Here is a 72,089-nt window from a genome sequence, read left to right on the forward strand (position 1 = left end):
GCCGGGAATCAGCGGGGAGAGCACGGGTCCCCCGGTGCCCACACCCTCCCTGCGCAGAAGGCTTCTGCACAGGGAAAGTAGGTGGCAACTAGGCGTCAAAGAACTTTTATGCTGGAAGAAGTTCAAGAAACGCCCACTGACGGATTCTGCCAGCGATTGAGACAGCCACGGGTGAGTAGCTGTCCGGACAGGAAAGGTTCACTCAGGTAACCCAGCCAGGTGTTGGCACCGATTTACGCACGAGCAACCCCTAGAACCATTACATTGAGTGTGGCAATAAACTAGTTCAAGGCCACCTTTCTGTTGCTGTAAACTCAGAAGCACAGAGAAAACCATCAGACCATATGTAAACTAGTAGGCACAGTTGCATTAGAAAAATTTCCGAGGCTGTGTACACAGTAGACATTTAATGCACTTCCTCAAAGAATCCTGGGAATTTTAGTTTACCTCTCAGAGCTACAGTTCCTAGCACTCTTCACAAACTACTGTTCCCATGATTCTTTGGGGAGGTTCATTAAATCCCTGGTATATTTGCAACCTGAATTAGGAAAGCAGGTGGCATAGAATGGGCTATGCTAGCCTTCATCTGCGATGATGTTTGCTATTTATTCGGACCTTGTCTGGTTTGTAGGTAAGCTGGGATTAGTTTGAGGACTGGAACCATTGTTTTGTGACTTGTATGAGCCACAGACCTGCTTCAATGTGCCCAAGTAACAAACAAACAAAGCCCCCTGTGTATAGGTTGCTATCATTGTTTACTTACCCTACTCCACTACAGGCTGCAAGTGGGAGATGCATAAATACCATGTCAAGGAGAATAATACTTCTTTTCTATGTGCACGAACCCCTTTTCTAAATTACAGAGTATTCTGACAGGCATGTTCCACCTGGGACCTGAAGTGGTACAGGAAGCCTTGCCACCTAATTCTGAGAATTAAATTGGACATGAGGTCATTAATTGGAACTAATTCTGCAACAATAGTATTGAAAGTTGACATTGTATCATATACGATGGAACTGCATTTTTTAAGAAGTCTTTCAATTGCTTTTTATCAGTGATGAAATATGTGGGACATACAGGCATTGATTTAGAGACTGTATCTTCCCTTTTCCTTTGTGTTTGTGAATTATGTTCTTATTCATGCAATAAGATTCCTTAATGAGACTGAAGCCAGAATGGAAATGTGTCAATCAGTGATTGTTTGGGATTCACTGCATTATTTCTGCAGTGATTAATTAAAACAATTTTAATGAGGAAACCTCTTGAGACGGAGAATGTAATTCACAAGAAAACGTTGTCTGAAAGACAGCTCAATGGGATCTATCAAAGCAAGTAACCTTTAACTATAGGTGACCCAGTAATCCTTATAACTGGGCTTAACTACAGAGAACAAATAATAATAATAATTACTACAGCAAAAGATTGTATTTGTCAGTTGGTATCACAGTTTATTCATTTTGTAGGACAAAAAGGTTGTCTTACCTTTAATTGAGAAAGTGTTTCAAATGAAGAGGAAAATGTGGTTTTTTTTAAAGAAGATGTTTTATTGATTTTCAGTGTAGAAACACAATTACAAAGAATTTTCCCCCATCCCAACTTACCCCGCCTCTCCTCCGTACTTGACCAGTCAGTCTATTAAGTTTTTCCTTAAAAATTGGCAGAGACTAAATCTTCCATATTAGCCTGGGGATGGACTGCAATAACCTTTATTGTACCCTCTATGGGAAGGGAGTATTCTTACCTGTGCATTTACATTGTTATGTACTAAACTTGGATCCTAGAACAATAAGCAAGTAGGATCCTAGAATGCAACAACTGATTGGCTTGCAGGAAAAGACCAGTCAGGCTCCAGGAGGAAGTTAATCAGCCTATTAGGCTGGTAGGATCGTAGAATGCAACAACTGATTGGCCTGCAGGAAAAGACCAATCAGGCTCCAGGAGGGAAGCAGAATCAGCCAATCAGATGGGACGCATTGTGTAAATAATGTATATAAAAGCCTGAGGTTTAGGGGGCAATTCAATCACTGTTTTACAAGCTGCAATAAAGAGCATGAAATCACTACAGGACTCCGAGTATATTTCACACATGCTGGTTTTTATTTGTTTTATTTTAGCAGAGGTGGGATGGCTACCTGTCTTGGATGCTTTAGATGTTGAGATTCCTGCATTGCAGGCATTTGGAGCAGATGACTCTTTGGGTGCCTTCCAATTCTACGATTCTACAAATCTATGATTTCTGACTTCTGTTTGTTTATTGTCATCTATTCTGATAAACAAAACTTTTTGAAAACAGAAAAACTCTCAAATGATATAGTTGTGATTCTTAACAGTTATCTACGTAACAGTCACTGGAATGAGTCTACAAAACTAGGATATAACAGTCACCAAATTCAGCTGAGATGGTTGATGTGACTATGGTGATGACAATCACCAGATTCTGCACATTCATGCAATGTGTATAATACACTAGATTTCACTGTATGTTGTGGTTTCATCTGTTTCAGACCCACACCCCAGCTTCCATCCCAAATCTGTAATATAAAACCCTCTCTTTTTAAATCATAGATACTTTTACACTGACACGGGTGGTGCAAGGGACACGGGTGGCACTGTGGGTTAAACCACAGAGCCTAGGACTTGTCGATCAGAAGGTCGGCGGTTCAAATCCCCATGACGGGGTGAGCTCCCGCTGCTCAGTCTCTGCTCCTGCCAACCTAGCAGTTCGAAAGCACGTCAAAGTGCAAGTAGATAAATAGGTACTGCTCCGGCGGGAAGGTAAACGGCGTTTCCGTGTGCTGCTCTGGTTCACCAGAAATGGCTTAGTCATGCTGGCCACATGACCCGGAAGCTGTACGCCGGCTCCCTCAGCCAGTAAAGCGAGATGAGTGCCGCAACCCCAGAGTCGGGCACGACCGGGCCTAATGGTCAGGGGTCCCTTTACCTTTATACATCTGCCTATCTAGAGTTCTCCTTTCTTTCCCTTCCTGTTTCTGACTTTCTCCCCAGTCTCTCTCTCAAAATAGGTTGCAGCGACAAGAGAAGACAAGTGCATTATAGAGGATGCAGATATATAAATAGAGCTGGGATGTGGTCGCACACAGTCAGAGTTGGAGAAGCACGTCAAGTGGATTAGGGCTGAACAAATCAGGATCACTTTGATTGCCTGGTTGTGATGAAAAAGAGAAGAGTAGGGAGTTGTCCCCTGCATAAAATCTTGGTTTTGGCCATTATATAATATAGATAGGCTGTTTTATATTTAAACTGTACAGCTCACGTCTTGTGGTTAGGAGTATACCATTGGGAAACAGTTTATGCACTGCATTTATGTGGGGGGAAATAAATAAAAAGCAGAACTATGTTTCAGTTTCAAAAGCCAGGCTTTGTTATGGCAAGATCCCCTGAACTTTTCAAATGCTAAAGCACTGCTAGCCTAGGGTTTAGGCTGGAATATTGAAAGTTAACAGGTTCAGAATGGTTGCCAAAGTATTGATTTACATTCTGGTTGGAAGTTCTTTCTTTCTTCCTGTTCTGTCTTTCCTCTGCCTCCCTTTCAGCCTTATGGAAATAGCAGTTTGTGAGCACTATAAAATTGTAAATTAATGGTACACAGAGTGAAAGGGGCTATAATTTTTAAACTATATTAGAACTTTTAATTTTCTGGCTAATAATAATGCTTTTAAGGGGATGCATTGACTTTCTTTGCTCTTTTTTTAATACTATTATCAGCTGCTGGTATGGAATATCCATTTTCTGACCTAAACCAAATGTGTTTTTATTGATGGATATGTGTGGAAAATACAGGTCCACAGGCTTGACAGCTTTGCAAAACATTTTAAAAGGAAATACAAGCTGCCTAAAAGAACATTTAAGGATCCATATGTGAAATGTTTTTCAGTTGAAAGGGTGCTTACATTTTAAAGCACAGTATTTGAAATCCCAATACTTACAGAAGAATTCTCTTTCTACTTCGTCTCTCCGTTGAGAACTAATGATAAATTAAAGCCCGAGACAAAGCCAGTTTGGATTATCTTAAGTCCATAAGGAAATGGATACAGTGCTTTAAAGCTCTGAAGTCACAGGAAGTTTAGTCTGAGCAATAATTTAAGCTGACCCAGAGAAAACAAGAACCTAAGTTATTATTAGTTAAGTAAATGTGGCTGTGATAATAACATAAGAGGTGGCAGGAAGTCCTGGTAGTTAAGATTACCTAACACATGCAGCGATAGTCTCCTTTTCACTTTTCACAAAGAGTAAATATTCCATGCTAGGAATTTCTTTCAGGATGGGTTTTATTTCTTCTTCTTTTTTAATTAAAAAAAATGATAATGAAAGTTCACCTATTTTGAAGAATCAGGGCCAGGATCTAAATAATTGTGAAGTTCACTCTGTGGTCCATGCAGGGTGAAGAAATATGCTCCACACAACACCATTGGATAAAACGGGTGAAAGGTAGCTATTGCTTGAATGGCACAGAAAGGCTTTCTAAAGTGTTGACCCTAGTGGACAAGCAACACAATTACCATCACTATTAGTTTTGTGGGTTGTTGTTTTTTTAATGATGTAAGTTTATGTTGTGAATTGCCCTGATATCTATGGGAAGAGGGCAGTAAAATAAATAAATAAATAAATAAATAAATAAATAATTTACTGTTACTATTACCATTATTTCCATTATTATTACCATTATTACCATTATTTCATTTTCTTACCAACCCTGTACCATAAGATTCCAGGGTAGGTTGGTTCCAGCAATTTAAAATTATAGAATCATATTAAAAACCAGTTTAAAACACGTTACAAGGATAAGCAGAAATGCAAAAACGTGTAGATTAGTCATAAGTGCATAGAAAAAAATGTGTTTATTCAGAAAAATCTGCACAAAAATTCTGATGGAGATATGCAAATTGCTGCAGAAATAGGGAGAGCTGATTGAAAAAAGGAGAAACGGAGAAAACAGATTTCGACAGATCTTTCCACCCCTACCTGGAACTGAACAACACACGGAGTACAGTGGCCAAGTCATCTCTGTCCAAAAAAAACCCTGGAACTGGTGAACCAGGTGGAGCAAGAAATAGGGACTCCTAGCCAGCAAGGCCACCTGGATCCAATAGTACTCCCAAGCTATGGGTTTGTTTCTTCCATGGGAGTGCAGTGTATTTCCAGACCTTCTGTGGACAGTAGAGCTACCAAGAGGCCTAGTCTGCTGAGCTTAATACTGAGGGTCTGCAGGAAAGGAGACAGTTTTTTTTCAGATATATGGGATAAACTTGTTTGGTTTTATGCCTTCTTAAGAGTTCTTCTTCTTAATACAGTGGTAACTTGGTTCTCGAACATCTCCATTGATGAATGTTTTCAAAGTTGAATGCCGTAAATGCTTCTGTTTTCGAACATGCCTCAGAAGTCGAATGGCTTCTGCTGAGGTACCACTGTCTTTCTCTCAATTTTCTCTGTAAATTTGCAGACCGCCCATTGCGCCTCAGTTTTCGAACATTTCGGAACTCGAACAGTCTTTCGGAATGGATTAGGTTCCACTGCAGCACACACACACAAAGACACACACACACACACCATGCTGCACAGCAAATTGCTTTTGAAATTGAGAGCAACTTTTAAAAACATGACAAGGGGTATCTGATTTCAGGGGATTAAAAATCCATTGGTGGTAGGGCAGGGGCTTTGTGTGAGCTCAACATTTTTGGACCCTACCCCAGAGTAAGAGGGCTATTAGGAATGGGCTTTTTTCTTCCAACTCTTGCCTTGAGAACTGCCATAGCTCAGCAGTGAAGCACATTTTTTTTACCCCACAGGAAAGGTCCCAGGTTCCGTTCCTGGCATCTCCAAGTGTGCCTTGGAAGGATTCCTGGGAAATAAACCCTGGAGAGCAGCTGCTCAATATTCAGCTACATTGATCAGTGGTCTGACACAGTATTAGGCAGTATTCCAATGTAACATAGTATTGGCAAGAAGTTATTACAAATTAGCTGCAGGTTGTTTTTAGGTCAGAAATATGATTCTTTGCTAACTCTACAATGCTTTCCTAAGGTACTGAATGACTAGCAGATACCAGTAACCTTGATATGTACAATTCCAACTGAAATAATTTGAGCATCCTCCTAATTTAGATTAGTATGCCAAGGCCTGGATGTGAGAGATAATCTATACCAGGAGCAAGCATGAGGTAGATACAGAACATTTCAAATAGACCAACAATAATTTCTTACATGCAACTGTTTAACAATATCAACCATAAGATGACTCTTCCCCTTTCCTAGTTTCAAGGCTGACAGCTTAAAGTAGGCAAGCTTTTTTAATGGAGATTTTTTTATTCATGTTTTTATATGTAGTAGACTTGAAATTGTTTTAATATCTATTTTTATTGTTGATGTTCTTGTTGTTAAATTTCTTCAAGATGCTTTATGAGAAACAAGTCATGAATGAAACGAAAAAAATAACCAGGGTTTTGTTTTTGTTTTGTTTTGTGCATGGAGTGTGCACCCCATTCTGTTCTGGTACTCAAAACAAATTCCTTGGCTCAGAGTTCTTTAATTCTAAATGTAAGTCTTTGCACCAAATTCCAGATGGTGGATTTTAGGGTTCTAGAAAAAGTAAAACTGGATCCTACAATTTTGAATTCTGAAGACACAACAGCATTCATAGATGAAAACCTGCAAATTAAAATATAGGAGTTAAGCCCAATCTTTTCCAACATATTAGTAATCTATATACAATAGACTAATTCCAGGAGGCCTGTACAATGAACATATAGATAAGCTATATTTGACAACAACTCAGCAAAGTTTGCAGCAGTTCACATTATGCAGTGCATAAAATAGGTTCTGGCCTGAACACTGCACTCTCAAGGCATCAAGATGCACAAAGGACTTGGTGATTTTTTCTGTGACTGCTTTGAAAGGAGTCAAAAGTCAAAGCACTGTAGGACTGGGAAAACCCAGGTATCAAATTCTCACTGAGACAAGAACCTCACTTGGACCAGTTACCATTTCTCAGCATAACAGACTGCAAGATTGTTGTGAGGATAAAATGCAGAAGGAAAACCATGTAGCCCATTCTGAAGGAAAGGCGAGACACAAATGGTTTAAAAAGGGGGGGGGGTTCAGGTAGAAATGAAGGCAGGCAAATATTGCCCCTACCTGCAAAAAGCGGGGGGGGGGGGGGGGAGAGGATTCACACAACTACCAGGTGGTCAGCAGGGTATCAATAAAGGTAATTAAACAGATAATTAAACAGTTGGTCTGTGAGCACTTAGAAAAGGGTGCTGTGATTACTAACAGCCAGCATGGATTTCTCAAGAACAAGTCATGCCAGGCTGATTTCATTTCTTTTTTCTTAGAGTTACAGGCTTGGTGTATAAGGGAAATGTTTTGGGTGTAGTGTATCTTGATTGTAGTAACACTTTGAATAAAGTGTGATGTTCTTGCAGAGAAGATGGTAAAATACAAACTAGGCTATGTTACTTGTTTTCATTATTTCAGCAGCATAAGCTTGGGAGGATGTATTTCATTGTTGCCGTTTAACAGCTGGGAGTTACCGGTTTGCTGTTCTTCAAATCACCCACAAATCCACAAGTAGAGTCCAATCCACCTGTCCACTCCTGCTATAAAGACCATTCAAAAGAGTTTAATAATAAATACATTTGATAACAACAACTTGCCTAGGAGGGGTGGTCATTGGAACCATGAAATAAAGAAATAAAGCTGAACTTCATCTTCCACACATACAATGGTTAAAATCCTGGTTCCTCTTCCCAGAAGCGTCTAATTTCAGTTAAAACTAAATCACGCAACTCCAAGTGATTATTGGGTTTTTTTGCTTCATATGTAGTTTGGTCCTTTTCCTCAGGCATGTCTGACTATTGATTCTGATAGGTTTTTGCCTTCCTCCCCCCAGTTCATTTGCTTAAATAAGAACTATTTTCTGCATACATTCCTATCACAGTGTACCTTCAGTCTGTTTGCAGACTAGATCATGGGTAGGCAAACTAAGGCCCGGGGGCCGGATCCAGCCCAATTGCTACCTAAATCCGGCCCATGGACGGTCTGGGAATCAGCATGTTTTACATGAGTAGAATGTGTGCCTTTATTTAAAATGCATCTCTGGGTTATCTGTGGGGCATAGGAATTCATTCTTTTTTTTCTTCCCCAAAATATAGTCTGGCCCCCCACAATGTCTGAGGGACAGAGGCCCAGTCCCCTGCTGAAAAAGTTTGCTGAAACCCTGGTCTGTTTGCAGTCTAGAATGATCTGTGTGGGGGCAGAAAATAGGTGGCATTTGCACCTTCCCAGTTTTAATATGCTATGCTTTTACTCTTTCTCTGTAAGGCAGATTCAGGTCAACAGAACCATGTGTTCTAAGCAAATGATGTGAATATATATATGCTAACAAAACCCATTCTGTCACTGTAAATGACCAGAGAAACAGTTCTATTTATTCCCTCACACTTAATGCCTTTTATGTAATTGAAATTTGGTTTGGATGCTGAAATGGATGACTGCCTTTTTTTTCTTTTAGGGATAACCAGTAACTTTTGTAGAGTACTCAAGCCAATAACTGTAGTGGTGGGAGAAAATCAGGCAAAATTCATGTCTTGATTTAATGCAGGGCTGAAATGTCACGATTCACACCCCCCCCCCCTCCCCAAATGTGGATCATTTCCTGATGTGGAGCCAGCTATGTATCTTGTTCTCATATGGCTGAATTTATAAATCTCATTTATAAATGGACCCTGTTGGTCTACCATTCACTATGTTTTCATAATACTGTCATCTATCAGGAATGACTCTTGGTGGCATTCATATTGCTATAAAGTAGGAATCAGCAGGGCCCATTCTTTAAATTAGTTTTGTCATCTAAACTTATAATTCCGATGTGAGCAACTCAGCCAAAGATGTCCAATTTTATCAATTTCATCCCTGGCTCTCATCATCTGAGGTTTACACAGAGCAGTTAAATTTGGCAGAGAGATTAGCCCAATGATAATTGAAATATATTACATTTCCTTCATTCAAGATAATTTAAAATGAGAAACATTTGGCTGCATCAAAGAAGTCAATGAGAAAGCAGGAAAAAAATGCTTGAAAGGGGAAGTCTCTCTTTTTTTTATTATGACACGAGAGGCCCCCTTTTAAAAAATAAAGAGAAGAACTGTGTGTGAAACGCTTGGGGAAATCATACTGTACATGCCAGGTTCACTTGACTGACATTTCCACCAAAAATACATTTTATTAAATCATTTGACTTTTAAAAGAGCATCTGTTAATATTGTCACTAGGGACATCAACTGTGTTGCGGGATTGCAGAGAAATATGTCTGTAGCTGTTCACATTCCGCAGTTCTGTACTCCACAGAGCGCTCCTGGAGTTCTACTTGGGTAGAGTTTGCTCCCTTGTGGGAGAATGCACTGGGCCAGCATTTCCACTGCAGCCTTTCTTCCCATGGGAGTTTGATGGCTAGCCTGCCTCTGCAGTAGGCATGTGTAGCAGAGAGCTGAGATGGTAGATGGATTGCCACTTCAGACTGCTGTTGGCTGGGTCGGTTCATTTTCTTTCTTTCTTTTAATCCCCTATGTTGGTAATTAAAGCATGCAAGTGAATAAGCCATCCCAGGAAAGGATTGGGTTATTCTGTTTCTCCCTCGTGTGCTCATTTTCTGCTTGCATAAATGGATGTGTATTTGTTTTTTACATTAAAAAAACCTTGAAGGATGCAGCACATTCCATGACCTTTCAGCACTTCATTCTGCCGTATGTACAGGCCAGTCCTCACAGGCCACATTTAACAGAGATAACTCCCCCTTTTCCCTCCTTATTTTTCACCCCACAAGAGATTTCTCAAGCTGCCTGATACTCCTTGTACAGTCATACCTCGGGTTGAAGTAGCTTTGGGTTGAGCGTTTTTGGGTTGTGCTCTGAGGCGACCCGGAAGTAACGGAACGCGTTACTTCTGGGTTTCGCCGCTCACACATGCACAGACACTCAAAATGACATCACGCACGGAAGCAGCAAATCACGATGCGCAGACGCTGGTTGCGTTCGCTTCAGGATGTAAACGGGGTTCCAGAACTGATCCCGTTCACATCCAGAGGTACCAGTGTATCAGTCTGGCTGTGTTACCCAGCCACAGCAGAGTTCTTACTTCTACCATTTCCACATAATAATTGAGTACTCTCATACTATAATTTAATTAACCAATTTGGTGTGCGTGCATTTCAACACAACTTTTGCAGGGACAAGTTGTTAGCTCAGAGCAAATTTTTCTGGTCTTGCTGCAGTAGTAGTTCTCTCTACCTCCATACAGCACAAGGGTACATTGTAGGGGCAGTTCTGCTATTCCGCAACCAGAAGAAAGGGGCAGAATCTATAATAGTTTGAATGTCTATGCTAAGACAGGGCAGGGCCCAACTGCTCATCTCCACTCCGCTCTATTAGTAGCTTATCAGACATTAAGCTCTCTTAATCACATTTTCCAGGGACAGTCCATTTGTTTGTCTGGTTAATTAATGCAATTTTTTCCTTGCATGGTTGATTCAAAAACAACAACAATTACTTCATTAATGCTACAGTTCTCAGTCAGAAAAAAAAATTTGCATATTCGGGGGAAGCAAATGGCAAATGGTTTATTGTATTTTGACCACTACATTACTTAAATTTTCTGTTTTGGGCAAAGAAATGTCTGGGGCCATTTCTGGGCCATTTCCCTTCAAACAATCTGTTTCTGTTTGATTTCACCACTTTGTGACTGCAAATTAAACATTCATTAGAAGGGGGGAGGGGAAGGGTTCCCTAAAACCACCCGAGGCTTAATTCTTAAATAGATTCTCTTCCTAACATACTTACTCTTGTCAACTCACACTTCATGTTTTTATCAAATTTAATTGAACTTCCCCTTCACCTCCTTCTGTAAAGGCTGCTGTAGCAGCTACCAAACTGGAATGCCTCTTTGTCTTTCTCCGCTTGATATGCATTTGAGCAGTTACCTTTATGGTGAAAGGTTATATTTTGCATTAGCAAGACCCTGAACAGTTCAGCCCTAGCTTCCCTTCTGACTGTAAACATAAGGATTGTATATAGAAGTACATTAACAGCATGTTTATAAAATATCAAATGTAGCCCTCTCTCTCGCCTCCTGGTATCAATTTCTGAGTTCCCTTTCCCCCTTCTGCCCCTTACTTAACTGAAAGTGTCACTGAGATGGTTATTATCAGTCCAGGAAATGTGGCTGTTGAAGAAGTGCTTTTAGGAGTTACTGTGCAGAGGTGAAAATAATGAGGGCATAAAAGCTTCAGCTGCCACCACAGCAATTGTAAGAACAAATTTGAATCTATTACAGACCCACGGACCTTTCCTACTTACGTGGCCGAGCCCAAAAACTCAGATTTGCTGCTCCTGTTTAAACAAAATGCTTTTTTTGCATGCTTTGTACAACTTAGACTGCTGCAGAACTGCACAGCAGATCATTTCCCCAAAGTGTAGTTGCACTAAAATCTTTTTATACCTGTGATGGCACATGCTGCAGCCTACACAATGAGAAGGGAGGCAAGCAAGCCCAACTCCTTCTTGTTAACTTTATTGCTGCCACCAAATGAATATCTATGCCTTCCCAACTGAGTCCACTAAACAGCCCTTTAACCTTTTCAAATTCCACCAGCACATCCTTGTTATTTATCCATTGTTATTTGCTCCAAAATGGATAGAGTTGTATGGCACTTAGGCATGAAGAGAATAACAAAGCCCCAGACTGTCTCCATACATCTCCAGCTATGTTTGTGCTTAAAATTTGAGTAAAACAAGGAGTTACAGTTTCTTGATTTATTTATTTTTATGCAGGGGAGCACTAACTTTTAAGTAGTTACTCATATGCCCAAATAAAAATAAGCAAGAGCTAAATAATAGTCAAGTACAATTTCCCCAATAGGCCAATGCTTATTGGTTTCACTTTTTGGGTTCCTTTACAGCTTGCTCCCTTCTACTACAGTGCCCCAAGTGTGTTTTCTATCACTTCCAGAGTCCCGTCTCTCTTAAACTGTTTCAGTCCTTTTCTTTCTTGTAGCTCTTCACCTCTTCAACTCCAAAGCTAACTACCCCATTTTCTTCTTTATACACATTATTTTCACTCCCCTGCCAAGCTTTTGGCCAATCTGAAGGAGAGTAAGCTTCCAGATAATTTCTATTTGCCCTTAATTGTTAGCATCCTAAGATGAACTTTTAACTGTCCTGTGCAAAGCATCCCCATGTAAAAATATTGACCTCCGGTGCAGCACTTCCCTCCATGTAACTTAAACATTGCTGTAAACTTTTGACTTTCTGTGCAGAAGAGCCTTTAAAAGGGGAGGGAGGAAACAACCATTTTACCGCTCAAAGCTAATGAACCAAAACTTAAAGCAAAATGGCAAGCAAAGCAAATTTCTTTTTATAAGTCTTATTTGTTTTCAACACTATTCTCCTTAATTATAAAAAAGCAAATTTCTTCACAGAAAGTACACACACACACCAGAAAGTACACACACGCACATACACACAACCAGTCTCCTGAAAAGCATGCTGATAATATAATCAAAGTGCAAGAATGTTACACTGGTCTAATTCAAAAGGATCAGTAGGTTTTTAAGTGATGTCAGCACTATTTCAAGAAGAACCTAACCACTACTTTAGCATTGCACAGAGATTCTCAAATATGAAGGAAGGAAGAGGGTTGCACATAACTGTTTATCCATTTCCATGCATCTCACAGTACAAAGTTCTTGATCAGGACCTATAAGGAGATTAGGAAATTAGATACCAGAATCCAGGTATGGAGCATTATCTGAAATGCAGTGGTGGAAAGGTAAGTTGGTTTGTGATCTATATTGCACAAGTTTTAATTGTCTCCAGATACACCCAGGGCTAGCCCAAAACATAACTCTGCCTGAGGCAAAGGGCAGGATGATGCCACTGCATTCCACATATGGAAACTGACTGGACTGGTTGTTGAATCTTATGTCAACTCTGATGAGGAGATAGCATCTTCAACCATTCCTGAGGCAGCAGGAAACATTAGAGGGCTCAGGCCAGGCCAGGTGTCAACAGAGGGAAATAGCTAGGGGTTCAGATGCCTCCCAGCAACTGCTGCCTGGAGCAGTTGTCTCACTGCGTGATAGTAAGCCTGCCCTTGGACGCACCTATTTACATTTCTTTCCCTGTGGTTATGCAAGGCTCATGCAGCAAATTCACAACATTAGATTATTTAGCATCATGAAATAATGGGTTTCAAGGGAAGATCATAGCTCTCCAATGTAATTTTCTGTCCAGATTCTGAACCAAAAACACACACAAAAAACCCACATTTTCATTTTATTTGCTAAAGAACTGTCTCAGGGTTTCCTCCCACAGTTAAGGTTTCAACACAACCTCAAATATGCTTGTCTAGAATTCCCCTGACTTAACAGACTAATTGTACATACCAATCAGTTAATGATTTCAGTATAAGCCATACAATAATTGAGACTTAAGAAATTCTTGCACAAGTTAATCACAGGCAGGCAGAATGACTAGAATGTGGTGCGAAAATGTCTTTTCTAGCTTTATGTTTCACTGGAATTTCAAAATGAAAGTAACATCGTAAATATGATAATAAATTTCACACCTTGTGAATGGTGGGAAATAACCCATCGTTCACCCTTCATAAGGAACAACTTCAAAAAATTGAACGCAATGGAAACATTTGCTCGCAGGAGTACTGTTAATTTTAAGCATTTGCTTGAAAAAGCATATAACACATAATGAACCACAAAGAATATTCTCCACAAAGGATGGCTTTTCAGAAGGAAAACGAATGACCAGAAGGAACGGAGACAAGGGAGGTTCTGAGAACAGATTGCCAACTGCCTTTTCTAACCACATCTCTTGAAGAGAAGAAGCTGAAGTCTCTGCAGTACAAAAAAAAGTGACAATAATGGGAAATGACCGTTCATCTATAGCCCCCTTTTTTGTTAATTAAGCCAAGATTTATGACAAACACCAATCTTGTGATGTGACCCCTGGAAATACCTAAAGCTGTTGCCGCAAGCAGGAACATGTTCACTATTTGCTAAAGTCTCTGTAGATATATGATAAAATGGAGATCAATCACATTTATGGCTACAAATTAGGGTTTCTCTGCACTGAAACCTGGGAAATTTGTAGACGTACACACAGAGGTTTCCACTCAGCTGCGACAAAACATTCAGATTGGTGCTCGCTGCACTGCCCTATTTGGGAGCTATCATTTCCAGATTATTAACCTAATCATTTAAAAGGAACTTTTCACAGCATTAATCCCATTTAAATTTAAAGATGGAAACATTCAGAATAGGAGAAGCTCTATTAGCTGCACAATGTGAAACAAATGGGAACATCGAGCGCAGCTGAGCTACATCCTGAAGGAAAGTGGAACTTTGTATAGGCATTGCTTAGCCCCTAAGTGTCAAACTAAGGAGCAGTTTACATAGTGTGCTGTCTCATCAGGGTGCTCAAAGTCAAAGGGTCATGTGTCACAGGACTAAGACGAAGGAGGACATTACGGAAGGAATGCTGTGGCGATGGTGGACTGTCAAACGAATCTTCATAGCCATATTCTCAGCTGATCACTAGCACTAGATATAGACTTGACCACAATTCCATCTCTTAGAAATACATCACTCTTCCAGTGTAGTGTCACCCTCAAGTTTGATATGGTTTCCATCTACCACCTAAGCATACGCATAGGTGTGCACAATTTATTTATTTATTGGGTGGGTGGGAGATCGCTATCAAATGCAAGCACTAAAAACCACCAAGCCTACCATAGAGATATTTTAAAAAAATGTTAAAAGGCCAGGAAGAACAGTAAAGTCTTGGCCTAGTGAAAGGAAATCAATAGACACAAAGCAAGCATTCCATGGTCAGCGACTACCACCAAAGAAGTCCTTCCACTGATACTCTAGACACCAGCTCAGTTGGTTAGAACATGGTGCTGATAACGGCAAGGTTGCAAGTTCAGTCTGGGGCAGCTGCATATTCCTGCATTGCAGGGGTTGGACTAGATGATCCTCAGGATCCCTTCCAGCTCTGCAATTCTATTACTCATTTGCTGATTTCCAGTATTCCTTGAATTTACTCATTATATGCTAAGATCTCAAAGGGGGATTAACTGTTTTTATATATAGCTTCTGGTTTTAATTTGCTTGCTTTTTAAGGTAAGCCTTCTTTTTTCAAACCATCCACAACTCAGTAGGCTTTTTGTTTTGGATTTTTCTTCTTCCCAAGTACACAATATTTCTCTTACTCCTAATTTGCTTGCACGGACATGTTAAATTATGGGAAATGCACAACTAACTTTTTATTGTTGTTAAAACTCACTTGCATAATTATATGTAGAAAGCAAATATATAAAAGGTATAAGCAGAACAGAAGGAAATTAATTTACAGTTCAAATGAATATTCATAAATACATCTTCTAGTAATCAGGCAGCTTGACTGTACATACAAAGATTATAACTGAATTTATAACTGAGATAAAAAAAATATCAGGAATACATATAAGCCTAAGATCACCTTCCTTCCTGAAGAAACAAATATTGATTTTGGGGCTATTCAAAAGATTGGCAGAAAAATCCCTTTGCCCACTTTTGTAAATATGCAACAAAGATTTTTGCTGCAGGCAGACAAAAAACAGACTTCTGCCATATGGTAGTGCAATCCTGTGAATCCTTACATAGAAGTAAGGCCCATTAAAATAAGTGTGACTTACTCCTAGGTAAGTTAATATATGAATGCAATATTAAATCCTTTCTCCTCACCTCTTTCCCAAGCCCACTCATGTAATTGATCTGAAGGGACAGAATGACTCTGACAGTCTTTAGAATGAAAAATTAATTAATTTTCTCTGGACAGCACTTCATGTCAAAAACACTGAATAGTGACGCTGATAATTATTTAGACAGGTGACTATGATTAGATCACTATAAGTCATGTGTACCTAAGTCTACATCTAATTCAGCATCATGTACTCTGTGTAGCCAATCAAATGACTCTGGGAAGACAACAATTATTTATACATACATACATACATACATACATACATACATACCCCGCCCATCTGGCTGGGTATCCCCAGCCACTCTGGGTGGCTTCCAACAGAATATTAAAAACACAATAAAACATCAAACATTAAAAACTTGCCTAAACAGGGCTGCCTTCAGATGTCTTCAGATAATTGTTTATTTCCTTGACATTTGATGAGAGAACATTCCACAGGGCTGGCACCACTCCTGGTTCCCTGTAACCTCACTTCTCACAGTGAGGGAACTGCCAGAAGACCCTCGGAGCTGGACCTCAGTGTCCAGTCAGAACAATGGGGGTGGAGACGCTCCTTCAGGTATACTGGGCCGAGGCAGAACCTGAGCACAACAACCCTTTCACCACCTGCAATTCCTAGAAACTGATATCCAATCACCTCAACTTGTTGCTGTTTAGTCGTGTCCGACTCTCCATGACCCCATGGACCAGAGCACGCCAGGCACTCCTGTTTTCCACGGCCTCCCACAGTTTGGTCAAACTCATGTTGGTAGCTTCGAGAACACTGTCTTAAGACAGGATTGAAGGTCTAGATTTCACTCCAGGCAGAATACATTTCTAAGATACATAAATAATAACCAAATGGCTCTTTCTACATTCTCACATGGGTGGCGCTGTGGCTTAAACCACAGAGTCTAGGACTTGCCGATCAGAAGGTCAGTGGTTCGAATCCCCACAACCAGGTGAGCTCCCATTGCTCGGTCCCTGCTACTGCCCACTTAGCAGTTCAAAAGCACATCAAAGTGCACATAGATAAATAGGTACCGCTCCAGCGGGGAGGTAAACGGCGTTTCTGTGCGCTACTCTGGTTCACCAGAAGCAGCTTAGTCATGCTGGCCACATGACCCGGAAGCTATACGCCAGCTCCCTCAGCCAATAAAGCGAGATGAGCGCCGCAACCCCAGAGTCGGCCACGACTGGACCTAATGGTCAGGGGTCCCTTTACCTTTACATTCTCACATGGAGGAACTGTTGCTGCAGGACAGCCACTTCCTACTGCCTGAAATAATGCAGAAGGAACCCATGTTGCAGCTCCTCCTGATTTAACATTATTATGGAGAGGAATCTCCTATGTGAGCCAAAGCTTCTCTTCTGATCAAATGTTACAGGAATGAGGTGACACTGCTGTTATGCCTCTTGCTGTCGAGGTGACATAAGGACTGGCTTGAACTGTGAACCAGGAATTTGCTTGGCGCACATCTCTCCATTGTCATGAATTCACTTAGGTGACCTTAACCAAGCCACTATTTGTAAGTCTTAATTCCCCATGTGTAAAATGAGGAGATTACTGGCCTAACGTACAGGGTTGTTGGAAGGATTCTTAATAAGGTATCAGAAGTGCTTTGAACATTCTAAAGACCTATACAAATAGGCACTTTCCCCCCTACTGCTGCAAAGGACAGCAGTAGCAACAGTGCTGGCAGCCTGCCCTCTATTTGTTATTTTCTACAGTGCCCTGGTCCTGCCAACCTAGCAGTTCGAAAGCACTTCAAAAGTGCAAGTAGATAAATAGGTACCGCTCCAGCGGGAAGGTAAACAGTGTTTCCGTGTGTTGCTCTGGTTCTCCAGAAGTGGCTTTGTCATGCTGCCCACATAACCCGGAAGCTGTCTGCGGACAAACGCTGGCTCCCTCGGCCTATAGAGTGAGATGAGCGCACAACCCTAGAGTCGGTCACGACTGGACCTAATGGTCAGGGGTACCTTTACCTTTATTGTGCCCTGGACTAGCAATGAATTAAGGAGATAGTGGAAAATATGTGTGTTGTATCAAGTTAATTTGGTAACCGAGGCAGCAAATCCCATATGTGCCTACTGCCAGGACTAAAAATATATTAAAACAATCAGGGCTTTCCCCCCAACTGGTACTCAGTTTTGCCACCCCTCGGGTGGGTGCTATTGCCACTATAAGATAACAAGGGAGGCATTCATGGTGAGTTCCAGCACCTCTTTTTCTAGAAAAATAGCACTAACAATAATAATAAATTAATAAGTAGCAATTTGCTACATTGGACCTGTTGGATTACACCAACGGCTCATCTAGTCCAGCTTCCTGCTTTCACAGTGGCCAAACAGCTGCCTGTGGGACACATGTATCAGGACTTTAGCTCAAGAACACCCTCCCCTCCTGTGGTTTCTAGCAAATAGTATTTGGAAGCAAAAGATAAAAGACAAAGGGCCCCTGGACAAAGGCGACTATGAGGTTGTGACGCTCATCTCGCTTTCAGGCCGAGGGAGTCAGCATTTGTCCACAGACAGCTTTCCAGGTCATGTGGCCAGCAGGACTAAACTACTTCTGGTGCAACGGAACACCGTGATGGAAACCAGAGTGCATAGAAATGCTATTTACCTTCCCCCAGCAGCGGTACCTATTTATCTACTTGCACTGGTGTGCTTTCAAACTGCTAGGTTGGCAGGAGCTGGGACAGAGCAAAGGGACCTCACCCTGTTGCGGGGATTCAAACTGCTGACCTTCTGATTGGCAAGCCCAAGAGGCTCAGTGGTTTAGACCACAGCACCACCTGCGTCCCACTTATTCAGAAGCATATTGCCTCTGACCATGGAGGAAGAACATTGCTGTCCTTGCTGTGCCCAAAATCAACTGTCTCACACTGGCCTTGCTTGCCTATTAGAATGATGGACCTCTTTCTTTAGCTATATTAATGACCAAAATCAAGACCTTCTTATACCAACCACTTAATATCCTTAGGGGAAGGGTTAGTCATCTTTACCTTTTCTTTTTTACGTTAAGTAATATGTTTGAATGTTGAATGTGTGCGTGTATGTCTAGAGACTATGGTTAAAGCAAAGACCATCAGATGTTCTACTGGAGAAGTGTTTAAAAGTTATTGTATTTGTATGTGTTTAAAAACCAATAAAAACCAATAAAAATTGTTTTAAAAAAGAAAGGCTTTAGAATGTAATGAAAGCCCAAGATACTACCCTCTCATTTGTCCGCACACAATTCATCCTTGCTTATTTTAGGTAAAGGGAAGAATGATAGCAAGCTTGTTAGAGTGGGAGGATGCAAGGATGGCTGAGGACAGTGGAGTGGGCCAGGTCTTTCAAAGATTTCAGAAAACTGAGAATTATATACAAAAGTTTAGAAAGAACAATGATAATATGAACTGAAAGGGTGAGAGGAGTTCGCTTATCTCCAGAACCAACAAATGTTCTGCTCAGCAGTAAGTCTATATATGTAGATCAAGCTATTAGGTGAGGGCATTTCTGTTTTAAATTAAAAGCAAAACAAAACAAGAAAGGCAAACTGATCTTGGTGTCATCTTGCTGTCATCAATACTTCTTTGGAATTGCTACAAGCCTTTATATCTCATTAAGCACTCCATTCAGAATCATTAGGGCTATAGGGCTAATGAAGCCTTTTTTTCCTCCCTGTCTCAAAATGCCTATTAAAAACAGCTGACACGTTCTTAATGTGGTGTAACTTCCAATTATTGTTTTCTTAAGGTCAGCCTGTCACATTACAAATTGGGAAAGCAACTAACTACCATGTGTAGTTCCTGGGAACAGACATACTATCAGCAATGGACTCTTAGGTCATGTCTGTTTTATATAGATTTGTTCACTTGGAGAAAAAGACCCAAATTCTGCAGTCAAAGCTAGACTGGCCAAATTAGGCAACTTGCATATATTTTCTTATATTGGGTTTCAATATTTCCCCCTCACAATTAGCTATTCTTCTTCTGAGGACTGAATGGAAAGAAGAAAGTGTGTAAAGTTTGAAGATGGGAACTCTAGGGAACAAGCAATTGATGTTGGTCCAATAGACCACAGCCTGCCCTCAGATGCTGCCCCTCACCTGCCTTCCTTCTTATTTACAGTGATGCCAGGTGGTGGCCCTGCCTGTCAACTTCCTCTTCCTTAGTCTCATTATTGCCCTTGTAAAACTCATCAAAGAGAAGGATGGCAACAAACTAGGTTTAGTTGAATCTGCCTGCTATTGGCTCTGGCGCCACCTGCTGTTAGCCTCCCTACCTTCTGCCTTTCCAGTCACCATGGACACCAGCCATGCTAGGACCAAACATCATGAAGGAGAATAAGGAGACATTTTTTTCTTTAAGAATCTGCAGTATTTAGAGACCTAGCTAAGAGCTTCACATGATTCACCGCTTCTTCACAGAAAGAAAAACAAGAATCTCTCCACACAGAAAACTAGGTTGTAACCTAGCCTTCTTCTTAACATACTAATTTTGTATTCAGATTGTTTGTTTGTTGATTTGCATAGTGTAGCACTGAGTCACACGAACCCCACCTGCAATCTGGAGTTGGGGGGAAAGGTTTACCATCTCAATGTGAACTAAGTCAAAGTAAAGCTTAAACATTATATCAGGCCCAAATCAACTGGATTCTTTAACTAACTGCTTTATGTTGAATCAACTGCAGGTGACATACCTCATTTAGCTGTTCATGCTCTGCTCTGTGTGCTGATCTCTACAGGCCCAGTCTCAGCAGCTGATATTATCAGGTTCGGGAGCATCAATCTGGAAAATCAGAGAACCTTCCCTTTCTCCCTTTACCACATACACCCTGATAGGTCAGAGGATCTACAAGCACAACATCAAGGTGTAGCACTCATGAATCTCATCTGGATCATAGTAGAATTACCCATGCAGATTAGGATAGTGAGAGGCTTCACACACACACACATATATACATAGAGAAGCCCCCTTGAGTAACAGGGCAAAAGCTGGGCATGGAAGTCTTTTTCTAGAAGGAGATGCTGAAGAGTTCTCAACATAAAGGAGAGTGGCATATTACCTGTAGCTGGATGGAAGCCCCACAAAGCTTTATTTTCATCTCATGTAAGTGAATGTTTCTTTCATTGGAAGCAGAGGGCTTTTCTTAGAGGAGTTGAAACTATCAAGGTTTGACCATGACCATTTTTTAAAAAAAGAAAATTTGAACAAACTTTATACTAAAATAATGATCTCTAAAGGTCTTCCAACAATAATATAAAAGAAAGGCCAATTTGCCCGTTAGCAAGGTTTGGGGCTTTTCACCGCAACAAGGTTTTAATTTTTTAAGGGATTTCTTTTTTTCTGTCGAGAGCAATTGCTGTCAAATAGCCATGCAAAATAGTGTGCAGATTTTTAAAGTGATTAATAAATAGATAGCTAATACTTTACAAAATGAAATTGCTTAAATATGATTTCATCCCACAAAGAACTGTTCTCCATTGGGCATCTGAAGAATTGAATGATTCTCAACAGCAACGCAGGTAATTGAGTGTGATTATATTTGTCTCCAGTGGTTGGACAACCTCCTAGAAAATCTGCGGCTATTGCATTTAAATGTTTTCTCCATTTTCAGAAATGCTGATGATATCAAGCTTTGTTTTCTCATTTAAGGCTTTCTACGCTAAAAATCTGGAAGTTTTTGTTTTTGTTTTAAAAAATGAAATACTTTTTTAAAGGGTGTTCACTGTTAACATCCTGCCCCCCCCCCAAAAAAAATAATAATATCGAGCTTTGGGGAACACATAACACTTTGTATCCATTCCAGTCTGCTTTATGGCCTGGTTGGGAAAAGAAACTCCCACAATTGCCTTGATTAGGGTTGCCATATTCCCTAAAGTGAAAATCCAGACAATGTTACAGTGGTACCTCGGGTTAAGTACTTAATTCGTTCTGGAGGTCCGTTCTTAACCTGAAACTGTTCTTAACCTGAAGCACCACTTTAGCTAATGGGGCCTCCTGCTGCTGCTGCACCGCCGGAACACGATTTCTGTTCTCATCCTGAAGCAAAGTTCTTAACCTGAAGCATTATTTCTGGGTTAGCGGAGTCTGTAACCTGAAGCATATGTAACCCGAAGCGTATGTAATCCGAGGTACCACTGTATTGAGCTTTTCTGGGAGGTGAAATTGTTGGGCTTGTTCAATGGTGCCAGTTGATGAATTGGACACATCTGACCCTGTTTGTTCTCCTGGACCTCCAAGTGACTTTGATACTATCAACCATGACATCCTTCTGAATGGGATGTTTGGGGTGGTACTTTGGGGCACAGTGTTGTAGTGCTTTTGGTCCTGTTGAGAAGGGAGGGTCCAGAAATTGTTGCTAGAGGACTTCTGTTCCACCTCTTGGTTATTGGCATTTTTAGAGGTTCCATCTTGTCCCAAATTGTTCTCAACCTGAAACTGCTGGTCATCAATGTCACACCCATACCATATAAAATTAAAGCACATTTGGCACACACTGGCTTCCCCCAAAGAATCCTGGGAACTGTAGCTTTTAAAGAGTGCTGGGAATAGTAGTTCTTTGAGAGGTGAGTTAAAATTCCTAGGATTATTTGGAGGGAAGCCATGTGCTTTAAATGTGTGTTCATTGTGCTTTAGATAAATGGTGCAGATGTGATCTTAAATGTTTGGGCTGGGGAGTCATCAAAATGTGGTTGCCATATTAGGTGCATTTCTTCTCATGCTGTCATAAACACTCAGACCAGTGTTCCACTATACTGTACTGTGTTCTCTCACGTTAGAATAAAATTGCAAATATCTCTTCCAACCACTAGCACTTCATAAGAACATAAGAAGAGCCTGCTGGATCAGGCCAATGGCCCATCTATAGTCCATTATTTTGTTCTCACACTGGCCAACCAGATGCCTGTGGAAAACCTGAAAGGAGGAGCTGAACAGAATAGCACTTTCCCCCCCAGTGGTTTTATGTAACTGGTATTTAGAAACATTACAGTCTCTAGTTGTGGAGTGACAGCATAGTCATAATAGATAGCAGCTATTGCTGGCCACTGACATCACAGAGGGAGAGGTTCTTTATCTATTCTTTATTTTTTATGCTGTTTTATTGTTTATTTGTACTGCATTTTGAATTTTTATATTTTGTTGTTAGTTGTTGTTAGGTACAGTTTGGGGACATGGGTGGCACTGTGGGTTAAAGCACAGAGCATAGGGCTTGTCGATCAGAAGGTCGGCGGTTCAAATCCCCACAACGAGGTGAGCTCCTGTTGCTCGGTCCCAGCTCCTGCCAACCTAGCAGTTCGAAAGCACAAAGTGCAAGTACATAAATAGGTACTGCTGTGGCGGGAAGGTAAATGGCATTTCCATGTGCTGCTCTGGTTCACCAGAAGTGGCTTAGTCATGCTGGCCACATGACCCGGAAGCTGTACGCGGGCTCCCTCAGCCAGTAAAGCGAGATGAGTGCTGCAACCCCAGAGTCGTGCATGACTGGACCTAATAGTCAGGGGTCCCTTTACCTTTACAGTTGGCTTTTATTTGAGAATGTAAGCCACTTTGTGGAGGAAATTCCTGAAAAAGTGGAGTATATGTTTTAGATAAATGAACTTATGTCTTATCGGCATTCCTTTTCTTTTCAGAGGTGAAATAACATTTGTGCTGAATTAAAACCCCAGCTTGTTTCAATAGAAAACAAGTATAAGGAAGTGGAATTTGCAACAGGAAGAAAATATTTGGGATTTTGGTTTCTGAAGCTATGTAGCCAACCTGCTTGAATTTCAGGGTTCTGAAGTCAAATTTGTTTCCCTCTTTCATTTCAACACTGAGAATGGTACCTACTTAGTCTCCAATGTCCTCAAGCAGACAAACAGAAAAGATGACACCACTTTTCAGCTACTTTTGTAAGCAGGAGTGCTAAAACTCAGAACCTAATTGATTATTTTTTTTGTTTTGTTTTGAAGCTAAAGTAAGTAACATTTTGTAAAGATAAGCCACAGTAAGCATAAACTGGCCTTTTATTTCTTGAGTATTGTAGCAGTCTTTCGGCAAGGGAGGTCTCTTTGTGCAAAGCTTATTTTATGTGTTTTCCCCATAGCTATGTATAAAGTAGTTAATAAAAAATATAATAACTGTGTGTTGATAGTGTCGTTCAGAGAATAAACTAGAAAATATGCATTACTTTTGTTGATGTATGCTTGCCTAGCTATTTCTTTAGCACTAGTTAGTAATTCAAAGTGATTAAATTAAATTGTTTTTATATCTTCATTATAAAGTTAGATAATACAACCCTTTGCTCTCAGCGTAGGCTGGGATTTTATGACTTTGCTTGATTCCTGCTTATAATTGCCCATTTTAGTTCTCGATGAGCTATGAATAAAATCTGAAATGTTTTGGATTGCATTGGGAAAGATGAGTTTATCTATGGGGTGTTTTTAACTTTTGTAGTTAAACGATGAAGATTATGATTTCACTGTATGAAAAGAGCAAATGGAAAAAGGGTTGTGAGATAGAATTCATTGGAGATCTTGGTTATATTAGCAATGGGCATATAATTTAAATGGCAGTTTGAGCCCTATTCAATCCATTTCTCACCCCGGTCCATGCAAGGCTCCTCCCTCTTCTGCATGTGCCTGTCAGTGTTCCTAGAACCCACCACATGTTCTAGGCTAAATGTCTGAAGCAAAGAGCCTTCTATATTCAACTACAGCCCCTTCAGTGACCAGGACAGGCCAGAAATTACAGCACTACCAACAAAGGGATAAGACTGGATTCCTGACTGTGAACCTGATTCCACTGAACCTGAGGCTAGCAGGCAGCAACCTCCTGAACCAGCTCCCACAGCACCAAGAGACCCAGAACAAGATGTATGGCAACCCATGTTGGAAGTGTAGATTTTGGTGAATTTCCTTTAAAACAGCTGTAAAGTTGTAGTTGTTGCTGTATTTGAGATGTCAAGAAAGCTCCCCCCCCCAAAAAAAAAAGCCTCAATAACCTTTTTTGTCCGGATTTTTTGAAATATGGCAACCCTAAGTTTACTGCCTATTGATATCACAAAGACCATTATTAGCCCCATTCAGTTCCCTATAAACATGGGACAACTTTACCCGGTGGCGCTTTGGCCCATAGATTGCAGCAAAATACTGGGCAGGGTTTTGCCCAGTATCTTCTATGTCTGATGGGCTCATGGGAAAAAGCTGTCCCATGAACCCTTGCTGAAGAGGGGAGGGGAAAGCCTATATAAGGCTGCTTCACCTGGAGCTCACAACCATTTTGCTTTGAGAGTTTCCCACCCACCTGCCCTTGGGTTAAAGCCTTCACTAAACAATGTTGGGTCGCTGGTTGACACAATTGGAAAAGATTCCCCCCCCCTCCCCAACCTGATCGGTACTTGGTTGGGGACTTTTTCACCTTTCCCTCAGTGAAATTATGACTTTTCTTTGTTAGGTGGAACAACATTGTTTGTATGAGGGTGGAAATGGCATTGGGAAGGATCAACATAGTATGGGGGGGGGGGCCAAAGGGGCCTAAGGTTGAGGATTGACCAAGCGTGGGTTTGGTATTGGCCTGGTTGGAATTTGCACCCTGGTGCCCCAGTAAGACCTTGCTTGCACCACAGCAAGGTTCAACACTGCCTGACTCCCATCGTACAGGTTTGGAGTGATCCAAGCCCAGTGGATCCATTCCATCAACATGGGGCTTGTGGAATGATGAACTGATCCTGGGATCCAATGCCATGCCAACCCTTGCCCTGCCTGCTGCTGTCAATAAAGATTTGGCCTGATTTTATCCCATCACTGTTGAACAGTCTGGTTATTTTGCTGCTCTCATGGGACACATAATGTGGCTGCCTGGGCAAACTCTGATCACCTGTTCATTTTAGTGCTGCCCCTAATGATATGTGTCCTCTTCCAGCCAAAGGATTGCAGATTCCTCAAGGCAAGTTTATTATTGTCCCCTTCCTCTCAGTTCTATTGTTGAGTCACTTACTCATGCTGGTGAAGCACTTCAAGAGGACAAAGTGAAGAGATTTCCGAGCACCTAAAGTATTTTGATTGATCCCAGCTGCCTCATTTAGTCGTTTATGATGGAGAGGAACAGCAGGATTCTGTGACATTTTGCCACAACATTCTTCCTGGGTTTGTGATTCCTACATCTGTGTCTATCAGAAATCAGGCTTGTGGGGTGAGACAGACATATAGGAAAGTGCAATATGGGCTTGCAGTATTTCAACAAGTGAACAGCTACAAAAACTCACAAGCAATTTGCAGTGGTTATTACCAACAATGGGTTTCTTTATAAGACTGTTTCCAACAGTGGAAATCTTACACATCATAGTTACTTTTGTGAATAAGACACAAAGGATTGGGCCTGACCTTGAGATTTGTTTAAAATTGGTTCTTAAAGTATCTTCAGATTATCACAAAACTACTGTATACATAACAACTTGAGCCCCCGAGTCATGCAGCATAATAATATAAACACTTTTGAAGCGACTAGACTTTAACTCCACATAATGTTTTAAAAAATGAATTCTTGGGGCCAAGACTCTGACCAAAAAAAAAAAATGCCTCTCTGAAATGCCAGTTGGTACTTCTCTTAAAATACAAAGAGAAGCTTCAGAGCAGCCATTTTTTGTTTGGACAATAGCAGCAAGAAAAAGAATTAAATTGTCCACCCCAATCACCAGTATTTTCCATAACAAAGATGTTTGCATTAGTTGTATTCACAGAATTTAGCATCAGGCCTCATTTGGGTCCTAGAAGCCTATTGAGATGGTGCAATAAATAAGTTGTTTAGTGGTTATTTCAAACTTCAATTCCTAGGCCCTTGTCCGTGTTGAGATACTCTAATAAATTGGCACTATTTGTCTGGGAGAACACGAGGGAGACTTTATTACCAGATGGTGTTGCAATGGCAGTCTTGTATGGAAAAGCTTTTGTGAGCAGTAAAGTTCAGCGAGTTTGAAAATGTATGTGTTTATATCCCCCAAAATGCCTTTTAGGGAAGAGTATTCAGACATCACAAGTCAAAAAGTAAGGTCATATAGCACAGGTAATGAAGTGTACTCTTCTCTGTTTCCATGACATAAATTGGAAAGAGAGTTGGCTTAATATAGTCTGTTTCTCTCCTCCTAAATATTTTAAGCCAAAAAGAAACTAAGTCAGCCCCCTACTGGTGTACCAATTAGCAGGGCATATCCCTTTATAGGCATTCTTTCATTGCAAGGTAGAAAGTTTTAAAACAAGAACAAGTAAAACTAGTAGGGCCTCAATTTGCAAAAATAAAAAAATAATAATAGTATGTTGTTTTTTCAACTTGCTTCTTTTCTGCAGAATGCATTTAAGCATCACTTAAATATAAACCTCCAGACTTTACAATATCAGACATATTTTAATGCTCCAATTTTTTATTTTTCAGTGAATTTCATGGAAATTTTATGTCCAAATAGGTAACAGAGGTCAGTTATGAGATTCCTTATCAGCTCTGAATTGTCAGCTAGACACCTGGTTTAATATTGTGCTTCAACTTCAATAACTGTTTGGACTGATGCCTTTCTTTATCTGCTTTTCTGCGCTATATAGTAGCAACTGATCTCTGGAGTAGAAAATGGAACAAAAGGGAGAAATGGGTGGGTTTTCAAACTGCATTTCAGGAAAATGATGTGAAAAACGGGAGAGCGGGTTGCAGATAATGGGAGTTACGGAAAGCGAGCTTTTATTTATTATTTAAAATGCTTCTCTGCTGCTGTTCATGAAGAAATGTCAAGGCAGATCACAATGACGAGGATAATAAATTGGAAAGAGAAGTGCAAGAACTTGAAAGACCCTTCCAATGCTCATGTCAATGTCAATGGGGAACAGAAATCCTTAATGACAATGGGTTGCACCCAATGTTGTGTGAGCTCAAGGACAGCCCTGCAAGCTACCTCTACTTCCTATAGCATCCTCACCAGTCCCCCCACCCACCCACCCAAGCAAGGCTTTCTGGTAAGCTCAGAGGGCTGCAATTGAGAGGGGGGTGCAGGATATTCCATTTGTGCAGGCATGCTCTAATACCATTGGATGCAACTCAATATATCAGGAGTCAGCAAACTTTTTCAGCAGGGGGCCGGTCCACTGTCCCTCTGACCTTGTGGGGGGCCAGACTATATTTTGAAGGGGAGGTGGAGAACAAATTCTTATGTCCCACAAATAACCCAGAGATGTGTTTTAAATAAAAGCACACATTCTACTCATGTAAAAACACGCTGATTCCCAGACCGTCTGTAGGCCGGATTTAGAAGGCAATTGGCCAGATCCAGCCCCTGGGCCTTAGTTTGCCTACCCATGCAATATATTAAATGAAAAACATAATTGAAACTAATTGGACTGAGACTGGCCAGTGGGCCAATGGGCATCTTTATGTATCCAGAATATAAACTCATGTGATGAGCAATCCAGGGCTGGCCCATGATGTTTTGCTGCTAGAGGCAAAATGGAAAATGCTGCCCACTGACTGCTACTAAAAGCAAAAAATAAAAAATAGGGGGAAACGCTTGCAAGAAATAATCATGAGAACCGACCCAGACAGACAACATACCAAACATACCAGAGAAAAAACGGCTTTGTTGGGTTATCTGGACATATAATTTATAACAATCAGTGAAAGTCTGATAGAGAGCTAAAAGTAACTGTTGCAGTCAGTGTTTGGTGCTGGGGTCTGGGGAAGGGGTGTTGCGCTACACTCACACAGAGCATCTGAACTCACAAACTTTAATGTTATAGACCAGTGATCGCCAAACTTGGGAGTCCAGCTGTTTTGGGACTATGACTCCCATCATCCCTAGCTAACAGGACCAGTGGGCAGGGATGATGGGAATTGTAGTCCCAAAACAGCTGGAGGGCCAAGTTTGGCCATCATTGTTATAGACCTTTCCATTCCTGGGAATTACAAATTTCAGCAACATCACTGCAAACAATCTTTTTGTTGTTGTTCAATGAAATTTTGAGTCTTTGCATTCCATGGAAAATTTTCTGAAGTTCTGAAAAGTGAATCACTTTTGAGGTGATAGAATGAACACGCAGACCCACTTTTTGACAAATACCACTGAAAATTGAATTACTGGGAGAACAGTGTATGCCCTATTCATTAACCACAGGGATATTTACCAGAGGACGTTTATTTCATAGCCACAAAGTGGCTACTTTCAGCTAATCCCATGCTCCATTCATTAAAGTGTATATAGTTTGTGATTGGATAATTGCTGGTTTAGTGTCACCACTCTGTTTTCTGGATTTTCAAGTTAACCACTTAAATTAGTAAGGGTTAATCTCTCTCTCTCTCTCTTTATCCATTTCTCACACCCCCAATCATCAGAAGGGTCTCACTGTGGTGAGTTTGAAAAACACATTAATTGTAAGAGCTGTTTTCAGCAATGCATGTCATTTAGAATTTCCCAGGCTGATGGGTCATCACTACGAAACGTCATGCCTAGTTACCTCCATCCGATACTATTATGTGACATGGCTGATGATAATGCATCAGCCCAAAGAAAGTGAAAAACAAGTGGATTAAATTTTCAGAGAGCTGCAGTTTCAGGAAAAACAAATTACTCTTAAACACTACCCTTGCTTATAAGGAGGAAAATACAAGCTGTGCAGAGAACAAGATGTGGGCAATATTTATTTCCAAGACCTATGCAAGCAGCATGTCCTGCTGTGTTTTGTCAGGTGCAAGTTAACTATAGGAAGGAAAATGGGAAGGTTTTCACTTTCACCAAACAAGAAATAGCTGCATAGATATTAGCTGATGAGCAGCAAAGCACATGTGGAAATTAATGACACTCTGGCAATGGTTTTGTTTCCACTTGCCAGCTTAGTAGATAGAGCAGGATTATCCATCATGTTAAGTAAGCTACAGAGTAGGACATTGGCCAAATTGGAACCCCTAATGTGGGATAACTATCTGGAAGCTTCCTGTTGTAGAGAGTTGATCTATTTTGCTTGTCTTGTGGCATTCTTTGAAAAGTACCTGCAGCTCAGAACACAGTGGTTTCTTCCATATCTCAAGACAGAGAAGTTACAGCCAGTTTTCCAAATCTGGGAACATATAAGCTGCATTCACACATTATTGACATGAAGAAGGTAAACATGGTTACAGTAGCTGCAGGAGTTGATGTTTAGCCACAAGCTCAAAGTTGTGTGGCTCCTAAGGATGCGAGAAGGCATCATTTTCTGTTCTGTTCTTTTAGTCGCATGCAGCACTGTTTCCATTCCACTGCAATTCATCCTCTGCAAAAACTGTTATTTGTCACACTGTCAGTTTGCGGCAAGATTACATAACATATCTAATTTACCTAATTAGTTATAGGTTTTATGCCACCCCATTATTTCAATGCAAAGGAAATGCATTGTAAATTGGCAAGGGGGATGTAATAAATTACATATGATTTGTGGAGTGAAAGCAACAACAACAACATGTTATGATCAGTTTCAGCTTAAGAATGGACCTCCAGAGCGAATTAAGTTCATAACCGGAGTTACCACTGTATATATTTCCCATTTTCCAAACAGTGATGCTCAACACAGCTAATAATAATTAAAAACAAATCAAAGTTCATTATGACAAAAATAATGATATAATTCAACACTAAAAATATGAATCCACAATATAATCCATAAAGCAACAGCAGTTCCAATGCATATCAAAGGCACAGTCAAAACACTCTTAACGACTCTCCTAATAGAGCAAAATAAGGCATTTCATACTGATTGTTCACATAGTGGAACATGGCTTGTCCTACAATCATCTCAAAAGATCCAACCACAATTGCCCATGTGTTGCTGTTGGGACCTTTCTTCTTTCACAGTTTTGAGTATACTGAATTAATCCGATGTGCCAATTGCTTTCTTCACTGAACTATGATTACCGTTTCAATATTTCAATATTTATTATTTATTATGATCACAGACCAACAAAAAGTGATAGAGGCAGGAAATGACACAATAATATTATGTATAGATTTGCCAAGGAACCAAAAGGGAGCTCTTTCCAATGGTTTCATAGTTCCTCCCCCATCACAGCAAAGCTTCTGTTTCTTCTCAGTTTGCCTCTGTACAGCCTTATCAAACAGACACATGAAGTTCATCTGCACTCTTGGTATTTTTTTCAGTTTGTCTGAGGAAACATATGAAATGGCCGTTAAGTCCAGCCGCATTGCAATGCTGTCATTTCTTTAAAAAATAAAAGTTTTTGCAGTAATAGCCCTGGAGTTTCAGCTGCGGCTAATGTATATACTAGCTGGAGAGAAAACAGTCCTTGACTCTACTGAATCTTCCTAGGTTACTCAGTCAATTTTTCAGGGTGGAATTCAGTGTAGTGTTAAGCAGGGTATGTGTACAAGGAATGGCACCAGCTTGTGGAGTTTGTACTCCCCTCTCCACTTCCCTAAATCTGTTCTGAGGGGTTCCTCAACTTCCAGAGCAGATGGACAGGGTGCATAGGCATGTGTCAGAGGCTTAATGCTGGCCAGCAGGCATAGATAAGACTCCGGGCTCCCAGCCAGTTCCAAACTATTTGATTTATTTGACAAAGTTCAAACATACATCTCCAGCGTTACCATTAGCGTCCTTCCCTTGTGCGCAGTTGCTCCCTCTAATCTTAATTCCTCCTTTTCCGCACCCAGCATGCAAGTCTGCGAAAACTCCTCCCCTTACTTCCTCTGTGTACAGCATGACTTGTCCCAGGCTCATCCTCCTCCCCCTCTACGTCAGACTGACTATCAGATGACAAGCTGCTGATAATCTCTTTCGGCTCTCTATAACTGCTAGTTTCTGTCCTTTCATCTTTTCCCATTTGCCTCTCCCTGACACTTGTGTGTGGAGGGTGGAGATGGGGAAAGTCTTGTTGCATGAGTGGATCTACTTTCCCCCATGCAAGAACTTAGTTGAATGCTACCCTCTGCTCTAGTCAAACTTTGTACCCATTTCTTATGGGGAGGGACTATATCATGACTGTGCAGCACACAGCAAAAAGTACATATCAACTATAAAAGGGTCCAGGAGTAGTAGTAGTGGAATGAATAAAAAGACCCCATTAGAGGCAATAAAAAGATTTTATTATGGATAAAACATACGGATAGGATATTTTAAACTATTAGCTATTTATTAGTGCATTTCCAGATTACAATCAACATATTGTAATTGTATCAATTTACATAGCCTCGTTTCTCCAAGCCCCCAAGCCCAACATTTAGAATTATATTACTTTCAAATGATAATTATATGCCTTGTTATAGTTTTTCTGCCAGAGTATTTGAGGCACTTTAAACGGCGTAAGAGGACGAAAACAGAAAAATCAAGCCATCATAGAAGCAAAATAAACTCCTTGCTACATTTCTACTGGTGCTTTTCATCCAACTTCATTTATTGACTTGTGAGGTCCAGTGTCAGGAAGAAGAGCAGTCAACACACCTTGGGGCCGCCATCAGAAAAACAAACAACCACTTCTGCCTCTGCAGGAGACCCCGAGGCTTCAAAATCCCATGGACTCTATCTTAAGTAGAGAAATAAATAAATACAGGAAGCCAGAAGTGCCAGGAAAACATCTTGCTCATTTGACATACAAGGTTAACAAGGCAGATATACTAAAAGTTTACTGGAAGAGTTTATTTTCTACTCCATCTGCCTCTTGACTGACAGTGAACTTGTTCAGCATAGATGAATTTTTGGTCATCATAGAACTTGAATCATAGAAATTTTGAATTATGGTGCTGGAGGAAACTCTTGAGAGTCCCATGGACTGCAAGAAGATCAAATGCATCCATTCTTAAGGAAATCAGCCCTGAGTGCTCACTGGAAGGACAGATCGTGAAGCTGAGGCTCCAATACTTTGGCCACCTCATGAGAAGAGAAGACTCACTGGAAAAGAACCTGATGTTGGGAAAGATGGAGGGCACAAGGAGAAGGGGACGACAGAGGACGAGATGGTTAGACAGTGTTCTCGAAGCTACAAACATAAATCTGACCAAACTGCAGGAGGCAGTGGAAGACAGGAGTGCCTGGCGTGCTCTGGTCCATGGGGTCACGAAGAGTCGGACACGACTGAACGACTAAACAACAACAACAACAAAGAACTTGAAAGATCCACTAATTCTGGAAACAAAAAAAAAGGCATTCTGGACAGGGTTCCCAAGCTCAGAGTCTTCATGAAGGAGCTGTGATTTACAGCAGTTGAACAGCATGAGTTTGTGTGAATATTATGGTGAAATACAAAATGATGGGATAAGGAAAAGTGGGTCATTTCCACATTTTGTCTCACCACTTACCACCACATATGGGAAAATGAGGTGGTAACTCTGCAATGTTCACAACCTGTGGAGTATGTGGTTCTTAATGACTCCTTATATTTTCACACACACATTAAAAAAAAACACATAAAGGCCTTATCCTAAGTACACTATCAATATAACAAAACCAGGATATTAGACTTTTCGGAATGGAATGGACAGACACGGATAAATGTTTAAAACAGAGAACAAATAGTAAATATTATTTACTTAAAATGTACACCAGTGTGGTGTAGTGGTTAAGAGCGGTAGTCTCGTAATCTGGGGAACCAGGTTCGAGTCTCCGCTCCTCCACATGCAACTCCTGGGTGACCTTGGGCCAGTCACACTTCTCTGAAGTCTCTCAGCCCCACTCACCTCACAGAGTGTTTGTTGTGGGGGAGGAAGGGAAAGGAGAATGTTAGCCGCTTTGAGACTCCTGAAGGGGAGTGAAAGGCGGGATATCAAATCCAAACTCTTCTTCTTCTTCTTCTTCTTCATGAATAACAGTCCTAGGAATGTGATTGGTGCAACAAAGGAGGAGATGGCAGCTCTGATCCTGGCTTTGTTCATGGGGGAAGAACTGCCAGGACTTTCTTCAAAATGCTTCTAGCTGGAGGATAGAGTGCTGCTACTGTCTTCTGATTCAGAGAAGTTTCTCACGGTACTATCTCCCCAGCCCCACAGGTAGCAAATGCTGCAGGCCAAGGCCAGGGCCCTTTAACAGCCAGGCACTTCTCTGGGGAGCAAGTCTTACTATACTAGTTCAGTCAACATATACTGTATAAGGTTTCAGGTCATTCTAGGTGCTTGCAGAAAGAACAGCCTTTACTGTATAGTTGCTCCATCTGGACTCTGGGAGCTCTCCATGGTCCTAGGGGCAATCTGGATGCCTGGAACTCTTGTTGTGGATTCTTATATTGCATTCTTGGTCTCTTGATGGGACACTGCTGGACTTGGAAGCCACTATGCTAATCCTACCTCCTCACAGCATCCTACCACATTGTGGCCATCCATGCATCAAGTCTTCTTTCTCCGAACCCACACCTTACATTTTTATGGTACTGGGGCACCATGGGCAGGAATCCCAGGAGATCAACAGTGATGCCTTTCCCACAAAGTCAGAAATTGGCATTTTTCTTTTATTTATTTTATTTATTTTGTTGTGCTCAGTTTACTTATTACAAAAAATAGTTCAGGTAGTTTTATTCAAGAACATTGCACTAGAGCCTTGGATCATGAAGGATTTCTGCACCACAGACTCCAGCATATAATTTCTCATGATGTTTAGATACTCCATTCTCAGAAATAAGAGTTAGTCTTTCTTTACAATGGAAGAATGTTGTAAGATATGTGCTGCATAGTTTAGCATAAAACCTACCATCTGGTCCTTTACTTTTACTTGGCAATGATATAAAATTATATTATTATTATCCCAGATTTTATCTGTTAATTACCAGGCAGTAGAAGCGATGTCATAATCAAATGGTGCAAGACAAAATAAGATGCTACAGCAACTCGGATTTAATAATACCAACATTACTGTCTAGCACATCTTTTTATCACATCTAAGATTAAACCTGTTTGTAAATTGTTTCCAATGAGATATTGAGTGCTGAGTAGAAACCTAACAACTCTAGTGATTTTTGATTAAATTCTGAAGGTTGAATTCTCATTTATATTAATGTGTCCCTTCCTTGTGTCTGCAATGGACATTCTTAAATGCATAAGCCCAGGAGGAGACTATCTAGGGCTTCCAAATTAAAATTCCATTTTTTTATTAGCTGTTTCCGATATGTGTGTGTGTGTGTATGTGTGTGTGTGTGTAATTTTCCAAGGCACCCAATGATGGTTGGTGCAGAGGTTGGTCACGCCCTTCCCCCTCCCCATTTTATAGCAAGCTATCACACTGAGGGTATTTTATACTTGAAACTCACTTTAACTTTACTTAAAGTTTACTGCCTGGAAACTGTAATTGTGAAAGACAGCTAAAGATTGCTATGGACTTTTTCAGAACCCTGCACAAAGTTATCAAGTCTCATTTTCACAAGTGAACCCTTTTTAGGAGTAAACACCATTGACTTCACTGGGACTTATTTCTGGAGCAGAATATATTTTATTGGAAAAGGGTTTCTCCCCCTCAACTGAGGCCCCATCTGCAGTATTCACTGAAAGCTTTAATTGAAAACAGTATCACATCACTTCAAAGAATCATGGCTTCCCCCAAAGAATCCTGGAAACTGTAGTTTGTTAAGTGTGTGCTGAGTGTGGTCAGGAGACCTCTATTCCCCTCACAATTCCCTAAGATCCCTAGGACTTATTGTTAAACCTCTCTGAGAATTGTAGCTCAGTGTGAGCAATAGGGTTCTCTGAACAACTTTTGGCACCCCTAACAAACTGCAGCTCCCATGATTTCTTAGGGAAACAATGGTTCATTAAATTGGTAATGCATGGTGTGCTTTGAATGAATGGTGTGCAATGCTGCCTGAATGTTGAGATTAGCAACTGAAACAAGGTTAAAGTCGATTCTCTGCTCTCCTATATAACCTTCCTCATTCATTCCTATCCCATCAGTGCCCTGTCAGACCCAGTTGCCCAATCTGCACCTGCCAAAACTGTTTTTCTTGAGCAAAATATATAAAAGAGCAAAGCACAAAATGGCAGAACAGTTTCATTTTTTGACACAGATTTTAGAAGGCATTTGTCGAATGATACCTATAGAGATGCAAATGGAGAGTTAATTACTATAATTTAACTAGAAACACAATCGATCTCACAATAACGGGGAGGATTGTGACTAGGTGACTTGAGGGCCTACTCGTCTTCTGTCCAGGGACTAAGCTTGGGTGGGCAACAGCAAGATTCCTTCTGTCTCTCTTATTTTGGTTCTCGTACCAGACAGCCTTCAAATGGAGGATGCCATCAAATGAAGAATGTGTGCAGAGGAGGGCAACCCAGATGATCAAGGGTCTGGAAATCAACCCTTATGAGGAGCAACTGAAGGAGCTGGGTATGTTTAGCCTTGGGAAGACTGAGAGGAGATAAGATAGCCATCTTCAAATACTGTATCTGAAGGGCTGTGACATAGAAGATGAAGCAAGCTTGATTTCTCCTACTCTGGGGAGTAGGATTCAAACCAATGGCTTCAAGTTACAAGAAATGAGATTCTGACTAAACACCAGGAAGAACTTTTTGACAGCAAGAGCTGTTTGACAGTGGAATGCAGTCCCTCAGAAGCTGGTGGACCTTCCTTCCTGGCAGGTTTTTAAGCGGAGGTTGGGTGGCCACTTGTCATGGATGCTTTAGTTGAGATTCCTGTATTGCAAGGGGTTGGATTAGATGACTCTTGGAGTCCCTCCCAACTCTACAATTCTAGGATACGGTGACTCCTCTCACAACCTTTTGAATAGAGGACTTTTGGATGTAAAGTCAGACATGTGACCAGCCTACTAGCATTTGGCAACCTCATAGCTCAAATATTTTATCCTTCCTTGGTGCTTTATTCACAATTTATTTTTAATGCCCTGGTAAATTATATTATCAGGGGTGGTCGTATAGTTTTGTGTGTCTCCGAAGCATGTACGACAGTCCACTGCTAAATAAGATAACCAACTAATACACTTTTCAGCCATAATTGTCACTGTGAGCTAATGAGCTGCTTAACAAATTTAATAAGGAAAACCTCCTAACCCCATCTTCTTCCACTTGTCCCCTGACAGAGAATCCAATCTGAATAGGTTAAGGAGGATTATGAGGTAAGTGTGTGTTATAAGCTTTGCTTTCCATTGGAGCAAAACAGAAGGGTAGGCACTGTACCTTTCACACTGAGATGGTTTTCATGGGAATACGCAAGAGTGTTTCTATGACTTTAAACAAGGCGGCTGACACTGATGTGTACTCTATCTGCTGGCACTTGTCACTTGTATTAAGTTCAAGGCAAAATAATTGTGTCCTGTTCAACCTCTATGTTTGAAGAAATGCAGGAGAAATCACAAAGGTATACAGAGCAAGTGTGAGGTGTTTCTTGTGAGATTAGTTGTCTAATCAGCTTAAAATGACACAGTCCTGTAATATACCGCAGATGTGGGGACAGTAGCTAGATACATTACCCAGTAGCTTAAGTGATTGTCTCTCTCTCTCTCTCTCCTTACCTGACAGGGCTCTATTTTTTGCTTTAATGCAATTTGCAGTTCATCCTAAGGTGAGAAGTCAGCTCTCGATCCTTTGTCCTTCCTTAATGAAATATATTACTTTGGTGGCATCTGTGGCACAAGCAATGAAACGATAGCGTAATGTTTAGGAGCATCCTGGTGACCAATCAAATCTGTGATTCTCACAGTACAATTCCAATGTCGGCAATTACTGATAGTTCTTTTGGAATTATGGTTAAAAACCTAAAGGGAGGGGCAGGAACCCTAAAACATTTTGTCATACCTACATAAAATTACACGTCAAACAAAAGGCAAACCTAGAACCTTTTTCGAGCCCAATACCTTATCCACTCCCATATTTTTTAGCAGTAATGGAGTTCTTTGCTTTGCTGCCAAAAGTATTGCAGTGGAAGGCTGTGCATCATTCATGAATTTTCATAAGTCCCCACTTGAGAAATATATGTAGATTTGGAATGCTGTTCCCCCAGTAATGATGCTGAGATGTCTTAAATGATCTATACCCTGGCTCAATTTTTTTAAAAAATGTTTTTAATACTGAATTTTAAAATGCTGTAACCCACCCTGGTTGGGTAAGAAATTTAATGATGATGATAATTATGGTGGTGGTGGTGCTATATCCTATAGATATAGGCATAGCTGTCAATGTTTTCCTTATTTTAAGGGAAATTCCCTTATTCCAAATAGGATTCCTCGCAAGAAAAGGGAAAAGTTGACAGCTGTGAATATAGGATCATCACTGCAGCTCTTTCCACTGACTAGAATTTTAGGTTCTGGCTAACCGTCTTTCAAATTCTCCTATTCATCTATGAAACTCAGTGTGTGAGCTTTGGCAAATTATTCTTTCTCAGACAAATCTCATTGCTCCATTGCATTAACAATTTAATATTTTTGAAGGTGTTGTAGGGGAAATGCAGTGGGTATAGGATCTTCTGAACCAGAAACTAAGAAGCCCGTTGTAGGGACTGAGTAGGTATTTTTTTGGGGGGGGAGTCCCTGACTGGCCCTTGGGATTCCTCTTTTTGGCCTACTCCACACTGTAGGTGTCTTTGGTTTGCCCTTGATGCATATATTTATTTGCTCTGTTTGTCATTCAGTGCGAGGGGGTTTAAGAACTTATTTCACAGGCACCCTGAGGCATTATGGGATTTAAGGGCATTCTGGTGTCATCTTCCATGGGAATGTAGTGATACTTCCCTCAGATATGTCAAATCAATCCCACCTGCCCATATTTACATAATTTGGTTGTTTGGCAGATATTCCGCTGTTATATTCAAATCAATGTAACCTTTCCACCATTACTCTGTCTCATGAGTCTTCTTCCATGATGTGTCGGCAAACAATTTTGCCAACAGAGCAGTAGTGGTTGGTTGGGAGGGCTTCTGAATGTTTCTGCCTTTTCCTGAGAGGAAGAGGGTGAGGTGGCAATAGAACCAATCTGACATGCTTGCCACCATACTTACACCAAACCTACAATGTCCTGAGCTGTCCATGCCTATCCCCTTCCTCTCAGTAATGAGAAGTGATGCTTGGGGTTTGGAAGTCAGGTGAACAACACTGTCCTACCGGCACCACTCCACTAACTGCTATGGCAACAGAGTACTTATGAATAATATAATCAGAATACAGTCTGAATGTGCCACAATGATAGCAAAGCTATTTATACTTGTAAATAAATTATTTTACTTCCTAATATATTTATGGTCTAAGATACGATAATTAAGTACAAGAAAGATATTATAGGGTGGGGAACACGGATGGTCTTTAATTATATCACAGAGTGCCAATAATCTCATTACAGCAGAACCAGATAATACACTATGCAAAAATGGTATAGGTTTACAAAAGTATCAATAGATATTTGCATTTATCCATTTCAGCCAAATTAGTATCATGTTCAGAGAGTGTTTGTCATGAGTAATTAGTATAAAAAGGAGATGATTAGCAACCGTTTTAACATAAACTAGGCCTCTAGTGCTTTCAAGTGCTGCACGACCCAGTTTAATCATGATAGTGTTAAAACTCAGATATATAAACACACAAACACACACACACACACACACACACAGAGAGAGAGAGAGAGAGAGAGAGAGAGGAGTTTCAGAAGAAGTGCACTACACAGACTTGTCTTCAGCTGTGATAAGCCAGGTGATTTTTCAATGCATCATCAATGGAAGTCATGCTTACTCTTTCAAATCTTCAAGCCAACCTGTCACTGTCAGTACGTGGAACTTTTCCTGTGAGTAATCTTTCTCTCTCTCTCCCCCTCCTCCCATTTTTAGACCGGAAATTGTTATTTGCCATGGATGTCAGACTTGATTCATCTGTAGAATCTTTGCCTAGTAGAAATAAGTACTTTTTCTCCAGCTCGAGCTGGACCTGCACAGAATAAAAGTGAGATCTGAATAAAGATGAACACTCACTTTCTTGATGGGCAGAATCTGCTACAACTCCCTATCCAAGAAGGCTGTGAAAAGCTACCTTAACACTTTGTCTTTGGAAATTCCTTTGCTTCAACAACTGTAGCTTCATGCAAGCTTTTAAAAATGCAAAAAAGACAATGGTGTTGAAATTCGATTTATTATGAGAATATTTGCAAAATATTTTCATTATTCATCATGTTTTTAACATTCTTCAAAATACCTATTATACTTATTCTTCATAGCAGACATATTGTCATGAACTGGCAGGACAACAGGGAAGGGGAAGAGGATGCTAGCGAGGGTTGTAGCCATGATTGGTACACAGCTGGGCAAGCTGAGGATGGTGAAGAGGAGGTTGGAGTGTGACAGAGGATGGTGAAGGGATGGGGGTCAGTGCACAGGAACTAGAGGAGCAGGTCCCATCACCAGAGCCAGAGGGGCCCCTTCTCCCCATCACTGACATTCTGTCCCATTCTGAGGGTAGCAATTCCAGTCATGAGACTTCTTGTGGGGTTTCCCCACCTGATGGCCTTCCTCTCTGTTCTGACTTATGCACCATCCCCAGACAGCCACAGATCACTCTGGGTCATCCAACCCAACCTGTAGGTGCAACTCAATCCAATACACAGGTCCTTCTGAATATGCTGAATTTGGCTTGGGCCTCAGTCAAATCTGATGCACAGCCCTCAGGCCTAGTGAGAAGAGAGCTTAAGCATAAGACTTCAATCGGGCCACACACTAAGTCAAAACTTGCTGTGGCACAGCAGCAAAAATGACCATAGAAGAGCAAAGTTTCTTGGAGTTCTTCTCTAGGAGCCTGTGTGTTTCCATACTCTCCTTAAGCCAAGCTTTGGCTTAGACCTATTTCTCTCTTGGCTCTGTCCTCTATGCTTCTTTCAGCCTCTTTTATGCAACCTAGAAGGCAAAAAAGCAACTCTGTTTCTGCGCTTCCAGAATCACCCTCCTGCAGTACACTTGGGCTTTGTACCAAACAGCTGGTGTGCGTGGAAAGGCAAAGAGCTTGACCGTCTCCTTCAACCTGATGATGATGATATCAGAAACAGCCCCCGATTTTGCATTGTAGTTAGACATGCTGTATAACATCTGTCCTTAGCTATGTTGACATTAAGGAGTCACTGCTTGGAAGAAGGCATACAAAATGTACAGGGAAGACTCTAAATGCTGAACACCAAAACGGCTTTCTTAGCATGTCCCGTTGCATTTGCTTCCTTTTAATATCTTTGCCAGATGAGCAGTATCTCTGTGACATTGATAGCGTCTTGTGTGGATGCACAAAGATGATGAAAATCAAAGACTTATTGGACATGACTTGCCTGAAGAATTCCTTAATGTGTTTTCCTGCCATCAACTTAGACGCACATTCCTTCTGCAACCTCCTGAGTTACTTGACCAGCCAGGCCATTTGTGATGTAGCAAACCATGAATGTGTACACATAATCACCATGCGAAGAAATCTGCTCCCTCTTGAATGAACAAATATATTTAGCCTTGCTCATTACAGTAATGAATTCCGACCTCCTGAAGGTAGTGCTCAAACAGAAAAGGCACTCTCAACGGATACCCCTTTGACTAACTCCTCTTGTTCATTAGGTATCAATCATTAGCCGTAATTTTTAATATATGGGTAATTTATTTGTTAATTATTTGCCAGAGATTTTGGAGGCATAAAGGAAAGGGCTAAAACACCATTAGGATGAATTACTAGACACAGAAATAGGGAAAGAGCTCAGTGGGAAGGCACATTTTTCACAGGCAAAAGGTCTCAGGTTCAGTCTATGGTTCACACGCATGTGTTTAAAAAAACTAATTACCTCTCTGTCTGCAATCATAGCTGATCAGAGTAAAGACTGTTATCAACTGATTAATATGTAATCTATAGCCACAGTTACTGCCAAATAGTCTTTCTCCTGTCACTGTTTCTATCAGGAGGATCACTTCCAAGTCAATACTGTGGTAATAGACTAAAAAGACATTAAAATACATTACTATCTATGTGTCTGGATAGACTAGCATTAACAAAAATATTTTAAGCAGATGCTGAAAAGAGTAAAGCGACAGCATCTGCATGATATCAATAGGCAAGGCGTTCCAAAGACCAATTTCTTACAAGTGCAGAGTACTATGTTGCACCTGTAACAGTGCCAGTCCCACAGACTGAAGTGGTTGAGTGGCCCATATGGCATAAGGAGATCTTAGATCTTACATATGAAGCAAGTGAAGGAGGACGTCATATGATCTGAGCAATGGAAGTGGTGAATGGTTCTGGCAGTTGAGTTTTGTATGTAGTTGAGAGGCCTGAGGTATGGAAGAGAAGAGGCAAGAGGCAAGAAATAACCAGATCATGAACCAGAGTTTTAACTAATTAGACGGGACGCCAGCAGATATTTGAGGTGCTCCACAGGGGAATGTGATGCAGCTTGGCAACCGATTAAATGGCAAAGGTAACCAAGGATAAAGCCAGTATTGCATTCTTAGTTAGCAAGGTGATAATGGAATGGATGGGGAGGATGATCAGGAAGATGGAAACTTGAGAAGAAAGATAAGTGCTTCAGTCATCTATATGTCAACTTTTAAGTGGTAGTGAAACATTGGAGTAGATCTATCTGACGCACAAGTAGAGATAGAAGATGGGATAGAAGAAGAGATGCCTTGGGTAGGGAGCTACAGCTGGGTATCATTTGCATGTTGGTGATACTGAAAAGCTGTGTAATTTGATGTTCACCAAAGGAGACAACGGATGGAGAGAATAGCAGGGAATCCCACGCCCAACAACTGTGGGATTTGCCTTAGATCTTTAAATCTGAGCCAGCAGATTCTTACACTTGAGAGTGTAAGAAGATTAGAGCTTTGTTGGATCAAACTATATGTTCACATTGTCCAGAGTCCTTTCCTGCCACCAGACCAATGCTTTTGGGGAGCCCATTCACTTTTCTTCCATAATGGAACTCCAGGTTACGTAAATGGAAATCTTAGTGGCCTCCCATATAGATCAGAGCCAGATCTGCTCATCCTCAGCAAGGTGACTGTGCTATGTGTCCATAGTCCATACCCTGAGACCTTAAAGAGGGCACAAAGGCAACAGCTCTCCCTCCCTGCTTGCCCTATAGCATCTTCTATTCATAGCCATTTGGGAATAAATTAGATCAGTCTGATTCCAGTTCAGTATGGACATTGTAGCACCAGTGGGATGGTAGAGCATTTCCCCTTTCTATTCTGTCTTCAGGGCTGAGCTTACCAACATAACAGTAGGTGTCACAACACACCCATAGCTACTTTGCCCTCTCACATGGACACTGCATACATTATGTTATGGTATCTCCTATGAGCTAGCTCTAGAGGCATATTCAAAGTTGGATTTTGGCTGCTTATGCACTGTATCTCCAGAGCCAAATGAGTGATGAGGAAGAAAATAAACATACCAATCATCTCTAGTATAGTGTGAAATCCATCTCATCTTTTTTTCATTGCACAGCAGGTAATCAAATACATATACTATAAGGCATAGCTGATGTCTGTTGCATTTGCTACACTTTATAATGAGTGGGGGAAATGTTGATCATAGGAGTAGAAAGAAAACAGATCAGAAAATGGAGTGGAATTTTCCAACTTCAGCAATATTGTAGAAACTACAAGAATCTTTCTGCAGCCATTTGCTGAACAGGCTTTGAAATCCAAATGTTGTTCTTCAGAAAAGGACCGAAGAAACTACAGTAGAATATGGACCTTTGGTTTCCATATTGTCCAGACTGGTTCTCACATTGCACCTCCAATTCTGCAGTTACCCAGTTCACCTGAATTGATTTGCTTACTACATTTCTATCCCATCTTTCTTTCCAGGTTTTAGGACAGTGTATAAGTTTCTCTCCCATTCCTTTCATTCTATTTTAGGTTAGATTGAGAAACAGTGAATGACCTAAAGTCACCCAGTGAGCTTCATTGGTTTCCTTGGTGCAACAAGAATCACTACAGTTCCCCCTACAAGAAGGAAGAACAGGAAACAAATCCTCATGTCATATAGGTAGAAAAATAGTAAAAAATTATTGTTCAAACTATCATGGGGATGACAGGCTATAGGTAGAGAGGTCCATAACACCCTGTGTCTTCTCCCTGCAGTGCTTGATATCAGTGAAGGATCCAGAAGAGCAGTTTCATTTATTTGTCTAGTGCCTACCACCCACTAATGCATCTTTCTTAATGGTAACATTTCCTTACTGCCCACCAGTGCTTGATGGAAGGAGGTTTCAGCTTATGCCGTGTAACCCTCTACCGCCCACCTAGAATCCTGAAACGCCCACTAGTGGGTGGTAGGGACCAGGTCTAGAGAGTTGATATATTGCTTAACATTTTTGGCAAAAACAAAAAACAAAAATGCTAAACAGTTTACAAAGATTACATCCTGCTCCTCTTGGCCAGCGATAGCACGACATGGCACCTGCAGAGGTTGTTGCACTCTAATTCTTATCAGATCCCACCAGCATTAGCCAATAGTCAGGGATGGTGGGCATTAGAGTCAAGCAACATATACAGGGCACCATATTAGCTACCATTGCCATAGATCTTGTACAACGGCAGACATGCAACATCAGATCACTATCAGTGCTTTTTGGCATATAATGCCACTTTGTACAGATAAACATATTCATATGAAACAAAGGCAGATATCATGTAAGCCATTAATTCAAAAAGACTGTCATTCACATATGAAAAGAGCAATCAGCCAGTAAATAACTAAGCTGCCAAAGGAGAACAAAGCCTACATTGGCAGCAACTGGTGGTTGTTTGTCTAATGCAGTTTATTTGGCCAAAGTCTCACTAAAATGAATAGATCATCAGTCTTACATTGTTGCTCTAACAAAATTATAACCAGTCCCTGCATTTTGGGGAGCCAGTCTCATTTCTAGGGAATGGTTTCAAAACTGGAAACATTTTTTTTAAAAACTGACCCACCTTCCTTCACTTAGCTAGGGATAGCAGCAGAGTGAATATGAAACCTCTTCTCTGTGGCGTTTCCTCTATCATTTCCAGAAGGGTTAGCCTACTATAGCAAACGTAACAGTCTTTTGGCACCTTGAGATGAACAGATTTTATATGACATAGGCTTGGAGTTTTAAATGAAACGGACTGTGGTCCATGAAACCACATGGCACAAGACTCCTCATTTTCCTTAATGATGCTTCTTTAACTCATGCAACTTGTCACATGGTGCATGAGGTTATGAGCATATTAGGGTTGAGGTGAACATTTTTGGTGGAAGAAAGTGAATTTGGATCCTCGAAAAGGGAACAATTTCATAGCTGGGTCAAACATAATCAGGGTATGTTGTGGGTTCACACTTGGTAGTGGCAGATGCTTCTCATTTAACTTCATATTCTTGTTGAGATGAGTTGTTTTGCCACTAACTTCCATAGCAGGGGTAGTGGTAGGAGCGAAGGAGGAACTCCTTGAGGCAGTTAGTAGCTGCCACCTACCCAGATGACCCTGAAATGGCACTACGTGTGTTAGAAGTTAAAATAGAGTCATTCTGAGCACTGGCCAGGATAGTTTCTCTCTTGTTGCTATCATCATCACAAGAAGCAGGGTTAAAACCACACTCCTGACTGATGGGACAGTAAGCAGCATTTTCCATAAAACACAGGGAACAATTATGTTTGGCCCATCTCCAGAAACTGACAAAAATTACCATGGACAACCAGCATCTTTGAGATATGATCACTCTCTTTTCCTGGAGCTGTGGGGTTGAATGTTAAACTGTTAGAGGTATTAGATTATGGAAACAATCTTGGGACCAAAGAAACTCCACCAATTCAGGGTGCAATTAGGTATTTTAGAGTGTGAAACATATTATGCAGTTTCTATCTGATGTGCCAGTTTGCGATCTCCTGGGACTTGGGGCACAGCCCCATAAGAACAGACAATTGATAAGCTACCTTATCAGGAAGAAGGCTTAAACATGTTTTCTGACATGTCCTCTTCACATGAGAGCTATGTCCAGGAAGTGGGGGGGGGGGGAAGGACATGGCATGGTATCCCACCAAGGTTTTACGCAAATAAAACCCATTGAAATTAATGAAAATAACTAAGGTTCATTGATTTCAATAGGTTGACTATGAGTAAAACTTAGTTGAATACCACTCACAAGGCACTCTTAAACCAAATGCTTCCACTATGGCAAGGACTTTTGGCTTCACAATGGAACTTCCCCTGTCCTCCCTCCACATGTCCCATCCCTTGTGACCCTTAAATGTGCCTTCCAGAGCAGATTCAGGGAGGACACAGGTGTGTGCAGGGAGAGGGCATGGCAGATCAGTTTCATGGCACAAGTGGAAATCAAAATGCTAGTGAAAGAACTTTGTTGAATACCTCCCATACACCATAAGGTTTAATAGATTCAAATTAGAGAAGTGAATAGGAGGAAGAAGTTTGTTGGTGCTTTCTGCTGTCATACCATCGGACTGATGTCCAGAATTCAGGGATGGCCCATTTTGTTTTTGGCACCTGAGGCGAACCACAAAATGGTGCCCCCTGCCAAGGAAGAAGGGCTTAATGAAGTTCTACATCAGGAACAAGGAGGGGATAAAAATCTACATTAGGAACAAGGGTGGGAGGAGACCAGTAGCACCTCCTATTTACCAAGAGGCCACTGTAAAGGCTGCTTTAGAGGGACTGCCATGGAGATGGCAGACCCAGCCTCCAAGGAGCACGCCATAGCTGCTGCCATTGCAATTTCGGGAGTAGCGGGTGATGCATTTCTTGGGGGCTAGATCTGCTGCCCCTTTCGATTCAGCTGCCTGAGGCACTCACCTCACCTTGACACATGGGTGGGCCAGCCCTGCAAAATTCAATCTATAAAACAGTAGTGATTTCTGTGGTACAGTAGAGTTGCCCTCCTGACAACAGTGTTGTTATGGCTTACCTGGGTAGTGCTGAGACAGGGCAGCAATGACTGGTCTCTCCAGTGACCCACATGGCCCTGACCTCAGCCCCACCCCAAGCCACCCAGCAGCAGTATAGTGAGGAGTGTTCCCTACCACCACACATGCACCTGCTGCTGCAAAGTATGAGATTAGACATTTTTAGGCACAGCACCTGGCTTTATTTTTGCTTGTGACTCCTTAGACTGCTTTGCTATTTGCCCATTCCGTGCAGCATGTTGGAAGTTTGGCACATTAACAAATTATCCCACACTTAATTTCGAGATGTTTTACTGCTGTTGGCTTGCCGCTGCCCAACATCAGAAAATCAATTGTAGAACAAAGACAATGTGTGGTGGAGGTATAATTTTTCCTGGGGGGATTTTACGTTTAAACACTAGAATTTGTGTAAACACATTTTTCAAAGAAAATTAGCCATAATACTTGGCCCCCAGGTGAGCTATATTTAATGTGTGATATACTGGAAGTTGGGGGTGTGGGGGGGGGAGCGGAATCTGGCTCCTGTTGGTTTGGCATTTGTCAGAAAATGCCTATGTCCAATTACTAAGAGGTACTGGTCACCGGTAAATCTCTTAGTGGGTTGTGGTAGCCCAAGAACCAGTGTTATGAGTGGGATGGAGAGTCCATTATCAGAGCTCTATAGCATGGCTCCCAAATAGAGCATGATATACTATAGATCACAGCATGCTCTAAACAAACCAGCTTGAATCCAAAAAGGTGCCCAGTATGCTCTTGCCTGAGAACAAGGCCCTTCTGCTTGCAAGGAGAGAGGACTGGTTTTTGCAGAGTTGCCCTTCCCACTACAATATTTGTGTCAATATTCATGCTATTCAAGAAGCTGCTCCAACTCTGCAATAAAGTTTTGGGAAAGCAGAGATGGCAGGAAAGCCCTGTGATCAGATGTCTACCTCAGAAAGTAAGTATCCAAGTCATTATGCTTTTATTGTGACAAAGTAATCTAATCTGGGGACGCGGGTGGCGCTGTGGGTAAAAGCCTCAGCGCCTAGGAATTGCCGATTGAAAGGTTGGCGGTTCGAATCCCCGCGGCGGGGTGCGCTCCCGTTGTTCGGTCCCAGTGCCTGCCAACCTAGCAGTTCGAAAGCACTCCCGGGTGCAAGTAGATAAATAGGGACCACTTACTAGCGGGAAGGTAAACGGCGTTTCCGTGTGTGGCTCTGGCTCGCCAGAGCAGCGATGTCACGCTGGCCACGTGACCCAGAAGTGTCTCTGGACAGTGCTGGCCCCCGGCCTCTTGAGTGAGATGGGCGCACAACCCTAGAGTCTGTCAAGACTGGCCCGTATGGGCAGGGGTACCTTTACCTTTACCTTTAATCTAATCTGAACACTTCCTTGGAGTTTTGTGGTGCTTTCCTCAAGGAAAGGATAGGGGTTTGGGATTGTGTGACAGGGGCAAGCTAGCAATGGAAGGTTCTGAAAGAAAATTAAGAAATACGTATGTCCCCCACCCCGAAATAGTGATTTATTTTTATCCCCAGCTTTGTACCAGCTTAGCTATATTACTGCTGTCTCTTCCTTTCTTCTTTCCATGCCCTCCCCAGTGTGTATGTAGTTCAGAATAGTTCAATGTGCTTTCAATAATAATCCTGTATTACTTTTCCTTTCTGGAAAGCAATGGATTCTGTCAGCATATAGTGGAGGGGTCCTCAAACATTCTCAGCAGGGGGCCGGTCCACTGTCCCTCAGACTTTGTGGGGAGCTGGACTGTATTTTGGGGGGAAAAGAATGAGGGACGATGAGCGCCATGCGAAAGGGCTCTGGAGAGGGGCTGCTTTAAATGGTGGCCACTTGAGAGGGGAGCTCAGCCAACCGTGGCTCCTGTGTCTTGCGAGCGGCAGGGGCTAGCGGCAGCGGCAGAGGGACAATGAGCGGTGCATGAAAGGGCTCCAGAGAGGAGCCAGCACCAACAAAGCCCTGTCCCCTTCCTCCTCTAGGCAGGGCGGGGAGAAGCCAGGAGGAGGGAGGGAGGAGGTGCTGGCATCACCGCTGTGTGAGGAAGAGGGAGAGAGAGGCAAAGAATGAGCACGCTGGCGATCCACGCGGCGATTCCCAGACCATCCACAGGCCGAATTTAGAAGGCAATTGGGCCTGATCCAGCCTGCGGGCCTTAGTTTGCCAACCCATGATATAGTGTAATGAAAGACCGCTGGGTGCTGCTCATTTAACCCTAATGCATTCTAAATGAAATTATTGTGAAATAAGTTCATAACGAAGGTAAGGCTTGAAAGTTGCCACCCTTCACTGAAAACATTCATTTGTACTGTTCAAAGTCTACTTTAAATGAAAACACATGCATTCTTGTGTTGAATGACTTTCTTCCATGTAAGACTGTCTCTAAAGTCCACAACTGTAAGGAAAATCTATCCCAGTTTGCTTGGGTTTGTTTCTCTTGGAGATGCTAAGGGTTTTACATCAGGCATCCATGAGCTGATCGTCTGAAGAAAAAATGGCACCGATCAACAGATAACTGTCCCCCTTTGAGCCTGTTAGTGATTTGATTTGAGCTTCATAATTAGCGGGCACACCACGGCCATAAGGGAGCTGAAGGTCACAGCTCCTTAGCTGCTGACACAAATGCAGGGAGAGGCAAGGATTTGAGGAGTGACACCTCTTATTAGCTCTCGCATAGGATAGACGCACACCGAATGACCTACAGAGGGAAATTACTAGTTATAGCACTCTTGTGCCAAAGTCAAGCTAGCTAGACAGTCATCCAGTCAAACAATTTAATTCTTAGACAATAAAAAGGGGAACTGAAGGAAGAAGACCTTTTACTTAAAACCCTTCAACAAACCAGACATGTCAATAATATTTACTGTACCTGCCATTTGCACAAATACAGAGCACAGAGACTGCTAAAACCCTTCAAGCTGGCTACACACTGTCAAATGCAGTATCTCTATTATCATTGGTATTGATTTAATGAGCATGACAATTTTGGGATGTGTGGTGGCTGGATGAAATTTGGAGGCTGCCTCTTTTAGTGGTGGAACTGTAGTAAATCCACAGCAGGCATGGCTGCACAATAGGAAGATGTGGCGGTTGTCAGTCCTCAGGTATTCCCCCAAGAGAAGCGGTGCAAATTTGTTGCCAACTCCTGTGTCTCCCCCATGTCTCCCTCACGAATTGTGGTTAAAAAAATTATTACATGTACAAGGGATACCAGTCCCCCCCCCCACAACTGACTAGTGATGGGCAAACCCATTAGTCTTTGTTTCTCCTTTTCCCAAACTTAAGATTCAATTTTTTCATCAATTTGCCAGTTTTTCGTTTAACATTCCACATGGAAATTTGCATGCATTCTCTCACACATTTCTCTTAATATATGCTTCCTCTTCCCACTCTTTTTCCTGGCATGGCATGTCTTTTAAATCGTAATCCTGAGGGCAGAGACGGTCTTAAACTTCATCTTTGTAAATTTCTTTGGGAACCTTTTCAGCAAAAGATAAAGAAAGGTAAATGTGTTATCTATGTGCCTCTTCCACAATTTACAGTGTGTGAATAGGGAGTGCTGCTTGCAAGCATTGTAAGATGATTAGGCTGCAGGCAGTTTCTTACAAATTGCTGCCCATATATAGAGAGAGGGGGGGGGCAGGCAGGCAGGCAGGCATTCATAAATAGATGCATACTTAGAACAGGGCACTATATTATTCAATACAGCCTGTGTTTCACATGGTTATAGCCAATATCTTAGTAAGCAGTGGTCTGAAATGTTTTATTCTCAGTTCTTTAAAAATGGCTTCCCTTGCACAACAAAACAAAACTGGATGAATATTGTATCTGCCCCTCCATTTTTTAACAGCAAAAGAACCTATTGAAGCCCTTTTACTCTTCATGGGTTTTGCCTCCCACTTTTGTGCCCCCTTCCTCTTCCTTCTCATTGACAAGCCCGTCCATTCTGTTTCGACAATATGTTGTTATTAATCAATAAGCTGACTTATGGCACCTGTCACCCCAGAAAGATGCTGTAGAATGGCACAATATGGGATTGGGGGGGATTAAAGTCTTCTGCCTGCATATTCGTGCACTTCACTTTTGTATTAATTGTTTATTTCGCAGCAGGTGTGCCTGTAGAACAGCTGGCGCCCCGACTAAGCCCTTCATCTGGCACATGCCAATTTGACAATTGGAAATTCTCTCAACTTTGTAAGCAAGAGTCTGCCTTGAAAGCCCCAGGCTGTCACTCAAATCCCGCAATGCTCAATTGCTCTTGTTCCTTCATGCACCTGAAACTCCCAGTCAAAAGACTGATAGCAACAAATGCTGCCATTTGAGCTTACGGAATCGGAAGCAAAGTCATCTGGCAATAAAGTCTTCAAATAATGCCTTGCATGAGCCGCACTTGGTAGCTTTTAAATCCAGTTATACTGGATTCATTGTTACTACTTTTGAGGCGGTCAGGTTTTCCAAAAGGCTACTTGTCCAATAAGGCTTCTGCTAAAGCTGTAGATAATTAACCTGTTTTAGGCAATTATCTTACTCCCAAAGCTGTATTGATCATGATACACTTAGGACCAGTTGCCCAGTGTTTTTGTTGAATTTAAAAGTAGCTGCCATGGGATCCAAGGAATAACTCATTTTCCTAAATCTTCCTTCTCTTTTATGTATATCTTGTTCTTTTTCTGTTCTCTTTCTTTTACTTTCTTTCTCTCACTTGTCTTTTTTATTATATATTTTAGAAAGTTGTTGTGGATTCGGATGTCTCTTAAGATATTAAGCAACAGCTTTTTGTCTGTTTGGATATAATGAAGTGCCATTTTGAATCAAGATGGTGAAGATACTGAACGTTTCAAAATTACTCTGAATTTAAACAGTGATTTCAAAGCTGCACTGATTTGGGGGTTTCTTAGAACTCCCGAGCAACAAGACTACTAGCAGTGTAATAATAAGAGGGAAAGGACCTGGGAAAGAATTAGGATGTGGGTCTTGGGGGTGAAGGCATGGGCCTGGGCCTGTTTCTTCACATGATAGCCCTATATGTAAGTAACACGTGAAAAAGGCTGGTTCATGCCACTCTGTCTCAGTCTGTTGTGCAAATCACATAAGCTGAGTTCTACATAACCTTTACTTCTAGTATTTGCTCTCTTGGATTGGGGGCAATAATCAGTGCAACATCCAAGTGGTGCATCTTGTCCAGACTGACATACCCCTCAGAGAACATGATGAACCTTTTCTGAATTTAAGAAGATTTAGGAACCTGCCGACTGAATAACACTATGTGATCCATTCTGCCCTTTGTCCTAAACTGTCCCAACTATTTTTTCACCACCGTCTTTCTATTCAGTGCAGTCAATAGGTTTTTTTGGTTTTTTTAAAGGCAGCATTGGAGATTATAATGTAAGGAGAAACACATACTCTTAGAATTCAGGAATGAATGCAGCAAAGATCAATCTTGTATCAACTGAACAAGCTTTATTTTATCACTTGACAACCAAACCATATATCCAATAAGTTCTGCACCGCAGTCATTAATTGTAGACATGCTCCCAAGGGGCCCTTATCAGTTAGTAAGAAAAAACTTTAAATGTTTCTGTTGCGGTGTCACTCCAAAGATATGTCCACTGTACACATTTCATGAACACCACCACATAGCCCTGATAAGCTTTGAGACCAAGCATTACTTCTGTCATCTCAGTTTGACAAATAATATTTTTCTGTCTGCAGGAAGCTGCTTTGGTTGACCTTCAAGAAATGCCATCCTCCAGACAAGGCACTAAAAACTCGGTCCCTTTTAGCCTGCCTTAGAAGGCTAGAGATTTTGCGACATTTTGAATCATTGGAAATCAGCTGTGCACCTCTGTATCCCATCCGAAGAAAATCAATATGTCCTGGAAATCATAAGAAATGCTAATCTTGAAACACACAAAATTGTCGAGCGTAAACAGGCTCAGAGCAATATAGATTCAATCCATTATAAAATTGAGAATAACTGAACAAACGGATGAAATATTGTTCTAAGTGATGATACAGACACACAGGAGAATTCCAAGGGAGGCACGGAAGTTTGTAACATTACTAATAATTCCCCAAAATCAAGCCTCCTTGTTGGATCCCTTAATGGATAACAAAAATAATATGATTTCTTTCTAATATTGTGTGTGATCGGCTTGAATATATGCAATTAATGACAAAGTGGTATAAACATGCATTAAAAGTTTGATGTACCTTAGAGTAGCTTTGGGCATTGCAGTATGGTGTATAGATCAGCATTTTTTTGCCTATACAATAATAAGTTGCAAAGCAATAACTTGTGTTCCCTGTCTAACAAGATTTTGACCTCCACACATATTTGCACCCCATGGGGGGCAGATCACAACTTTCTTTATTCTCATGTTATACTGGAAACACAAAAAAGAAGAAGCTTAAGTCACTTATACATCAGATGTCAGGGATTGGCTGGATGAGAAACAACAGCCAGTAGTCCAGGAGGTACCTGAGGGGGTTGGGGACTTTGAACCAGGTTCAGACTGGTGAGACAGGGAGGAATCATCAGCAGAGTGAGGGTGAAGTGGAGATGCTTGAGGTAGCCACAGAGGCTGATAGAGAAGGAGCAGGGACTGTGTCTTCTGCTCTGCAATACAGTCCGAATTCAGCTCCCTCCCTTCCCCTACTCTCAGCACAAGAAAGAAGGGTCAGGAAAAGGCTAGAACAATTGAGAAAAGCTGAGTCACGGCGGGGGGGGAAATGCAAGGAGGGAGGTACAAATAAGGGAGAGAGAGGACAGAACTTTAGCTTCTGCAACTGACGTGCTTATCTGATGGATGTGCTGGGTGATGACTTCTTGATTACTGAGCAATAAAGTTCATTACTGCAAGCATTGTGCCTAGTTCTGCTTACAGTGTCGGACAACAGATGGAGGGGTTTTTCTGGCAGCCTGATTCTTGCAACATGAGAAGAGGCACCCAAACCCATTTACATATGTTCTACTGATGTTCTACTACCTTCACTGTCAGACGTAGAATGCCATGCTCAGGCTTCCCAAAGGTATTTGGTTGGCCATTGTAAGAAGAAGATGCTGGACTACACAAACCTTTGGCTTTTCTTATGTGGTTATGTAATATTTTAACCTGGAATTACACAAGCCATATGTACAAGCTCTTGAGAGTGAGCTATGTGCCCCGTAACTAGAAGTTGGTAACCTGTAGCCTTCCTGTTGTTGTTGGACTCCAAATCCCTTCAGCTCCAGGCAGCATGGCCAATGACCAGTTGATGGGTGTCCAGCAACATCTGGTCCAGCAACATCTGGAAGGCCATAGGTTTCTCAGCCAGGCCTAGATCAGGGATAGCCAAGGTAGTGCTTTCCACATGTTACTAGACTACAACTTCCATTATTCCAAATTGTTGGCCATGTTGTCTAGGGCTGATAGGCTTGGAGTTGAGCCACATCTGGAGGTTACCATGTTGGCTATTCCTGTCAAGATACTGAAACACACAATCAGAATCTGATCAGAAGGTCTGCCCATATCAAGTGCCTGAAGAAGACTGCCACTGCTTCCATCTTTGTGACTGTTCTCACATAACTCCAGGAACTAATACGGCTTACTGTATATGGCCAAATCCCACTGATTGGGGAGGCGTGACATTTGCATGCTATAGAAATAAAACTTCAGAATGTTCCTTGATCCTGAAAATTGTAGAAGCCACCATGAAAGGGGAGGTAACCACATTGCCTTGGGCATGTCTACCATAATAGGACAGTAAGTGGGATATGCAGGACAAACTGCAATTGTCTACATATTGAGAGTCAATTTTCTTCCATAGATCCTGTAGTACATATTTTTTTAAAATCCATAAATATCATATTTTCCCTGGCATTAAACCACAATGTTTTGCTAGTGCATCCACTGAAATTATGAATACTGTAGGTAACATGATTACACAGGTTCTTGGCTGTCATGGACCAGAAGAGATGAATTTCATAACTCTGTCTCCTCTGCCTGCTGCATTTCATGACCTATTTTATTTTCTTTAAAATATTTGCAGAATAATCCTATACATGTCTAATTGCCAATGCTCCGTATAGTCCAGCATCCTGTTCTCACAGTTGTCAACTCAAATATAAGTCCCATTCATTTCAATAAGGCTTACTCTCAGGTAAGATGGCATAGGTTTGAGCACTTGCCCACTAGTCCATGAGCAAGACTGACCCCCTTAACATGTCATCAATGCCTTAGCATGTTATGAACCCTCTTCAGTGATGGATTTCTTGTGCACCTTGATTTGTGGGTATGGCTATCCCTCAGCCCCTCAGCCCCACTGCAACACACCTACCCCAAACCCATCCATTGCATGAGAACAGAATTATTGTGTTACTGGCAACAGATTTTAAGGACTAACTTAAAACTAAGTAACAAAAAAACCCCCTGTTTTCCAGTTGCCTGGAATGGGTCTACTTTCAGTGTTTCTATTCTTTCAAAAACCAGGACCAATATTTGACAGTTGCACCACACCTACATGGTAGCAAAATGAATACACTGAGGCTTATTCATTATAACTCATTGTATAATAATGTTTCAGAGAAGGTTCGGTAAATCCATTTTCCCTTAGAGCACCCCAGCACAAAATTGACCCAGTTTAGTCCTAAATGCATGTATAGAATAGTAGAAAGTGAAATCTTGGAACCATCAGGACCCAATTTTTCTGCCCTTCATTTGCAGCTATGGGAACAGCTATCTAGATTTAATTTTAATATGTCACCGTTTTTTCCATTTAGATCCAATAAATAGCTGCAGGATATTCAAATAGCTTCCACCACCTGAGACTTATATAATGTTCCAGGGCAATTTGCCTGTTATTTTCGGAAAGCCAGATTAGCTGCAGGTCTGATTGAGAGATGCTCACTTAAGAATATGAACACAGTAGTTCAAATATTATTTATTAGGAGAGAAAATAATTTCAGGGGAAAGTTGTCTAGCAATTTACTCACTCAAATGCACACACAGAAACACACACACACACAATGTATACAATTATTCTTCTGTCTGATTTAAGGAAAACTGTGACTAATTATACTGTCAAAAAATAATCTAGCTAAAAGACCAGACTTGGTGGGAACTGTGGATTCAGCAGCATGGGTTGTGCTTTATTTTATTTTATCTAACACCTCACAAAAGGATATTAATAATTTTGTATTAATGTACAGTTTAAAAGCCTCTTCTTATCAGGAAGTTGCAAGAAATCAAATCTGACATATAGTCTTTCATTTCTTGCCTGCCTACATTGATTTGTTACCTGGTGTGAGTTCTCGCAGAAGAGTGGAAAACAAGCCTAAAATCGTAACAGTCTTCTTATCTGCATTTTTGTACAGTGGGTTTAGCTTTGCAGCTGCACAGGGAAATAAGCAGGCTGGGTGAATTGGGCTACATATATTAATGTAACAACAACTGCAATCGACCGGCACCTGGTGTGGGATATTCTGTGTCCAGACCCAGGAATAAGGAGGCCAGACACTGGGTTGAACTACAGTTACATTTTCTTTAAACTCCAGGGCCCCACAACTCTAGGCAGATGTGGCAGGTAGACCTCAAGACTGTTCCATCTGGCCACCAGAAAAGCCCTTCACTTTCAAAGGTATTACATTATCTAACCTGAACCTTTCCTGCACCTCCCTACCAGCAATGTGACCAACTTTGATCACAAAGTCAGATGTTACTGGATTATATTGTCGCTGTCCATTGGCCAATAATGACTGGATCCCCATCCCTCTATAGCACAAGAGCATCATCACCTGCTGGTGCATCTGGCACTAAGGTTTGATTAAGAGCAATGGCAATGGATTGGAGCAAAAAGAATAAGCAACGAAGGTCACCACAATCACAATACACTATTATTATTTTTGTAAAAAATGATTTGTAACAAGGGCACGTTTTATAATGTCATCCAAAAAATTTCCCATCAGATTTCAGAAGCAGCAGAACGAAAAATATCTAATGCAGGGTCTCTCTGGATTTTGAATAGAAACCTATGGACAAAACAAACATATCATGAGAAGCAATAGTTCCATTCTATTCTGTGCTGGTTATACTGCATTTGGAGTATTCTGCCTGGTTGTGGGCACCACATTTTAAGAATGACTTTGACAAAAACTAATATGGGTCCAGAAGAGGGAGGCTGTTGAGCAGGATAGTGAGGGATCTTGAAACCAACTCCTGTGAACAGTGCTATTTTTCTAGAAACAGAGAAGCCAGAACTCACCATAGATACCTCCCTTGTTCTCTGGCAATGGCAATGGGACCCATTTGAGAGGTGCTGGAATTGAGTTCCAGTTGAAAAAAAGCTCTGTCCATGAGAAAGAGCTGGTGATGTTTAACTTCCTTAAGAGAAGAGTGGAGACATGATAGCTGCCTTCAAACACACAAAGAGCTGCCATACAGAAGATGGAGCATGCTTATTCTGTGTAGCTCCAGGGGAAAGGACTAGAACTAATACATGGAAGTAGATTTCGACTAAACATTAGGATACCCTTTCTAATGGCAAGGGCTGTGTGGGAGTGAAACAGAGTATCTCAGAAGGTGATGGGACTCTTCATAGTTGCAGATGTTCAAGTAGAGGCATAAAGCTATCTGTCAAGGATCTTGATTCCTGAACTGAACAGGGGTAGGAATAAATGATCTCAAAGTTCCTTCCCACTTCCATGATTCTTTGCATATGACTAGTCAATCAGTCTTTCTTGTCACTGCGACACATTTTTGCCCGCCCCCATCTCCCAGGCACATCTTATAATTCATATGCTTCCTGGAGAGTGAACTTTAACCTTTCTGCAAGTCTGACCGCAGCGCTCAGATCAGCTCTTTTGATCAGTGCTCATTGGAATACATAGTAAAGCTTTCAGATGTGCTGGTGTTTATAGGGCTATTTTTCAAAGCTACAAGATAAATTTGAGCCTGGAACATCAGCGTGTGTGCTTAAGGGTGCCAAGTGCTCATTTTTTAATCATTGAAGGAAAGCAGCTTGCAGGTTGGGAGGAAAATACTAAAATTGTGCATTAATCAAGCAGGGGTTGACCAATAGATCACAAATACTGCACAGTGCAGAGCTGTGCATTTCCAGCTTTTTAAATGAAGAAAAAAGTAAATGCTGAGAAGTGAGATGGGAGATCTTTCAAAACATATCCTTCACTCTGCTCTATTGACTAGAGCCAGTCACAAGGAAATTTACCATAATTTGGAGGAATGAAATGAAACCACATTTAAGATCATTCTTAAGGAAAATAGAGAATATTCCTTACTGAATTATTGCCTGGCATGCAGCCTTACCTTAAGGCTTCAGCAGATGGTAAATCACTTTCTAGAAGTTTTCTGCTAAGTTTACAGCAAGCACAAGAAATAAATGCATATATTGTTTCTAAACTCTTTTCTACCACTATTTTAAATGAATCTTTTATACTATTTATGGAAACTGCTTGGATCATTTGACTGTTTTGTTTGATAGAGCAATATATAAATCTTGCTAAATAAATTAAAATGCCTAAGAACTACAGGCAAAATTGCAAATTTCACAGCAGTAAATGCATGTTTGCCAGGAAAGAATGGCTGAACAGTGTGCTACAGTAAATCCAAATTTCATGATAAGGCTATATGTGTGTGTGTGTGTGTGTGTGTGTGTGTGTGTATGTATATGTTGCACGTGTCTGAGCCATGTATTTGGGCCTCCTCAGATGTTTTGGATGACAAGTCTGCTTATCTTAAACGGTCAGAAGGCATTGAGGCCTGGCCACAGCCCTGGTCAGCGATCCGGCAGCCAGCTGGGGAGAACTGCAGGCCTGCCTGCAGATTGGCCTTTGGCAGGCAGGCCCGGGTCCAGCAACTCCCCAAGGGATGGGCCAAACAGCCAATGGGCCTTGCTTGGGTCCGCCCCCTGGAAAATAAATTGAGGTGAGCCCAGCACTCCTTCTCAGTTTTTCTGTTTGGACAACAATTCCCATTAGTCCAAAATACAGTCGTACCTTGGAAGTGGAATGGAATCTGTTCCAGAAGTCCGTTCGACTTCCAAAACGTTGGGAAACCATAGTGCGGCTTCACAATCGGAAGCCGCAGAACCCCCGTCGTTCATTTGGGTTCCAAAGAACGTTCACAAACTGGAACACTCACTTCCTGGTTTGTGGCATTCGGTAGCCAAAACATCCAAGTACCAAGGCGTTCAGGATCCAGGGTACAACTGTATCTGGAGAGCACCAAATTGGCAAAAGCTCCTCTAACCATTACACTATGCTGACATTTTTCATTGCTAGACATACACTTAAAACACCTTAGGTGTACACCTAAAACATAATGTAGGGAACAGCTCTTCTACCCCATAAAAGCAGGGAGTACAGAACCAGATGAACCAGTATCTGCAGGAAGAATTAGCTGAAAGGCAGATTCGCTTAAGTATTTAGAGGGAAAGTAATCAAACTGCTAAGTGAAAGCCTGGGAGGATAATTATAATTACATTTTGTTAATGTAGTACTGTGAATGTAATGAATGCTTGGTCAACATTTCTGCTCTCTCTTTGTAAATGCATTTCTGAACTGCATACCAACATCTCTGCAAGGGAAGAATCTGAAGTTGTGTGTATGTGCTTAAGATCACAAGAAGAGTATAAACTGGATCTGACCAATGATGCAACCTATTATCTGACTGTTCAGCCCTCGCTGATTCATTAAGTGATCATTCTGACCCTGGGCATGGCTCTTACGTCTCCAAATAATGCCAGGCTAAGTGTGCATTGCTTCTTGCATCTTCCCTGCCATTCTTCTGGACATTGGCAGTGGTTTTCAGAGCAGGAAGGATTGTTGCTCTTACCCAGCCTGGCCTCATTTAATTACAACCCAGCCTTCACTTGTGTTCGAAGCCTACTGAATCTCATTAACTCCAATTGGACTAAATTGGCTTATATCCAAATGCTTCTGCTTGATTGGCTTGTGGATGGGACCGCTAGTCTTCTGCATCCCCTCTAGTTATTATTAAGCTAAAGTCGGCTTGTGCTTAAACAAATTCCAGCCTTTGGAGAGCTGTTTGAAGAGTGTGGCATATTGAGATTCCACAACTTTCCCTGGACGCCTCTTGCAATCTCTGCTCACCCTCATTAATAAATATTTGTCTCTTATTTCCAGGTTTAGTTTGTGTTGATCTCCCAGTGGTCTGTCTCAGCCAACTTTCCGTCTCTTACCACAGCAATTTCAGATCCTTCACAGAAAGGAACCCAATAAGCAAACAAACAGAGGAGGCATTTACAACCACTACCTGCTGCTAGCTGACAAATACCCTGAAGCAGAGGAACACAAGCGACAATGTAAAGGATGAAAGAAAAGATGGCCTCTTGGTAGTAAACTGTGCCTGAATTTGAGCAGCAGTAACTTTCATGAGGACAATATAGCAATGCAATGTGGATAAGTGTGTGTGTGTGTTGCACTTTAAAACTATTGTCTTCCCATTTCAGTCAACATAAGAACATTGGGATATATACGCCAGAAGCCTCCTGATGTATATTTTGCTCTAGGATTCTTAGTTTGGTCAGAATCGAGTATACACTTTCGGAGTTAACATTAAATACATTACTTCTGGTACATGAGCCACCATAGCAACTAGAAGGCTGTGAAAATTTGTGTCCCAGACTTTTTAGACTTGTCTACCAATGTACTATCTGAAACCAAAGGGGAGCATTGGTTGACAGATGTGAACTATATTGGCATTATTTTCAGCTCTCCTACCCAGTTTTTCCCAGTGGGTAAAATGTAGTGAACTACCACCCTGTGGCTTTATATAGCCTTCTCTGTTTTCTCCTAATTGGAATAAATGCAAAATTGATCCTTGTATTTGTTTGGATAGCTCTAGAAGTAATGGATTGATGATACACTAGGGATAGTGTCTACCCCAAGGAGAATCCCACTTTGATGCATGTGTTAAGTCCTATGCATGTGTTTTTTCCTCATGCAAAGAATGTGCAGACAGGGACAGAGGCAGATTTAGGCCAGTGTGTGAAAAGTTCCACTACACTGCTGTAGGTGCAGAGCCATGGGGACTCTGCAGGGCATCACAGGTATGATGTAGTGAATTGAGCAGAACAGAAGATGAAAGGCGGTGGGGGGGTTGAATTTTGTCCTCGCACTGGGCACCACTGAAATTTGAAAAACCAATGTCTGCAAGATGCCACCCATCCCCACAACCTCCACTTTTAGACTTGACATGTTGAGGGTGAATGTCTGAACACATACACATTTACCTGCTCAACTGAACATACTGAACATGTGCAGTCAAGGCTCTTGATCGCAGAGGGGATTTTTAAGAGCATTCAGACAACTGTACAAAGAGTTACCCTTCAGCTCTTCATCAATATGCAAAGTTTGAGAGTGGAGCTGATGAGGGTTAGTTGGTGGGGTGTGAATCCTGCTTCCTGCTTTCTAACATCTGGATAGAGCTACAGGTAGGCTTCAACTATTGTTGCCATCTCATATATGATGGCTTGAAGCATTATGGGTAATTGCAACTGTTATTCAAATACTGCACCACAGATACAGCATAAACTTCATTTATATACTTGGACATTATTTTTCAAAATGCCCCTCGGTCTTGAATAACAAACTTTTCCTGTGCTTTAAGATACGAGAGGTCCATTTATTCTCCTGCACATGAAACCTAGACATGGAGTCTTAAAGCACAGCCTGCCAACATGCCAAATGAATGATCGTTTTATAATGAGGGCAGTGTTGGACTGCAAACACAGCACAGCCAGCTAGATTTAGTTCACTTGCAACCTTTACAGCCACCTAAATCTAATCAGTATAACATCCAGCCATTAATAATTTTGTTTGGGAGTCTGAAGTTTCTCCAGCTCAACTTCCCATCCTTGGTAAATGAAGTATAATTCCTCAGTTTAATGGCATGGAGGATAATATAAAATGAAGGATGATCTAAAGTGTGCAATATATATTAAAATTAGGGATGGGAAGAACATCCCTGCTTTGCTTTGTAGTTAATTTGATTTTAAATATGGAATTCCAATCAATCACAGATAGGCTGTAAGGTCATCCACATGCACCACTGTTACTTGGTGGCTTCCACAAACTGCTCAACATAGATGAGGGCTTCTCCACAACCTCAATTTTCCTCCCAAAGTTATCTGAGGAAGGCCAGTGTAAGTCTGCACAGCCTGCACAGACTGCAGCCTTTGATGACTCTTGCCACATGGGAATGATCGTTCCCATAATGTCAAAAGTCCCAAACATGTACAATAGCATCTCTAGCCTCCATACACTTTATAGCCTTTGTGGCTAGATAATCTTTCACCTGCCTCCTTTATGCTGCACCACAGAGTCAGGGAGAATGGCAAAAGGGCAGCATTAGCCTAGGAAGCCGCATCATCCATCCCTTGCCCATGTGCTCCCCATTCAGTGTTATCGGAACAGTGTGAACTGCAACCATGCAGGACTAGCGACCATACCACCTGAGTCATGTAAGAACCAATGGCAAGCCTCACTGATTCCTGAGTCATGTAAGAACCAATGGCAAGCCTCACTGTTTCCAGGAGAATTTTGTTTGGAAGATCCTGTGTACAGAAAGGTCTCACCAATGTTCTCCATGGAATTTTTGGATTGCCTTTTGAGCCCAGTACACTGTTCATGGGCACTTGCCCATGAATATTCAGCCATGATGACAGATGTGTGGAGACTGACTTTCTAACACGTCCAGGTTTCCAAATGCCCGACTATGCATCTGAAATTAAGACAGAGATCACTGCATGTGAAGTTGAATATTCAAGCATGCTGAACATTATATGTATAAAAATGTAAACAACAGGCAAGGGACTTTGTTCCTAGCTGCGAACAAGGAAGAAAAACATCCTGTAACTGCTATGGTTTTTATTTGTAGACACTGATGTGGAATAATCCTTAATATCACATTAAATGTAATGTGCTTGAAATGTTGCACTAAGAAGAAAATGTGCGTGGTTTGCCCAGTGACTAAAAAGGGGGTGTTTGCTACCCTTTTCAGCATAGACTTGTGCCACTGTGGCAAGTGCAGAATACATTTCCATAGTTTATAGGTTGCCACTTCTTAGCTTGAGAAGGCATTTTAAGCCCTTCTCTATCAGACCATACCTTCTCTCTCTAGTCCACTTTTCTGTTTTGCACTGTGGCCAACCAGGTGTCTTGAGGAAGCCCACCAGCAAACCTCAGCAGCCATCCATTGCTACTCTTTCCTCATAAACAGGCATGCAGAAGCACACTGCCTTTGAAGATTGAAGTTCCCTTTCACTATTGTCCAATCTTCATTTCAGTCTCACATCTTTGCCTTGGAATGTACAAAGTAATAAATAAATACTGTTTTGAAACTATGGGTTTCCTGGTCTCCATAAACTGTGGCTAAGATGGCATGTTTGTGGAATGCTCTCCTCAGGGAGGTTCGCCTTCATTCTATATTTTTAGGCACAAGGCAAAAACGGTCCTCTTCAACCAGGCCTTTTACTGCTTAATATTTCATAGCCTTTTAAATGTATCTGGTTTACTTATTTACTTGTGTTTTATATAGTGGTACATCGGATTAAGAACTTATTTCATTCTGGAGGTGCGTTTTTAACTTGAAACTGTTCTTAACCTTTTAGCTAATGGGGCCTGTTCTACCACTTTAGCTAATGGGGCCTCCTGCTGCCACCGCACCGCCGGCGTGCAATTTCTGTTCTCACCCTGAAGCAAAGTTCTTAACCCGAGGTACTATTTCTGGGTTAGCGGAGTCTGTAACTTGAAGCGTCTGTAACCCGAGGTACCACTGTGTTGTATTTTACTCTGTGAACCACCCTGGGATCTCCTGAGGGTGGTATGCAAATTTAATAGACAAAGAAATAAAATATGTTTGTAGTATGGCTATACTTCATCACCTACCAAACCCAACACACATAGGACTGAGAAAGAAACAATTCAGAGGGCAGAGCTAATTATTGTCTTTGCCTCTGTCTCTTTGTTACTCCTGGACAACAGTACAGTCATTTAAATGCTGAAGCTTAAAAACAGATCAATATGCACTACACAGAGACAATATTTGGCAGTAGTGGCCAAACTGGGAAACCGCATGAGGTTCAGCAATAAGAAAGCAGGATTTGGTGCCTCCCAATCCAACTGCTGCTCTCCATGCCATATCATACCCATTCTAATTAATGTTCACGTAATGGAGTTTACTGTGGATCTGCAACATCTGCTCTGCATTAGTGTATGAAACCGCACTGTGCTAAGCCAAGGGAGAGCATTAGGTTATATGAGCTGGTGATGTTCTGAAACAATGACAAGCCTTTAAAATAAGAATATCTGGTGGACCGCACCACTCTCCAGTGTAATATGGGAACGGGTCTTCTCTGTACCTCAGGGCCACAACAACGTAACAATACCAGAAACAGGCAGTTTCTGTACTTATGGGGGTGCATCTTCCATATGTCCATAGATATTAAAGTTGGTTTAGAGATACTACGTTTGTTTGAGGGATCAGGAGCCCTGCGGAGAGTTTTCAACATCCCACCCATATCTTTTTTTGTATACAAATTCCAATATGTCCATCTCACTGCAGATCATCATCACATTGTATTGCTGTAGGAATATGAAATCTAGTCTACTTATTAGGAATGGGGAAGTGTCACCCTCTTTTTTCAATTTTATTTTATTAAATTTTCAAAAGTTTAACATATGCATAGTATTTTTTTTCCTTTTGTTTTGTCAACTTCCCCCCCTGTTTTCCATGGTGTTTTTATTTCTCCCCCTCTGCTGCATCCTATCTTCTATCTCTTATACCATAACAACATTACTATAATCTCTAATTTCTACTGTCACTCATAGTTCAAATCCTGGCTCGTGAGTTCATCATACTACAGTGGTACCTCTGTTATGAACTTAATTCGTTCCAGAGGTCCGTTCTTAAGCTGAAACCATTCTTATCCTGAGGCGCACTTTCACTAATGGGGTTTCCCACTGTGTGCGCCTCTGGCACACAATTTCCATTCACATCCTGGGGCAAAGTTCGCAACCAGGAGCAGCTACTTCCGGGTTAACGGAGTTCGTAACCTGAAGCATTTGTAACCAGAAGCATTCATAACCAGAGATACCACTGTATAGTATTTCTTTAAGTAATCCGAAAAAGGCTTCAATTCTTCCACAAAACAATGGTCATCAAGTTTTCTTTTTCTGGCTGTTAACTTCGCCAATTCTGCATAGTCCATCACCTTGTTTTTCTATTCTTCTTTGGTGGTAGCTTCTTGTTCCTTCCATTTTTGCACATAAAGAATCCCAGTTGCTGTCGTTGCTTACATAAACCTCGTAATAATCTGAAGTGTGTTCCTCTTAATGTTGTTGAATGACATATCTCATCCTCCTTGATCACTGGCCATGCTCTCTAGGCTGATGGGAGTCTCAGAAAACTTCACTAGAAGTTTGCCAAATGGGTTGCTTTGATCAGAGTGGCACACTCCCTTTCCTTTTTCTCTTCTCCTTTCTTAGTAAATCAGAGACACCTATGTTGCATGTACACTGGGCAGTGCCAATTTTATTTGGCATAATGGATAAAACAAGAGGGTTCCCATTGCGGCTGCTTGCCGATGAACTGACATTTGGCAGTAAGCAACCTTTCTAAAGTTCAGGAACTGCATTAAAGAGAGGATTATAAAGGGCATCATTACAATTTAGCAAGGGGAAACTGTTATTCAGCATTTCAATTACGGAGCTGCTTGGAGTGGCAGAAGGAAATAATAGACACAAATTAGTACTATTGAATGTTCCCAAATATCTATTCAGCAGCCTTGAAAAGTGATCTGGACTTCGATGCTGCTTTAAATTTGAAAATATTCAAATGCACTCTTTTGCCTGACAGTCAGCTGCTTTCTCACAGCATTGCTTTCCAAAGAGCTTTATCAATGTAGAATTATAGACCTGGAACATCCACCTTATTAGCCTGATTGTAGCTCTATTAGCATTTTCTCCACCTTACCCACTGCAGTAGACACACATAATTTATTTAAGACTTACTCACAAGTTACGGCCCAACAAAATAAACAAGGATTCTGCTTCCACACAGTTTTAATTAGTCCACAGAGACTCCTATTGCAATACCTTGGCATACATAATGCCAGTGCCATATCTCAGCATGCATAATGCTCTCGCTATTGTAGTAAATCACGCTGCACAGAAAATAAAGATTACCATGTGGTTTATGGTGGTGAGTTAGGGAAGCCTATGAGGAATGGAAATGGTGGGTTTCTAAGCTGCTCATAATTTGTTTTTAATCTAAAAATGTTGCGCACCTGTGTTTGTTCACTAGATTCTCCACCACAGCTAAAATTATATACTCTTTCTACATCTTATAATAAGGTTGTCATTTCACTAAGTAATTATCCAGGAGGGGAAAAAATCATTTGCTTTGATCTTCATGAATATATAAACCTCGTTGATTTTGGAAGTGGCATGTGGGTAGCATAGTAACAACACTGCTGGAAAACCTGATCCGAACGAATGCTCTCCTTGATCCACATTAATGGATTTCCCCCCCACCTGCATTACTCACTTAGGACCCATTTTTAAACTGATTATGTTGATAACGACATGTGAGCAATGGATCCATCTATCACTAGTTCAAATAAACGCTTCCTTACGGGGAAGCAGGTCCTTTCCCATCAACCAGGCAACACCATCAGTACAGTGGTACCTCTGGATGAGAACGGGATCCGTTCCAGAGCCCCATTCGCATCCAGAAGTGTCCGCAGGTCGCGATTCGCCGCTTACACGCATGGTGTCATTTTGAGCTTCTGCGCATTCGCGAGTGGCAAAACCCAGAAGTAACACACTCCATTACTTCTGGGTCGCCATAGCCTGCAACCCAAAAATACTTATCCCAAAGCTACTTCAACCTGAGGTATGACTGTACATTTAGGCAGGCCACACACCCCAACAGCGTCATATTGTTGGAAGGTTCAGGACAGTCAAAAGAAAGTACTTCCTCACACAGTTAAACTATGGAACTGACTCCCATAGGAGGCAGTAATGTTCACCAACCTAATAGGTTTTAATAGAGTATTAGATAAATTCATGTGAGAGAGGACTATCAATGGCTATTAGCCATGATGGCAATGCTCTGCCTCCACCGTTGCTTCTGAATACCAGTTGTTTGAAAGTATCAAAGCTCTTGTGCTCAAATCCTTCTTTTGAGTTCTCCACAGGCATCTGGTTGGCCACGGTGAGATCACGATGCTAGACTAGATGGGCCATTGTTCTAGTCTAGCAGAGTTTTCTTGTGTTTTTTTATGTTCTTCTATTTGGTGAGCATGAAAAGGGGTATTAAACAGGCGTATACAGCTCCCACATGCAAGGAAGGGTCCTTGGCCATCATGATCCCTCCTCTATAGGTGTGTATTGGTACACATGTAGGACCTGTTGTTGTCACCTGTTGTTACATGTGGTGATGACAGGCATGCCTGGCTGATGCACCAGTGATGGTGGCAGGGCTGGTGGAAATGTCCTCATTCCCCCTTTCAGTGTAGGCATGGGGTGTTCATTGAAATACTCTCATGTTTTCATGGAAAGAAGGGGAAATGGATCAGGCATCTCATAAATAAATAAATAAGGAAGGAAGGAAGGATCAGGATCAGAGAGAGAGGTCAGATACAGGTCAACCTCCTGTGGGAAATATGTAGGATATCCCTAAGTCCTTGCAAGATGCAAAATTTTAACCTACAACGAGTTAAGTCTTAATCTCCAACAAGGTGGGTCCTACCATTAAGCAAAATGAAGTGACTGCCTCAGGCAGGAGATGATGAAAGACAGGAATGGGCAGAGATGTCATCTTGTCCACCTCAGGCCACAAAATGTATTGGGCCAGCTCTGTCTCCAAGCCAGAACAGCAGCACCCACACGAGGAACTCTTCATCAGAGAACTGCCCAAGAGATATTGGCATTTGCAATATGCAGAGGAGCAGCTCTCTGCAGTTACTCACACAATCCAACAAATATGGGGCTGGCGGAAACTGACTTAAAGGCTTCAGGATAACATGGGAAATACCCCTATTAAAAAATCTGCTTCTTCTTCTTTTTTCTTTTTTTAATACAAAGGTTTGTTTGCTTTAATAAATGTGAGAAATTGACTTGATTTCATTTGGAAGTAATGTAGTTTGAAATTGAAATGAATCGCACTTCATGCCTCCTGGAGGTCTGTTGACATTTCTACTGTTACATTTGAGACTATAAAACAGATCTGTTTATATGAAGACAGATAAACAGGACAAACTTGTCAGAGTTTGCACAAGGTACAGGCTTTCTAAGGTTGAGATCAATTAAATGCCTTGTTTAGGGAAGCTTTTAATATTTGATGAATTATTGTATTTTAATATTTTGCTGGAAGCTGCCCAGAGTGGTTGGGGAAACCTAGCCAGATGGGCGGGATATAAATTATTATTATTATTATTATTATTATTATTATTATTTCAAAAACATTGGTTGGAGGAGCTGTGTTTATTTTATGGTTAGTTCAGTTCCTTGCCCTTGGAAGCTTTGCAAGAAGTGGCAGGAGAAAGGCTGTGAGCAACATCATGGGATGAGTGTTTCTAAGACTAAGGTGAAACTGTGAAGCTCCCTTGTCATTTTGCTGTTGGGATATGCATGTTATTATTTTTATAATATTGGAGGGTGATTTGTTGATATGTTATTATATTTGGTGTTGCTTAGCTATTTGTTGTTATGGAATTGTTTTTGTAGTGTTTGTTTGCAATGCATCTCTATTACTTGATTGTAAGCCACTTTAAACATTTTTGTGTGTGTGGAAAAGTTGTTAAGTATAATTGTTTAATTGACATTGAAAGGGGAAATAATTCTGTATATGCCTGTATGTGCATTGCTAAGAATCCATTGAAGCTAAGATGAGGTCTCTGAGTACCTGGTGGGTTGATTAGCTGTTAGTGTATATCTGCTCTGCCCTCTCACATGGTGTTTAACTTTAGATCAAATGAGAGGGGTATTTAGTTGCAAATCACCATTTAGAAGGGTGTTTCCTTTCAAAGTTCTTTCTATGAAAGCTACAGAGAACAAAGGATGTGATAATGATGTCCATTAGCTCCAGGCTAATGGAGGCTGTGGGTATAGACAAACCTTTGATTTTAGGTTTGGCGTTATTTCAAATTTGTAGGAAGATGAACCTGTGCTGGACATGCACATGATATTGTATGACTATTTGGATGTATCATTTGTCTTTGTTTTGTTTTGTTTGTTTTCTATCTGTTTGGGGGGGAAATATGAGAGTAAAGCTTTTGAGTAATATTTATGGGTATTGACAACTTTTATTCCAAGAGGAATCAGTTTTTAATACTGGTTCAAGCTGCACAATATTAATATCTGCAATAAAAGTGGCATACAAAAAAAATGAATGAATGAAATATTTTGAAATTTTGCAGGAAGATTTTTAGTATATACCTAATTTTTCACCCTAATTTTAAATTTTAATTTTTTTAAAAAAAAATCACCCTAATTTTAAACAGGAATAATTACCCTAATCCAAGAATTAAAAAATAACCATCTAGTACTGTTTCCTAAAATGATTTAGTTCCCCTTCCCAAAAAAAGTGGGCCTTGGATTTACTATAAACCCTCATCCAACCTTAAAGTTTTCATTCTTCAGTTTTTGAAGATACTGGAATTATAATGAAACAAATGAAATGTTCGCTGATATCATGATACCACATACACAGTCCTAAAGCACCACAATTGATCCTGCAACTTGTCCACAAAGCTCTCTGGATGACCATGGACCAGTTGCCGTCTCACCTACCTCGCAGCGTTGCTGTGAGGGTAAAAGTGGAGGTGGACCATATACACTTCATTGAGTTCCCTAGAAGAATGGCTGGATTTACATGTAGTAAAAGAATAAGTAAGGAATATCACAAAAATATAAACTGCAAAACATACACAGGCTGGGAAGAGAGAAAAAGTCTGATTGAAGTTGGTAAATACATATTCATTTATTTCCTTAAACAGCTGCTTCTGTCTGCATTTCATGCATTTCATCCATTTGATCTTGCTTTTTTAAAAAAAAAACAACCATCATATATTTGCCCCAAGGAACACTAGATGGCAAAGGATTAAGCATGACACCTGCTAAAGAAATGGCATAAATATAGAATAATCATCCAGATTTGTTGAGTCTAAATTTAGGACACAGCAGTAAACATCTATCACTAGATCACGAGGGCGGGGGGAATCCAAAGGGAAAATAGCAGAAGATGTGCCAGATCTCATTAGTACAAGAGATAAGATATGTTATGGCCTTGGGAGATTCTGTGGGCAATGTAATAAAGTAACAAGAGGTAATATGCAAGAGCAGAGAAGAAAGAACATATCAGCTACAGAAAGAGTTGAGTGATACAGTATTTTCCTCTGTCAAATACTTGGGTGGAAATGAACCTGGAAGGAAGCCTCCAGCAAAATTTGCTTGCCAAAGTTCGAATTCTGCTAACTTGTTGCTTCCCCCACCCCAAGGCACTAGTTACAGGTTCTTTTGAATTTTAAGATTTACATTTAAAATATTTTGCAAAGGGACAGTTACAGAATTTAGCAAGTTGCACCTGACTATTTTACAAGAAGAAGATAGTTTTAGTACTTACTTCATGATGGCCTTGTTCTATGCTAGCTGCTTCACACATACCTAAATTCCACCTGCAGTCTGCCTCAGGCTGAGGCTTGGCCTTCCTACATTAACTTCCAGAGGGTTTCCCTACAAAGCATTTGTACAGTCTGAAACAATATCTGAGCCAAAACACAGCCTCATTCATAGAATCATAGAAATGTAGAGCCGGAAAGGAACCCCGATCTCATCCAACTCACAGCATTGCAGGAATATCAAGTGAAGCATCCATGACAGATGGCTATCCAACCTCTACTTTAAAACCTGCAAGGAAGGAAAGTCCACCACCTCTGTTCCATTTTTGAATGGCTCTTACTGTCAGAAAGTTCTCCCTGATGTTTAATCAGAATTTCCTTTATTGTAATATGAATCCATTATTTCTGGTCCTAGCCTACAGAGCAGGAGAAAATAAGCTTGCTCGCTCCTCCATTTGACATCCCTTTAGATGTCTGAAGATGGCTATCATATCTCCTCAGTCTTCTCTTATCCAGGCTAAACATAGCCAACTCCCTCAACCATTCCTCACAAGGCTTGGCTTCCTGTATCATTTTGGCCGCCCTCCTCTTTCAGCTTGTCAATACCCTTCTGAAATTGCGGCACCCAGAATTGGACACATGAGGGCTTTTGTAAAAATTGCAAAATCATGTGGAAAAGTGGAGAACTTAACATAACATTGGGGAAATGAGAAACCGAGAGCAGGGGCAGCCCATCCCGTTTTGGCATCTGAGGCAAAACCAGGAAGGTGCCAGCCCTCTCTCCAATCGCCACTATCCTCTCCACAGCCTTGCTTACTAGGGTCACATGGCTGCAGTTTCCAGCTTCTGGCAAGTTCTCACAAGATTTTGCCACAACCTGGAAGTTGCCGCCACTTGTCCTTGCTTCTCTGGTGGTAGAGGTGGCAGGCAGGCAGATGGGGCACCCTCATACCATGGGAGAAGTGAGAAGAAGTGGTGGCAGCAGCAGGAGCTCATGAGATCTCACTGGAAGCTGCCACCACCACTTCTCCAGCAGCCACCAAGGTGGGCGTGCCAGCCCTGGCTGAGATAAACCAACAGCAACATATGCAGCTATCTCTGCTTAATGCTATGTTTGCCTTAACATTCATCTTCAGGAGTTGAAATTTTGACACATTCCTCAAATATTAATTTGAAAAACAAAGAGCCAAAATATTTTTAAAAAAATTAAAAAATAATGTCAAATTTCAAATGTGCAGAAAAGTTTGCCCTCCCTTTATAAGACATTTTCTATAGGCAGAGAGACTCCATCCATTCTGATCCTCCCCTCCCCCCCACCTCCATGAACAGAAATATTCATGGCTGCCAAATCTGTAGAGAGAGAGAGAACAATATATGTTTTAGCTCTGTCTGACCAATACTTCCTACCATAACTGTCTTCATTTCCAGGTATATAATCAGCCTCTCTGGACAAAAAGAAAAAAAAGGAACTTTCGAAAATGGAAAAGTAAACAACACAATATTTCATTTTAACCCGGGCGCTTGACAAATAGGGAAACCAACAGAGACTCAATCTATTTTTTGGTAACTGCCTTCAATAGGCTTGCTACATCCTTATTTTATTTTATTTTTTAAAAAAGCTTGTTACTAATCTGTATATGGAAGGTGGCTCCTTAGCCAGTATTGAATTTATTGTATTACACTGTGTCACTGATTCAAATAACATCCCATTCATTAGGTGAAATTCAAATAGAATTTCAAATATTCTACTTATTTATTTAAAATGTGCTTACAGCAAGTAGAATAACAATGAATAAACAACCATAAGACAAAAGCACAATTACCCTTCTTTTCCAT

General features: G+C 41.2%; 1 long non-coding RNA gene across 2 annotated transcripts; it reads left to right on the plus strand.

Annotated features, from left to right (window-relative positions):
- Positions 1-42,216: 42,216 nt before the first annotated feature.
- On the plus strand, positions 42,217-56,233 carry LOC310660100. Of its 2 annotated transcripts, XR_014503183.1 has the most exons (3): positions 42,217-42,364; positions 43,600-43,729; positions 56,149-56,233. It is a non-coding gene; the product is annotated as an uncharacterized lncRNA (long non-coding RNA). The 2 variants fall into 2 exon arrangements; XR_014503184.1 differs by lacking the exon at positions 56,149-56,233 and adding an exon at positions 52,326-52,751 and having other exon boundaries at positions 42,217-43,729.
- Positions 56,234-72,089: the final 15,856 nt, after the last annotated feature.

This window comes from Podarcis tiliguerta (genome assembly GCF_965153285.1).
Source record: "Podarcis tiliguerta genome assembly, chromosome: 11".
Taxonomy (NCBI): domain Eukaryota; kingdom Metazoa; phylum Chordata; class Lepidosauria; order Squamata; family Lacertidae; genus Podarcis; species Podarcis tiliguerta.